Below are 72,089 nucleotides of genomic sequence, written 5' to 3'. Positions count from 1 at the left end.
ACTTTTTCACCATTTATATATTAGCCCAGTTTTGCTGTTATTTTTTCCCATACGGTGCGCCAAGGTGTAACAGATACACCTTGCTCAACTCAGCTGCATACTCTGGGCCAGTAACAACTTGATTGCACGCACAGACTTGTGCAGGCATTTAATCTCATCCACCAAATTCCTGTGTATGTCAATCTTCGCGACGTCTCACCCTCATTTGCCTTACCTCTCACTCGATGCGCAGAACAGGAGAGTCATTTGCAGTAAGTAGCTATTGGTAGGGATGGGGGAGGGCGGGGAGTGGGGGTTATCGCCTTTTATTTGAATCCTGAAGGAGATTAACACTACTCTCGATTCATGGTTAGACAGTTGCCAAAGTTGTGGTTAACATCAATCTCTGCCATCGTTGAAACTGGTTGTTGGTGCATGCCAGGGTTACAAGGGGAACATTAAATTCTGGAGCTGTTTCAGATTAATCTCCTTCCCCGATCTGGGTGTTTCCCTCTCTGGCTCTTTCTCCCACATCCAGGTGGGCCAAGTGCAGGGAAAAGGCATTAGCATGTTGAGGTGGTTGTTAATGAACCAGTATTGGCTCGATTGACTGAAGGGCCACTTTCTGCACTGCAGACATCTACAACTCTACGACATCCCCATTTCCCTGCCGGATTGGGTTCTGAGGCACAGGGACCTGGGGGAGCCTTTGGTGAGGGGACATTGCTCAGTCACCTCCACCACCCGCACCCCCACTCGTCCCAGCATGGCCCACATCAGCTGACATCCTGAGCTCCAACCAGATGAGTAAGGGCTTTACTGGAACTCGGGGAACTGGAGGGAGTGGGGAGGGTTGGAGGGGATGGGGATAATTGGAGGAGGTAGGGGATTGGAGGGGCTAGGGAGATTGAAGTAGTAGGGAGTATTGGAGGGGGTAGTGAGGATTGGAGGAGGTGGGGGAATTGGATGGATTGGGGAGGATTGGAGGGGATAGAGAGGTTTGGCGGGGGTGGGGGATTGGAGCCGGTAGGGATGAATGATGAGGATTAAATAAGAGCTTTAATGGAATGGGGGGCATTAGAAACTGTTCGGAAGGTTGGAGGGGATGGGAGGTTTGATGGGGTTAGGGAATTGGAGGAGGTAGGGGGATTGGAGGACTGGAGGGGATGGGGATAATTGGAGGAGATAGGGGATTGGAGGAGCTAGGGAGATTGAAGTGGTAGAGAGCATTGGAGGTGGTAGGCAGGATTGGAAAGGGTAGAGAAGATTGGAGGAGGTGGGGGAATTGAATGGGGTGGGGAGAATTGGAGGGAGTGGCGAGGATTGGGGCTATGGGCATTAGAGGGAATGTAGGGATTGGTGGGGATGAGTAGGATTGGAGGAGTTGGGAGTATTGGAGAGTGGAAGGAGGGTTGGAGAGGTTATGGGGCTTGGTGGGGGTTGGGAAGATTGAAGGGGTAAGGAAATTAAGATGGATTGAGGGTTACAGAGCCACCCACTGAGCGACTGAATGAACTGCCTGGCTAAGGGGGTGGAGAGAAACTGCTAACCCGTGAAACTAATATCCCAACATGAGTCAGCACCTTCAGGATGCAATGTTTGATAAATAGTTTCCTGCCTGATGGAGTCAGAAGAGATAAATCTGTCAGGAACCACCCCCTACTGCCAATGGCTGACCAGGTGTGAAAGCGTTGGGTTTAGTTCTGTCTGTCACTCGTGTTGTGCAATACAACTGCAGGCAAAGTCCTGTTAATAACAAAAAACAAAAACTTATTGCTTGTTATGGATGGAGAGTGGTGACTAAAGGGTTTGTGTGGTGCCTTATTGAGTCATACAGCGTGGAAACAGACTCTTTGGTGCAACTAGTCCACGCCATACATGTCCCGAAACTAAACTAGTCCAATTTGCCTATGCTTGGCCCATATCCCTCCAAATCTTCGCTATCCAAATGTCTTAAACATTCTAACTGTACCTGCATCCACCACTTCCTCGAGAGAGAAAAAGACTGCAGATACTGGAATCCAAAATAGCCAGAAAGGAGGCTGGAAGAACACAGCAAGCCAGGCAGCATCAGGAGGGACAGGCAGGAGGCTGGAGGAACACAGCAAGCCAGGCAGCATCAGGAGGGACAGGCAGGAGGCTGGAGGAACACAGCAAGCCAGGCAGCATCAGGAGGGACAGGCAGGAGGCTGGAGGAACACAGCAAGCCAGGCAGCATCAGGAGGGACAGGCAGGAGGCTGGAGGAACACAGCAAGCCAGGCAACATCAGGAGGTGGAGAAGTCAATATTTCAGGTATAACCCTTCTTCAGGACTGAGGGTGGGTGTGGGGAGAGCTGCAGATAAAGGGGTGGTGGGGACAGGATGGTGAAGTGGGGATAGGTGAAGACAGGTAGAGTTTGAGATATAAAAATAGTTTAGAGAGACTGGGACTTTCTTCAATGGATTGTAGGAGATTGAGGGGGTAACCTTATTGAAATTTATAAAATCATGAGGTGCATAAATAAGGTGAATGACAAGGTCTTTTTCCTTGGGTGGGGGAGTTCAAAACTAGGGAGGGCATATTTTTAAGTTTAGATCAGAGTGGTGCTGGAAAAGCGCAGCAGGTCAGGCAGCATCTGAGGAGCAGGAAAATCGACGTTTTGGGCAAAAGCCCTTCCTCAGGAATAGAGGCAGGAGGTGTCCAGGGTGGAGAGATAAATGGGGTGGGTGGTGGGGTAGAAAGTAACATAGAGTACAATAGGTGAATGGGGGTGGGGATGGAGGTGATAGGTCAGAGGGGAGGGTGGAGGAAGGTAGCAAAGAGTACAATGGGTGAATGGGGGTGGGGATGGAGGTGATAGGTCAGAGAGGAGGGTGGGGGAAGGTAGCAAAGAGTACAATGGGTGAATGGGGGTGGGGATGGAGGTGATAGGTCATAGGGGAGGTTGGAGCAGAGAGGTGGGAAGGGAGATTGGCAGGTATATTTTTAAGGTGAGAGGAGAAAGAATTAAAAAGGAAATGAGGAGCAACTTTATTTACATGTAGTGGTAATGTCCCCAGGATCAAATCCCACCTCTGAATGGGCTGACTGTGCAGTTTTATCATGAGCAAAGGTTAAACAGGTTGGAACACTACTCACTGGCATTTAGAAAAATGAGAGGTGAGCTCATCTAGGATTCTGAAGGGACCTGACGGGGTAAATGCTGAGAGAATGTTTCCCCATCGTCGGAGAGACTAGGACTAGAGGGCATAGTCTCGGAATACAGGGGCACCAATTTCAGACTGAGATGAGGAGGAATTTCTTCCCTCAGAGGGTTGAGAGTCTTTGGAACACCTTGCCACAGAGAGCTGTGGGGGACAGAGTCCTTATGTATATTTAAGGCTGAGATTGATTCTTGATCAGTCATAGAGTCATAGAGATGTACAGCACGGAAACAAACCCTTCAGTCCAACTTGTCCGTGCTGACTAGATACCCTAACCTATCTTGTCCCAGTTGCCAGCTCTTGGCCCATATCCCTCTAAACCCTTCCTATTCATATACCCATTCAGATGCCTTTTAAATGCTGTAATTGTACCAGCCTCCACCACTTCCCCTGCCAGGTCATTCCATACATGCACCACGTTCTGTGTGAAAATGTTGCCCCTTAGGTCTTTTTCCCCTCTCACCTTAAACCTATGCCTCTAGTTATAGACTCTCCCACCCCAGGGAAAACACCTTGCCTATTTACCCTATCCGTGCCCCTCATGATTTTATAAATCTCTTTAAGGTCACCCCTCAGCCTCCGATAACCTTCGCTGTCCACTACACCTCCAGTTTTGATGTCATTTACAAACTTAGTAATTATATCTCCTATGTTCACATCCAAATCATTTATATAAATGATGAAAAGTAGAGAACCCAGCACCAATCCTTGTGGCACACCACTGGTGACAGGCCTCCAGTCTGAAAAACAACCCTCCACCACCACCCTCTATCTTCGACCTTCGAGCCAGTTCTGTATCGAAATGGCTAGTTCTCCCTGTATTCCATGAGATCTAACCTTGATAACTAGCCAGGGAATCATACAATCATGAATGGAATATGGCCCAAATGCAGGCAAATGGGAATAGTTTAGTTTGGGAAACTTCATTGTTATGGACGAGTTGGACCGAAGGGTCTGTTTCTGTGCTGTATGACTCCAAGACTGTGATTCCATGTTCAAATCAGTTGAATTAAGAATTTGAGAGAGGTAACCTTCATAAACTCTGTTACCTCAGGTGTTTCTCCCATTTCCTTGCTCATGGTTTCTCATCAATATATTGAGCTAATGCATGCTCAGACAAAGTTAGGTAACACATTGTGTTTCCAGTGATAGAAGGTGCCAGACTTCAAAGATTTCAGTTGGCTAAAAATCACACAACACCAGGTTATGGTCCACCAGGTTTATTTGGAAGCACTAGCTTTCGGAGCGCTACTCCTTCATCTTCGACTTGAGTAGGTTTGTGATCTGTAATCCTTTTGGGATCTTTCCTGCTTTCTTGTATTTCTACAGAAACCTGTTATGAGTCTGTGTCGAAATGAGCGATCTTCTTGGAGATCCTCTCCACTTTGCGCTGGCAGTCAGTGGTGTTGATGGTAGCCATGGTGTGGGGGTGTTGGTGTTGGACTGGGGTGGACAAAGTTAAAAATCGCCCAACGCCAGGTTATACTCCAACAGGTCTGTGTCGATATGTGTGATCTTCTTGGATGATGAGGGGAAAGATATAAAAGAGATCTAAGGGCAACCTTTTCACGCAGAGGGTGGTATGTGTATGGAATGAGCTGCCAGAGGAAGTGGTGGAGGCTGGTACAATTGCAACATTTAAGAGGCATTTGGATGGGTATACGAATAGGAAGGGTTTGGAGGGATATGGGCAAGGTGCTGGCAGGTGGGACTAGATTGGGTTCGGATATCTGGTCGGCCTGGACGGGTTGGACCGAAGGGTCTGTTTCCGTGCTGTACATCTCTATGACTCTAAGATGCAGCAGCACTCTGAAAGCTAGTGCTTCCAAATAAACCTGTCGGACTATAATCTGGTGTTGTGTGATCTTTAACTTTGTCCATCCCAGTCCAACACTGGCACTTCCACATCAAGACTTCATTTAGGCAGAGAGACTGGAGAAGCTGTAAGACTTAACTCACAGCTAATCCTCCCCTCCAATCACTCCAGTACTTGCTGACCTACACTGGCACCCAGTTAAGTAATAACTTAACTTTCAAACACTCAGCCGTGTTTCCAATCCGTCTCTGAAAACCCCTTCAGCCGCACATCCCTCGGAGATCCCTGCGTTTCTCCAATCCCGGCCTCTTGTGAACTCGCCATTACAATTAATCAGACGTCATAGGAGTTCAGATAGAGCAGAACATTGCCCCCTCAATCGACATCCCAAATAGCAGCAGAAGTAGGCCATTCGGCCCCTCAACCCCGTTTTGCCGTCAATAAGGTCATGGCTGAAACAAAAATAGAGACTGCTGGAAAAGCTCAGCAGGTCTGGCAGCTTCTGTGAAGAGAAATCAGAGTGAACTCAATCAGAATGAACTCTGATTCTCTCCATGGATACTGCCAGACCTGCTGAGCTTTTCCAGCAATTTCTGTTTTTGTTTATGATTCCCAGCATCCACGTTTCTTGCAATGTTTACTTAAGTTCATGGCTGATCTGCTTGGATTTCAAATTCCACATTGGAATTAGAATTAGATGTTACTGTCACATATACTCAAGTTTAGGAAAACTTGAGTACAGTTGGCAAAATTTCTAATCTCCACCGCCATCTTGGTTAAAAAATAGAATTAAAAAAAAAACAGAAAAATGTTTTCAACACAACCAAAAGGTAAGAAAATGTCCAGATCCAAAAGTCCAAAGTTTTATCTCCATAAAGGTGTTTGGAATGTTCAGCCACTGATGTAGGCCCAGGCCTAGCCACATTCTCATCTCCTTCCAATAGCGCTCCACTCCCCTGCTGACCAAGAATCAACCCCGAACTAGGAGACACTGTTTTAAAATTAGGATGTCACCCTTTTAAGTCACAGGTAGAGTCATTGAGATGCAAAGACCCTTCAGTCCAACTCGTCCATGCCGACCAGATACCCTAAATTCGTCTAGTCCCATTTGGCAGCATTTGGCCCATATCCCTCTGAATCTTTCCTAATCATATACCCATCCAGATGCCTTTTACATGTTGTAATTGTACCAGCCTCCACCACTTCCTCTGGCAGTTTATTCCACACACACACCACCCTCTGGGTGAAAACCTTGCCCCTCAAATCCCTTTTAAACCTTTCCCCTCTTACCACTGTTTAGTTCTGGATTCTCCCACCATGGGAAGAGACCTTTGCTATTCACCTTTCTTATTCGAGAACACGTCCAAATGTTTTTTAAACGGTGTAACTGTTCCTGCGTCTGTCACTTCCTCTAGAAGTTTATTTCACACACGAACCACTCTGTGTGTAAAAAAACGTTGCCCCTCATGTCCTTTTTAATTCTTTCTCCCCACACCTTAAAATTATGCCCCCTAGTTTTGAGCTCCCCCACCCTAGTGAAAAGCCCTGAGCCATCAACTTGTCTATGCCCCTCATGATTTTATAAAGCTCAATAATGTCACCCCTCAACCTCCTACGCTCCAGTGAAAAAAGTCCCAGTCTATTTTTATAGCTCAAACACTCTATTCTCAGCAACATCCTGGTAAATTTTCTCTGAACCCTCTCCAGCTTATTAATAACCTTCTGATAACAGGGTAAAAAAAAATATAAGCTGTGAAAGAAGTGCATTTCGTAAAAGTGGATGGAGCAGATGAGCTCCAGTCAAGAGCACACACACACTGTGTGCTGCTACTCTGCTGCCATCTTGACAACTAGATGCTTATGGAATCTTGCTGTGCACAAATCGACTGCTGCTTTTCCCTACAATGCAGGGTGGACAAGAGTCATAGAGTCCTACTGCAAGGAGACAGGCTCTTCGGCCCAAACCAATCTGTGCTGACCAAAATGTCCGTCAACATTAACCCATATCCTTCTAAACCTTTCTTATCCATGTATTTGTCCAAATGCCTTTTAAAAGTTGTTAATGTACCCCCCTCAATCACTTCCGTGAGCAGCTCATTCCATATGCATACCATCCTCTGTGTAAAAAAGTAGCCCCTCAGGTTCCCTTTTATTCTTTATCCTCTAACCTTAAACTGATGCCCTTTCGTCCTCGATTCCCCAACCCTGGGTAAAGGACTGAGTGCATTCAAGATTAGAGTGGTGCTGGAAATGCACAGCAGGTCAGGCAGCATCCGAAGAGCAGGAAAATCGATGTTTCGGGCAGGAGCCCTCCATCAGGTTGAAGGGCTTTTGCTCAAAACGTCGTTTTTCCTGCTCCTCGGATGCTGCCTGACCTGCTGTGCTTTTCCAGCACCACTCTAATCTTGACTCTAATCTCCAGCATCTGCAGTCCTCACTTTCACCTGAGTGCATTCACCCTATCCATGATTTGGAGGTGCCGGTGTTGGACTGGGGTGGACAAAGTTAAAAATCACACAACACCAGGTTATCGTCCAACAGGTTTAATTGGAAGCACACTAGCTTTCAGAGCTTTGCTCCAAAAGCTAGTGTGCTTCCAATTAAACCTGTTGGACGATAACCTGGTGTTGTGTGATTGTTAACTTTGTCCACCCTATCCATGCCTCTCATGATTTTATACACCTCTATAAGATCCTCCCTCAGTCTCTTACACTGTAAAGGTAAAAACCCTAGCTTGTCCAATCTCTCGCTATAACTCAGGCCCTGGATATTTCTAAATCAACCTGCATCAGAGATGATTTGGAGATGCTGGTGTTGGACTGGGGTGGACAAAGTTAAAAATCACACAACACCAGGTTATAGTCCAACAGGTTTATTTGGAAGCACTAGTTTTCAGAGTGCTGCTCCTGACAACAACCACCTGATGAAGGAGCAGCGCTCCGAAAGCTAGTGCTTCCAAATAAACCTGTTGGACTATAACCTGGTGATGTGCGATTTTTAACTTTGTATCAGAGATGTTATTGTACAATTCTGGGGCTTTTTTTTAGATTAGATTCCCTACAGTGTGGAAACAGGCCCTTTGGCCCAACCAGTCCACACCGACCCTCCAAAGAGTAACCCACCCAGACCCATTTTTTTTTCCCTCTGACTAATGCACCTAACACTACGGGCAATTTAGCACGGCCAATTCACCACCCTAGCCTGCACATCTTTGGTCTGTGGGAGGAAACCAGAGCACCCAGAGGAAACCCACGCAGACACGGGGGAGAATGTGCAAACTCCACACAGACAGTTGCCCGAGGCTGTAATCGAATCTGGGACCCAGGTGCTGTGAGGCAGCAGTGCTAACCACTGAGCCACTGTGCTGCCACTTGTACTCAGGCCTCCTGGTTCAGAGCGAGGGGGCACTACCCACTTGGCAAAACATCCCACTGAGTGCCTGAGGTGGTGAGAGGCGCTATAGGAATGCAGCTCTCTCCTCCATGAACAACAAGCACTTCAGGAAGTTGCTGCTCAAAGTAATTGGAGAAGAGATAAAATGCCTTTTCTATTGTGTAACCTGGAAAAGTGTCACTCCTTGTCCTCGGGGTTTCATGCATTCAGAACTCCTCAGTGCAAATATTTGGATCGGTTTTCCCCGGTGTGAAGCTGTCAGTCACTGTCAAATCAGGGCTGTGCCTCTGAAGGGATTCCTGCCTTTTTACAAAGGGCTATCACTGATAAACTCTGCACTGATGTCACCCCAGTGAAACCTATCTCACACCATCTCACACGAGGCAGGAAGAGTCGAACTGTGCTGAACAGATCCCTTACAGCCAAGGCTGTCAATGTTATAAATTATACACACTGTTCCTGGCAGGTTCTGCGTGAGTACAGCCTCTCGGCTCCCACTTACCTGCAGCCTTGCACTTTCTCTCCCCTGCATCGCATCTCAGAAAGGCTGATTAATCTGTCTCTGTTAACGAGACACCAGCAGCAGCAGAAAGGATTTGAGAACGTTCTTTTGAAAACAGGATTTGGAGATGTCGGTGTTGGACTGGGGTGGACAAAGTTAAAAATCACACAACACCAGGTTATAGTCCAACAGGTTTATTTGGAAGCACTAGCTTTCGGAGAGCTGCTCCTTCATCAGATGGTTGTGGAGTATAAGATTGTACGACACCGAATTTATAGTAAAAGTTTCCAGTGTGATGTAACCGAAATTATATATTGAAAAATACCCGAATTGTTTGGGTCTTGAATTGAAACAATTCAGGTATTTTGCAACGTATAGTTTCAGTTACATCACACTGGAAACTTTTGGTATAAATTCTGTATCTTACAATCTTATACTCCACAATCACCTGATGAGGGAGCAGTGTTCCGAAAGCTAGTGCTTCCAAATAAACCTATTGGACTATAACCTGGTGTTGTGTGATTTTTAACTTTTTAAAAACACAGCTTATTATTTTCTTGATAGAATTAAAAGGACTGGCTCACATTTCTCCTCCCTGGCCGCTCTCTGTCTTGTTTAAACCTCATTTTGCCTCTCTGTTGTCCCTATTAGCAACCCCTTTGTCTTTTGCACTGGGGCTCTCTACACAGGAGCCCTTGATTGTCCTCTGTTTAAATTTATTTTAATTCCAATAGAGGCAGGAAGCCTCCAGGGTGGAGAGATAAATGGGGGGAGGTGGGGCTGGGGAGAAGGTAGCCAAGAGAATGGGGGTGGGGGTGGGTGGAAGTGATAGGTCAGAGAGGAGGGTGGAATGGATAGGTGGAAAAGAAGATAGGCAGGTAGGACAGGTCATGGGGACAGTGCTGAGCTGGAAGTTTGGAACTGGGGTGAGGTGGGGGATGGGGAAATGAGGAAACTGTTGAAGTCCACATTGATGCCCTGAGGTTGAAGTGTTCCGAGGCAGAAGACGTAGTGTTCTTCCTCCAGGGGTCGGGTGGTGAGGGAGCGGCGGTGAAGGAGGCCCAGGACCTCCATGTCCTCGGCAGAGTGGGAGGGGGAATTGAAATGTTGGGCCACAGTGGTGTGGTTGATTGGTGCGGGTGTCCCAGAGATGTTCCCTAAAGCGCTCTGCTAGGAGGCGTCCAGTCTCCCCAATGTAGTGGAGCAACGGATACAATAAATTATATTGTTGAATGTGCAGGTAAAACTTTGGATGTGGAAGGCTCCTTTAGGGCCTTGGATGGAGATGAGGGAGGAGGTGTGGGCACAGGTTTTGCAATTCCTGCGGTGGCAGGGGAGGGTGCCAGGACGGGAGGGTGGGTTATAGGGGGGCCGTGGACCTGACCAGGTAGTCACAGAGGGAATGGTCTTTGCAGAAAGTGGAAAGGGGTGGGGAGGGATCTGCTCAAAAAGATTCCACAGCTTACGGTCAGCGAAGTGGGGTTGGGACCCCGAGGTGGGGGGTCACAGGTTGAAAGTTCAGGGTCACGAGCTCTGTGGCTAGCGAGGAGGTCTGATTGAGTAACGAATTCTGATCTCCCTCCTACAGGAAGGATGTTGTGAAACTTGAAAGGGTTCAGAAAAGATTTACAAGGATGTTGCCAGAGTTGGAGGATTTGAGCTACAGGGAGAGGCTGAACAGGCTGGGACTGTTTTCCCTGGAGCGTCGGAGGCTGAGGGGTGATCTTATAGAGGTTTATAAAATTGTGAGGGGAATGGATAGGGTAAATAGGCAAAGTCTTTTCCCTGGGGTCGGGGAGTCCAGAACTAGAGGGCATAGGTTTAGGGTGAGAGGGGAAAGATATAAAGGGACGTAAGGTGCAACTTTTTCACGCAGAGGGTGGTACGTGTATGGAACGAGCTGACCGAGGGAGTGGTGGAGGCTGGTACAATTATAACATTTAAAAGGCATCTAGATGGGTGTTTGAATACGAAGGATTAGAGGGATATGGGCCAAGTGCTGGCAGATGGGACTAGATTAGGTTGGGATATCTGGTCGACATGAACTGAAGGATCTGTTTCCATGCTGCACATCTCTATGACTATGACTGCTGTCTCCCACTCTAATACCCCTCTGTTCTAATAGCATCTTTCCTCAGGGAGGGAAATCTGCAGTCCTCACTCGGTCTGGCCTACATGTGACTCCAGACCCATAGCAACGGGGTATACTCAAATAAGCCACTCTGACTTTTTAAAAAATTCATTTGGGGGATGTGGACAACGCTGGTTGAGCCAGCACCTGTTTCGTTGCCCGTCCCTAATTGCCCCTTGAGAAGATGGAGGAGGGGTGGTAAGTTGCCTTCTTGAACCGCTGCAGTCCACCTGCTGTGGGTTGTCCCACAATGACCTTTAGGGAGGGAATTCCAGGATTTTGACCCTGAAGGAATGGTGATACACTTCCAAGTCAGGATGGTAAATGGCTTGGAGGGGAACCTGCAGGGGGCGGTGTTCCATGTATGTGCTGCCCTTGTCCTTCTAGATGGAAGTGGTCGTGGGTTTGGAAGGTGCCGTCTGAGGATCTTTGGTGAATTTCTGCAGCGCATCTTGTAGATGGTACACACTGCTGCTACTGAGCGTCAGGGGTGGAGGGCAGCTGAAGGGTCGCTAGGGACAGGCACTAAATGTTGGCTTGGCAGTGACACCCACATCCCATGAATAGAAGCTAGCCAAGTAATCGTGAGAGTGGGTCTTGGTGGGAGGTGTGAGTGGGAGCAGAGGGAGTGCGGAGGTGAGGTATCGGAGAGGGTAAAGGGCGCAATGGCGAAGCAGGGGAGGTGACTCCACAATGCTGAGCATTTCTCCAGACAGCCACAGGGGACACCGGTGAATTCGGAGACATCCTGCTAAGTGGTGAGTCGTTCCGGGAATGGTGCATGTATTTTTAGGACCAGAATCGGTTGTGATGGATAACACGTTTGGCAAGATACTGTCAGAAATACTTCCAAATAACTCGACGCAACTCAGTCTTAGTCAAAACACATACAATTCACCCCCACAGGTATATCAAGAGAGTTGTGTTGTAACCAGAACAGTGGCTCCATGGTTAGCACTGCTGCCTCGCAGCACCAAGACCTCAGGTTCAACTCCAGCCTCAGGCGACTGTCTGTGTGGAGTCTGCACATTCTCCCCACATCTGTGCAGGTTTCCTCCCACAGTCCAAAGATGTGCAGGTTAGGGTGAATTGGCTGTGCTAAGTTGCCAAGAGTCTTCAGAGACGTGTAGGTTAGGTGCATTAGTCAGGGTCAAATGTAGAGTAATAGGGTAGGGGAATGAGTTTGGGTGGATTACTCTTCAGAGGAGCAGTGTGGATTTGTTGGGCCGAAGAGCCTGTTTCCACACTGCACGGTCTATTCTGCCAGACAAAGTTGCATAACCTCATATTTTTCTACACTGTGTTCAGTCTGCCAAGTTTTTTTTCATAGAATAGACCCTGCAGTGCGGAAATAGGCCCTTCGGCCCAACATATCCACACTGATCCTCTGAAGAGTAATCCACCCAAACTCATTCCCCTACCCTATTACTCTACATTTGACCCTGACTAATGCACCTAACCTAGGAGAAAATGAGGACTGCAGATGTTGGAGATCAGAGCTTAAAAATGTGTTGTTGGAAAAGCGCAGCAGGTCAGGCAGCATCAAAGGAACAGGAGAATTGACGTGCCGGGCATAAGCTAATGCACCTAACCTACATATCATTGAACACTCTGGGCAATTTAGCATGGCCAATTCACCATAACTTGCACATCTTTGGACTGTGGAAGGAAACCCACACAGGCACGGGAGAATGTGCAAACTCCACACAGACAGTTGCCCGAGGCTGGAATTAAACCTGGATCCCTGGTGCTGTGAGGTAGCAGTGCTAACCACTGAGCCACCCAAGACAGAGATGAGGAGGAATTTCTTCTCCCAGAGAGTAGTAATCTGTGGAATTCTTTACTGCAGTGGGCTGTCGAGTCTGGGTCATTAAGTATATTCAGGGCTGAGTTCGAGAGATTTTTAATCAGGAAGGGAATTAAGGGTTATGGAGAAAGGCAGGAAAGAGGCATTAAGGATTATTAGATCGACCACGATCTCATTGAATGGTGGAGCAGGCTCGATGGGCTGAATGGCCTCCTATGTCTTTTAGACACCCCACAGGGAGGGATAGATCTGAGGTTGGGGAAAAAAGCTCTAACCATGCAAATTGGCTCCCCGTCTGACAACAGCTGGATGTGAACATTCTCAAACTCTGTAGGTAATCTTTCTATGCTATCACTCTCCCTCTCAGCTCAAGAACCCTCTAGAATCTCAAGTTCAGATAGTTCCGGGCTCTTCCGCATTCCCGATTTTAATGGCTCCATCATTGGTGTATCTTTGTGTAGCAGCGTGCTTCCTACGTTCTGGAATTCTGTCCCGCAACCCCTTGTTCTGTCCCTGTCCTCCCTCTCCCACTCTTTCTCTCCCCTTTTCCCTTAAGAAAACCTATGTTCTTGGCCTAACTTCTGCTCCCAACATCTCCTTACGTGGGCTTGGTGTCAAATTTTGTTTGCTGTTGCACCTGGGAGGGACACTGGGACATTACCTGAAAGGCGCTATTTAAATGCAAAGTCACTCCACCAATCAACCCCACTGCCCTGTGGCCAAATATTTCAACTCCCCCTCCCACTGCTGAGGACATGCAGGTCCTGGGCCTCCTCCACCGCCACTCCCTCACCACCCGACACCTGGAGGAAGAACACCTCATCTTCCACCTCAGAACACTTCAACCCCAGGGCATCAATGTGGACTTCACCAGTTTCCTCATTTCCCCTCCCCACACCTTACCCCAGTTCCAAACTGCCAGCTCAGCACCATCCTCATGACCTGTCCCACCTGTCAATCTTCCTTCCCACCTATCCACTCCACCCTCCTCTCTGACCTATCACCATTACCCCCACCTCCATCCACCTACTGCACTCTCAACTACCTTCTCTCCAGCCCCACAACCCTTCCCCATTTATCTCTCCACCCTGGAGGTTTCCAGTCTCATTCCTGATGAAGGGCTCTGGCCCGGAATGTTGATTTTCCTGTTCCTTGGATGCTGCCTGACCTGCTGTGCTTTTCCAGCACCACTCTAATCTTGACTCTCCGGATTGTCAAGCCTGAGCTGGCTCATGTAATACAACATCCAAATGGTTCTGTTAGCACATTCTCTGTTGAAGCGTTTTCAATTAAATCTAGGAACAGGCTGTGGCCTGGAACCTGAGAGCGATCGCCGCGAGTAATCGTCCATGTTTAACATGGACCTCAGGGTCTCTAAGGGTTCTCTCGGATTTCTGAAATGAAATTGCTCCTGCACATTTCATGTTGAGTGCGAGCGTTTAAGGCCTTATTGATTACAGCAAGGGTACTCAAAGCAGTGATTGAGTAACCGCCTCTTGGGGCACCGGGCCCCAGAGACTGAAAGGTTGTCAAACCTTGCTGTTCTCTCAGACAGTCGGCCTCAGGACCTTGGAGGCCACTGGGAGGGTGGGGAAGCTAAAATCTGAGGCTCCATCGCTAAAAGTATCTCAGGGACAGCAACAAAGGGCTATGTTGACTGTGAAGGCCAAATTCATGATATTCACTGAAAGACTCACACTGCCACTTCCCACAATCGCTCCAAACATTTTCCAACCAAATTTTTTTAGAAGTGTAAACCGTTGTACACATAGGAGACATCGAATCGAATTGAATTTATTGTCACATGTACCGAGGCACAGTGAGAAGATTTGTCTGGGACTCAGCAAGATCCGATCAAACAAGCAGTGAGATAATCACTGGAAGATCCCTTTATAAGGGACTGTGGGCACAGGGATAAATTATTGGTCAGGACTCTCTTTGCTCTTGTTTGCAATGTAACTTTACAGGACATTTCACGTACACCCAAGGGGGAAGACACAGTGTTGGTTTAAAGTCTCAACCAAACAGGATAGGAAGTTTGTACGGAGAGATACCCTGAACAGCAGATGAGGTTGAAACTCAATACGGGTCCGGTAGCATTTCTTGCTTAAAGGCACACCACTCCAGCCCTGTCACCATGGGGCTAGAGGAGAATGGTGATGGAGATGCATGTTAAGTGTGTGGTGTCAGCTTTCACTCAGTTGACCTTGCTTCTTCGAACATCTCCTGCATCAAATGGTCTCTCGCCCAGATAATTGTGCGTTCGCCAGAAATGCGAAGCCAGTCTTGCAGCTTTATGTTTATCTTTCCACAGTGGGAGGGAGGGGTATCACCTTCTCCATGTGGATGGGATATGCAACTGTGAGAGGCATCACAGCAGTACCCAGGAAGGTGCCTCACTGTAACACTCTGATACACAACATACCCCTCGCTCTAACATCTGATACACACCATACCCCTCACTGTAACACTCTGATACACAACATACCCCTCGCTGTAACATCTGATACACACCATACCCCTCACTGTAACACTCTGATACACAACATACCCCTCGCTGTAACATCTGATACACACCATACCCCTCACTGCAACACTCTGATACACACCATACCCCTCACTGTAACACACTGATACACACCATACCCCTCACTGTAACACTCTGATACACACCATACCCCTCACTGTAACACTCTGATATACACCACACCCCTCACTGTAACACTCTGATACACAACATACCCCTCGCTGTAACATCTGATACACACAATACCCTTCACTGTAACACACTGATACACACAATACCCCTCACTGTAACACACTGATACACACCATACCCCTCACTGTAACACTCTGATACACACAATACCCCTCACTGTAACACTCTGATACACACCATACCCCTCACTGTAACACTCTGATATACACCACACCCCTCACTGTAACACTCTGATACACAACATACCCCTCGCTGTAACATCTGATACACACAATACCCTTCACTGTAACACACTGATACACACAATACCCCTCACTGTAACACACTGATACACACCATACCCCTCACTGTAACACTCTGATATACACCACACCCCTCACTGTAACACTCTGATATACCCCACAGTGCTCACTGTAATTCTCTAATACACACAATACCCCTCACTGTAACACACTGATACACACCATACCCCTCATTGTAACACTCTGATATACACCACACCCCTCACTGTAACACTCTGATATACCCCACAGTGCTCACTGTAATTCTCTAATATACACAATACCCCTCATTTTAACACTCTGATACACACAATACCCCTCACTGTAACACTCTGATACACACAATACCCCTCACTGTAATACACTGATACACACCATACCCCTCACTGTAACACTCTGATATACACCACACCCCTCACTGTAACACTCTGATATACCCCACAGTGCTCACTGTAATTCTCTAATACACACAATACCCCTCACTGTAACACTCTGATACACACAATACCCCTCACTGTAACACTCTGATACACACCATACCCCTCACTGTAACACTCTGATACAAAACATACCCCTCACTGTAACACTCTGATACACACAATACCCCTCACTGTAACACTCTGATACACACCATACCCCTCACTGTAACACTCTGATACACACCATACCCCTCACTGTAACACTGATACACAACATACCCCTCACTGTAACACTCTGATACACACAATACCCCTCACTGTAACACACTGATACACACCATACCCCTCACTGTAACACTCTGATATACACCACACCCCTCACTGTAACACTCTGATATACCCCACAGAGCTCACTGTAATTCTCTAATACACACCATACTCCTCACTGTAACACTCTGATATATGTCACACCCTTCATTGTAATACACTGATACACCTCACACCCCTCACTGTAACACAATGATACATACACCCTTCACTGGAACAGTCTGATACACCCCACACCTGTCACTGTAACATGCTGATATACCAAATACCCCTCACTGTAACACTCAAATATACACCATACCCTTCACTGTAACACTGATACACACTATAACCCTAACTGCACCACACTGATACACACCATACCCCTCACTGTAACACTCTGTTATATCCCACACTGCTCACAGTAATACTCTGATATACCAAACAACCCTCACTGTAACACTCTATAATACCCCTCACTGTAACACTCTGATATACACTACACCCCTCATTGTAACACTCTAATATACCCCACACCCCTCACTATAACACTCTGATATACCAAACACCCCTCACTGTAACACTCTGATAATAACCCTCACTGTAACACTTTGATATATGTCACACCCTTCATTGTAATACACTGATACACCTCACACCCCTCACTGTAACACACTGATACATACACCCTTCACTGGAACAGTCTGATATACCCCACACCTGTCACTGTAACATGCTGATATACCAAACACCCCTCACTGTAACACTCAAATATACACCATACCCCTCAACTGTAACACACTGATACACACTATAACCCTCACTGTAACACTCTGATACACACTATACCCCTAACTGCACCACATTGATACACACCATAACCCTCACTGTAACACTCTGTTATATCCCACACTGCTCACAGTAATACTCTGATATACCAAACACCCCTCACTGTAACACTCTATAATACCCCTCACTGTAACACTCTGATATACACCACACCCCTCATTGTAACACTTTAATATACCCTACACCCCTCACTATAACACTCTGATATACCAAACACCCCTCACTGTAACACTCTATAATAACCCTCACCGTAACACTCTGATATACCCCACACCCCTCACTATAACACTCTGGTATACCAAACACCCCTCAGTGTAACACTCTGATATACCCCACACCGCTCACCATAACACTCAGATACACTCCACGTCCCTCACTGTAACACTCTGATATACCCCACACTGTAACAATCCCTGATGTAGCCGACACCCCCTCTGTAACTCACTGATTTATTCTCCAGCTCGTGTGCGATGCTGGAGTTGCAGGCTGCTGTGTTTTCAGGGTTAGTGATTGCCTGACCAGATGGACAGTTACCCGAACATCCTGTGTTTCTGACTCTTCCGCCCCCCACCCCCCCCCCCCCATCCCATTGGCCTGTGTAGGGTATCACTGACATTACCTGGATTTGGGTTACACTGCGAAAAGTTGATACAAGCTCTGGCGAGGATCAGTTTCATTAAGTGAATCCATTTTGCAAAGCTGTGCTCACACTCTGGGGAAAGTGTGTCTCTGAGGACCCTTTAATATTCATTCACAGCAACTATACACCCCATTGCAATGACGAGGCCTGACATTCAGATTTGCATCCGAAGCTTTTGTATGACAACTGAGCTTAACATCGAGGTGCCTGTTATTTTAACCCCTTCTTGGATCACAGGGAGCGACAAGCTGAGGAAATAACATAAAGCCAGTTGGAAATCGTTTCAGCAACTGTGCAAGAAGGCAGATCGCCACCATTTTCCCCTTTGGTCAGAGGTCACACGACACCAGGTTACAGTGCAACAGGTTTGTATCAAATCACAAGCTTTCAGAGCACTGCCCCTTCAGCTCGTGAGGACACATCAGGTGCACACTGACCCTCCAAACAGCATAAGAACGTAAGATTTAGGCGCAGGAGTAGGCCATCTGGCTCCTCCAGATTTTATCGTGGACTCAGCTCCACTTACCCACCCTCTCATCATAACCCTTAACCCCTTTACTGTGGCACGGCGGCTCAGTGGTTAGAACAGCACTAGGGTCCCAAGTTCAATTCTAGCCATGGGTGACTGTGTGGGGTTTGCACATTCTCCCCGTGTCTGTGTGGGTTTCCTCTGGGTGTTCTGGTTTCCTCACAGTCCAAAGATGTACAGGTTAGGTGAATTGGCCATGCTAAATTGCGCATAGTATTAGGTGCATTAGTCAAAGTGAAATGGATCTGGGTGGGTTACTCTTCGGACGGTTGGTGTGGACTTGTTGGGCCGAAAGGCCTGTTTCCACACTGTAGGAAACCTAATCTAATCATAACTTTATATGTTTCTATAAAATCCTCCTCTCCTCATTCTTCTAAATTCCAATGAATATAATCCCAGTCTACTCAGCGTCTCCTCATAAGCCAACCCCCTCAACCCTGGAATGAAACTAGTGAACCTCCACCATGCCCAACCCATCCCTGTAACCCTGCATTCCCATGTCTATTCCACATTGCCCACAGTGTGCAGGCTATTTCCCATGGTCACTCCACCCTAACCTGGACATCTTTAGACTGTGGGAGGAAACCCACACAGACACAGGGAGAACATGAAATCTCCTCACAGACAGTTGCCCAAGGGTGGAAGCGAACCTGGGTCCCTGACGCTGTGAGGCAGCAGTGCTAACTACTGAGCCACCGTGCCACCCTCCACTGCACAGTCTTTTAGACTTTACCCCAAGGAGAGTAGGCAGCCTCACTGGGGAGTCAGTGAACTGATTCGTTCTCCAGATGGACTCTCGGACTCAAAACCCTTGGAGGCTGTTCAGAGGTTAATATCTGATTAAATAGCTGTCAGTTCAGATGCTCTTTTATTAATATTTAATAAATTCCTTCAATCAGAGATTTGGGAGTTGGAATGGGCCAAAGAAATGTCTTATTGATTTCCCTTATTTTAGATGTAACTAATACTTTAAGTAAATTTGTTTTGGTCACAGATTTTTCTTTTAAGTGCTAGCTATTCGGTACATCATTAGTAAAGCTTGTTCCATTTAAAATGTGAAAGGAACACTCTAGTGTATTGAGCAGAGGGACAGCGACAGATTAACTCCTGGCCCAGCCCTGAGCTTCTCCTGAAGGACAGCCCCACACCCTGCAGGCAATGGGACGTACCACCTGCTGTAGGGGGACTCCCAGTTACCACAGAGCACACAGAAAGCATTTATATAACACCATTTGCAACTTCTAAATTCCAATGGATATAATCCCAGTCTACTCAGCATCTCCTTATAAGCCAACACCCTCAACTCCAGCATCAAACCAGTGAACGTCCACCACATCCGACCCACCCAATTTGCATATCTATTCCACTCAGCCTGCACACTGTGGGCAATGTCCCATGGCCAATCCGCCATGTCATGGCTCACTTTGTGGAAGGCAACGGTCTAGTGGTCTTATCGCTGGACTGTTAATCTAGTGAACCCAGTTATGTTCTGGAGACCTGGGTTCAAATTCTGCCCAAGTAGGTTGGAATTTGAATCCAATAAAAATCTAGAATTGTGAGTCTGGTGCTGACCACAAATCGATTGTTGGGAGAAGTCCATCTGGTTCACTCTTACCATTTACGGAAGGATATCTGCCATCCTTACCTGGTCTGGCCTATACGTGACTCCAGACCCACAGCAATGGGGTATACGCTTAATCACCCTCTGGGGCAATTAGGGATGGATAACAAATGCTGACCTGGCCAGTGATGCCCTCATCCTGTGAATGAATATAAAAAAAATATGGAGCCATTGAAATTTTGAAGTGTAGTCATTGTTGTAGTTTATTTTCTATTTTTGACCTTTTGTTTGTTCATGGGATGTGGGCCAACATTGATTGTCCATCACTAATTGCGCAAGAGAGCAGTAAGAGTCAACCATGGGAAGCACAGTCTCAGTGGTTAGCACTGCTGCCTCACAGCACTAGGGACCCTGTTTCGATTCCACCCTCGGGCAACTGTCTGTATGGAGTTTGGTCATTCTCCCTGTGTCTGCGTGGGTTTCCTCCTGGTGCTCTGGTTTCCACCCACAGTCCAAAGATGTGCAGGTTAGGGCAGACTGGCCATGCTAAATTGCCCTGTAGCGACCAAGGATGTGCAGATTAGATGGGGTTAGCCATGGGAAATGCAGGGTTGTTGGGATGGGTCTGGCTGGGATTCCTTTCGGAGGGCTGGTGTGGACTCGATGGGCCAAATGGCCTGCTTCTACACTGTCGGGATTCCATAATCACATTGCTGTGAGTCTGAGGTCACATGTAGGCCAGACTAGGTAAGGACGGTGCTTTATTTCCCAAAAGGACATTAGAATTGTTTTTGCAACAATTGACAACATTGTGTCTCAGATTTTCAAAACTGATTTCAAACTTCACCATCTGCCAATGTGGGACTTGAACACATTAGAACATTAGCCTGAGCACTCTGGATGATAAATGCAGTGCCCATTTCTGCCTGCTGCTGACTCTAAGCGGAAGGGAAGCTGTACTTTGAATCACACAATCCCGACAGTGTTGTTTCAACCATTGGGTCTGCACTGTCCCTCCAAAGAGCATCACAATCAGACCCATTTTCCCCCTTCCCTATCCCTTTACACTTGACTTCCCATGACTAACCCACCTAGCCTGCATATCCCTGGACATTACAAGCGATTGAGCACAGCCAATTCGCCTGTGTAGCTTTGGACTGTGGGAGGCAACTAGTGCACCCGAAGCAAACCCACGCAGACACGGGGAGAATGTGCAAACTCCACACAGACAGTCACCCGAAGGTGGAATTGAACCTGGGTCCCTCGGACTGTGAGGCAGCAGTGCCAACCACTGTGCCACTCAGTTCATTTCCACCAGGAATGGTGGTGGGATTTGAACCCACGTCCCCAAAGCATTAGCCCAAGCCTCTGGGTAGCTGGTCCTGCGGCATTAACAATACGCCCAGCGCCGCCCCCCATTGTTGGCAATGGGGCAATCAGTTTGTGCACAGCAAGATCCCACAAACAGTGAAACGAAATGAGGATTGGATCATCTGTTTTTTTTTGTCATCTTCACTGTGGGAGATTGCCCCAGCCCTTCTTCAAGTCAATGCCCCAATGCTTTTACATCCACTTGAGAGGGCAGACAGGATCTCAGTGTAATGCCTTATCCAAAAGGCAGCAGCATTCCCGTCCTGCAATGGAGTGGAACTTGAACCCTTCCCTTGTCCCGATCTTCCGTCAGTGGTGCAGGTCTCAAAATTAATACACCATGATGCACATTAGTCTGTGTTCACGGTGCACTTCAGAGAGCTGGGTACATAACCTAGGCTGGCACTCGAGTGCAGTCATGTGGGATGGCCACATTGTCAAAAAGTGTCACCTTTTGATTGAGATTTTAAGCCAACACTTCATCTTGTCCACAGCATTGCATTATGTTTGGGGAGTCAGGTGGACCATCACTCATTTTCATAGAATGCCTAGAGTGTGGAAACAGGCCCTACGGCCCAACAAATCCACACCGATCCTCTGAACAGTATCCCACACAGAACCATTTCCCTTACCTACATGCCCCTACACATTCCTGAACACTACAGGCAATTTAGCATGGCCAATCCATCCTAACCTGCCCATCTTTGAACTGTGGGAGGAAACCAGAGCAAACCCGCACAGACACAGGGAGAACATACAAACACCACATAGACAGTCACTTAAGGCTGGAATTGAACCCAGGTCCCTGGCGCTGTGAGGCAGCAGTGCTAACCACTGAGCCACTCTGCCGCTCATGGGAGACACTGTTGAAGCTTTCTGTTGCAATTCTAAGTTGGTTTTCTTGCGTTTCAATCCTGATGCATCTAAGATGACAAACGTTAAATTCATGTCCCTTTTTAGTGCTGTTTAAGTTGCAAAGTTCCAGAACCCAGATGTGCCACATTGTGCCTCCGTGAACCTTCGACTCTGTTAGAGGGGCTATACGTGTGTAAATGATTGTTGTCGATCCCACACCAACGCTTACCAAGGCTTGTCAACAAGACTGCCAGTGGAAAGGTCTCTGCCCATAGCATCGCTGAACCCATTGAAGAGGTGTGACATCGAACTGATGTAGACAAAATGATAAGCCGCAGTGTCACGGAATTCCATACCTTACTGAGAACCACGCTCAGAAAGAGGAATGTGTTTGTCTGTGCAGACGTGCCCTTTTGTAACGTGTCGAAATTGAGCTGCTTCTCATTTCACCGTTAATGGAGGCCAAGCCCCATTTGTCACTTTCCTGGTGCTGGGCCAGTCGCTGGAGGGGTGTTGGTTATAGTGAACTCTCTTGTCACACTGGGTTCAAACATGCTCCAAAGGCTGTGCTGGGAGAAAGGGAGATTCTCAAGTTACCTGCAGGTGGACCCAGGTCTGCTCGCAGCCACTTACAGTAGGCACTTTGCACACCTGAACTCCTGAAAGGTCTGGGGGATGTGGGGGTGGTGGGGTCGTGCTAATCAATAAATGTGCAACTGGATGGGTCTGCCACTGACGTGCTCTTCAACAGGGCTGGCATGGAAAGGGAAAAGACAGCCCCGATCACAAATCTCTGATATAAGTCAAACGTAAGAACTAGGAGCAGGGGTAGGCCATCTGGCCCCTCGAGCCTGTCCCGCCATTAAATAAGATCATGGCCCACTCACCATAACCCTAAATCCTTTTACTGTTCAAAAATCTACCTTTGCCTTAAAAACATTAAACAAGGAAGTCTCAACTACTTCACTGGGTGGGGAATTCCACAGATTCACAAGCCTTTAGGTGAAGGAAGTTCCTCCTCAGCTCAATCCAAAATCTGCTCCCCCTTATTTTGAGACTATGCCCCCTGGTTCTAATTTCCCCCGCCAGTGGAAACAACCTCCCTGCTTCTATCTACATTCCTCTTTCTGAGCGTGGTTCTCAGTAAGGTATGGAATTCCGTGACACTGCGGCTTATCATTTTGTCTACATCAGTTCGATGTCACACCTCTTCAATGGGTTCAGGGATGCTATGGGCAGAGACCTTTCCACTGGCAGTCTTGTTGACAAGCCTTGGTAAGCGTTGGTGTGGGACCGACAACAATAATTTACACACATATAGCCCCTCTAACAGAGTCGAAGGTTCACGGAGGCACAATGTGGCACATCTGGGTTCTGGAACTTTGGAACTTAAACAGCACTAAAAGGGGACATTTTAAGGAGACCAAAACTACATGCAGTACTCCAGATGTGGCCTCACCAACACCCTGTACAGCTGCAGCATAACCTCCCTGTTTTTAAATTCAATCCCTCTAGCAATGAAGGACAAAATTCCATTCACCTTCTTAACTACCTGCTGCACTTGCAAACCAGCGTTTTGTGATTCCTGCACAAGGACACCCAGATCCCTCTGCACAGCAGCAGACTGCAATTTTTAGCCATTTAAGTAAAAGCACATTTTGCCATTCCTCCTACCAAAATGGATGACCTCACATTGTACCTCATTTGCCAGATGCTTGCCTGTGACCCCATTACAATAGAGATGTCAGAGAGGACTAACTATCTTCGAAGTTTATCAGATTGTGGTGTTGAGATGCAACACAAATGTCGACAGAGTTTGAACAGTATGACCTGCCTCCTGTGAGAAGATTATTCTCATTTTAAATAAGTTAGCAAAAGTAAAGCCCTGCTCTCTTATTAGAGAGTGAAAACTCGTGATGAGTTTAACCTGAGGATCACTGTACCTCAGATGAGGGCCATGGTTGAGTAACCTCAGCACATTACAGTAACCTCAGGTAATGAGGGAAATGAACATGTCATATTGGCTTCACTCCGATTTCAGAGACCAGCCATTAAGCTAGGTGAATCCTAACTTTCCCTCAAGCTTCAGAGGCTGAGGGGTGACCTTACTGAAGTTTATAAAACCATGAGGGGCATGGATAAGGTCTTTTCCCATGGGTAGGGGAGTCCAAAACTAGAGGGCATAGGTTTAAGGTGAGAGGGGAAACATTTAGAAGGGACCTGAGGGGCAACTTTTTCACACAGAAGGTGGTGCGTGTATGGAACGAGCTGCCAGAGGAAGTGGTGGAGGCTGGTACAATTACATTTAAAAAGCATCTGGATGGGTATATGAATAGGAAGGGTTTAGAGGGATATGGTCAAATACTGGCAAATGGGACTAGATTAACTTCGTATATCTGGTTGGCATGGACGAATCGGACTGAAAGGTCTGATTCCGTGCCTTATGACTCTGTGACCTATGCATATGGCCTCCAGCAGCAGAAACAGCAGCATTGGTTGCAGATTCTGAAGGGGTTTGACAGGGCTTTACTCCGTAGGAGAAAGTGAGGACTGCAGATGCTGGAGGTCAGAGTTGAGAGTGCGGTGCTGGAAAAACACAGCAGGTCAGGCAGCATCCAAGGAGCAGGAGAATCGCCGTTTCAGGCAAGAGCCCTTCATCAGGAGTGAGGCTGGGTGTGGCGGTCTCTCGGCCCAGCATGGCAGAGTCTCAACCGGCATGGCAGTCTCTCGGCCTGGCATGGCGGCCACACCACTAGTGCTTCATTCGGAGGCTCACTGAAGATGTTACCTAGTATGGTGACGAAACGTCTGAAAACGAACCTTCCAGCTCAGCGAGCAAACATCCATTGTATGTATTTTTAAAAAAAATTTCCCCATTAGAATTTGTACTTAAGAAGTTGCATCTAGGTACGTTGGTAGCTAAGATGGCACCTTAAGTGGCAACTTGTAAACTTTTCACTGCACTCACTGGCATACCTGTGACAATAAAGCTAATTCTAATTCTGTTCTAATGATGCAAAGTGCAATCCACTGCCCATTTTCTGAATCCAAGTGGCAGTTGGCCCCCCTGGACACAGTGTCACGGCTCATTCGTTTACAAAACACCACTTCAGGTACTTGAACTACAGGAAAGTAGCTTCAAGCAGACTGAACAAAGGAAGAGAGCTGGTGGCAGGAGGAGAGGAGCGAGGGCAGGGGCAGCAGATGTCAATGTTTCGTACACAAACACAGCAGCAAAGCTTTGCAAAGGAGCTTTGCAAACATTCTCCCATTCTGCCCTAGGGTCTCAGGTTTCTCCGTCAGGTATGAGGTGTCTCAGATCCCCCTTTGTTGAATTTCCCTGTTACTTAGGCACCATTGCCTTGTAGGCTAGTTTGTGAGATTACACCATCTATGATGTGTTGCTTTGACATGTCAAGCAACCGTTCACACAAAAAAAATCTTGCATTTACCTAGCACCTTTCATAACCTTGGGATATCTAAAACTTCTGGTTTTTTAAAAATTTATTCATAGTTAAAAATCACATAACACCAGGTTATTGTCCAACAGGTTTATTTGTGGTCAACCACCTGACGAAGAAACAGCACTCCGAAAGCTAGCACTTCCAAATAAACCTGTTGGACTATAACCTGGTGTGGTGTGATTTTTTAAATTTAATACACTCCAGTTCAACGCCAGCACCTTCAAGTCATTATTTATTGATGTGTGGGATATGGATGTGACTTGCTGGCCAGGTTCTTTTGCCTGTTCCTAGGTGAGAAGGTGGGGGTGAGCTGCCTTCTTGATCTGCTGCATTCCACCTGCTGTGGGTTGACTCATAATGCCCTTAGGGAGGGAATCCCAGGATTTTGACCCAACGACACTGAAGGAACGGCGATATATTTCCAAGTCAGGATGGTGAGTGGCTCAGAGGGGAACTTGCAATTGGTAATGTTCCCATAAATCTACCGCCCTGGTCCTTTTAGATGGATGTGGTTGTGGGCTTGGAAGGTACTGAGGATCATTGATGAGTTTCTGCAATGTGTAGACAGTACACACTGCTGCTACTGAGCACTGCTAGTGGAAGAAGTGGATGTGGTGCCAATCAAGCAGGGGCTGCTTTGTCCTGGATGGTGTTGAGCTTCTTAAGTGTTGTTGGAGCTGCACCCAACAAGTGAGGAGTATTCCATCATACTCCTGACTTGTGCCTTGTAGATGGTGGACAGGCTTTGGGGAGTCAGGAGGTGAGTTACTTGCCGCAATATTCAGAGCCACTGACCTGCTTTTGTATTGTCAATTAAAAGCTTTTTTTGGGGGGGGGGGGGTGGTGTAGACATTGCTGGAACGAACACTGCAAGCTCCCACACTTTCCATTGTAGGTTATGTACAAACAAGCATGGTGTGTTTAGTCCCTCAAGTCAGTTCCAATATTCAATTTAACTCCGACACTACTGAATTTAAAACCTATTTCGGCCCATCTTACTTCTGATGGTCGCTACAGAAGTAAGTACTAATCTGGTTTCTTGCCCTGCCCCTATACCTTTGCTTAGGGCTCATTGTCAAATACTTATCCAGTACCCTTAAAGGTGATATTTTATACTCTTGAAGCAAAATATTGTGACAACGCTATCACTTTAAGAGGTTATGTTGTCCTGTTTCAATTTGAACAGTTTGCCAGGCAGAGGTTACAAGCTAGCTACTGAGAGAACTTGTGCAAACAGCTTGGCAGGCCTTGGGTTTTTTTTTGAACAGCCTGAATTGTTTGGCCAGCTCTCACAGATCAGGATTTCACAGTAGCATCTGAAGCCTTTGGGGTCTTAGCACAGTTGGTGGCTTCAGTGAACGTCTCCAGGCTGCAACTCTCTCTGAATTTTCTCGATGCTTCTTTTCCTCCTAAATTGGAGAACTACATGTGAGATTCTGCACCTGAATTTGCATTTTTTTGTCAAGGGATGCACATATGGGATGTTACTATATCGGAATAGTTAATTAATAATAGTTACTGTACCTTTCTTTCTGTTAAGTTTTCCAGAGTTACAATAAGATATTAGTGTTTTGCTAAACACAGTAGTTTGACCAGTCACATTGCATCTGGGACAGATATTTTACATTTGCCAATGAAATAAAAATAACTAGTTTCTAGACTACCTTCTGAGAGTATTTTGAGGGGGCCTGGTGCGGTCCATAACAATATACAGTTTTATTGAGCACTGTACCTCGCTCCATTTATGATACGTTGCAGGCCATTTGGGCTGCTCGAGGACACACCAACCCTCTGAAGAGCATCCCACCCAGATCCACCCTTGCATTGCCCATGGCTAATCCACCTAGTGTGCACATCCATGGACACAATAGGCAATTTAGCAAGGCCAATGTACCAATCTACACATCTTTGGACAGTGGGAGGAGACTGGGGCACTCAGCGGATGTGGATATTGGGAGAACCTGCAAACTCCACACAGACCGTCACCAGAGTGTGGAATGGAACCCAGGTCCCTGGCGCTGTGAGGCAGCAATGCTAATCACTGAGCCACCATGCCACCCATTTAATATTGATACATTTTAACTGGGATCCTGTGGCACCAATGCCTTTGAGCCAAATGTTTGTGGTGTAAGTCCGATCCCAGGACTTGACTGCCAAGGAACGTGTGTTCATAACATGGTCAAACAGGTGGAGCTCACCCTATGAATCCTTCCAATATGCACCAATGGCAAATGGTAACAGTAGGCAGTATTCTTGGTTCACCAGGCCTTGGGAAGGAGTCTCAACCATCCTACAGACATCACATCTGTCTGTCTTAGGATAATGACTGCCATCTGCCCTGGGTAAATGTCACTTCTGTCTTGCAGATTGTCTGTAGACGCTGATTTGAGTGTGGCCGGCCCTTTGACTGGCAGAGATGGATAGCACTGGGCTGAAGTTGACCGCTTTTCCTTCTGCCAGGCCATCACTTCATCGGCCCTCTGTTTTAACAGGCCCTTCCTGTTTGTCCCCACTCACCCAGGACAGCAAGCACCAGGACCAGAATACATCGCAGAAGGAGGCCATTTAGCCCATCGAGTCTACTCCATTGTTCAATGAGATCATGGCTGATCTTCAACTCCACTTGCCGGTCTTCTTCCCATAACCCTTGACTCCATCACAGATTAAAAACTTCTCAGCTCAAATATATTTATGGAGCCTGCCTCAACAGCCCTCTGTTGGAAAGAATCTCACAGATTCACTTCTCTCGGGGAAAAAAAAAAGATTCCTCACCTCTGGGTGGCCCCCTATTCGAACATTATGCCCAATGGTTCTAGATTCTCCAACAAGAGGAAGGAAGGGGACGAAATGTCTGCAACATAAATTCCCAGCTCGGCAAACAGAACCACAACAATGAGCACCCGAGCTACAAATCTTCTCCCAAACTTTGAAGGAAGCCTTTCCCCATCTACCCTGTCAAATCTCACAAAACTTTTATATATTTCAACAAGGTCACCTCTCATTCTTTTATATTCCAATAAATACAGACAGAATCTACTCAACCTCCCCTCACAAGACAGTCCCTTCATAGCTGGTATCAACTTAGTCAATCTTCTCTGGACTGCCTCCACTATTCCTTAGATATGGGGCCAAAAATGTTCACAGCATTCCAGTTTTGGTGTGAAAGTGCCTTTTACAGTCTTAGCAAAACCTCCCTTTTCGTTCACTTTGAAATAAATGACAATACTCCATTTACTTTTCCAATCATCCAGTAAATTTGGTTGTTAGCTTTTTAAAGAGGGCAAATTCAAAGCTCGCATTCATTTCAAGAGGGCTAGAATACAAGAGCAGAGACATATTGCTCAGGCTGTATAAGGCCACATCTGGAATATTGCGAGTAGTTACAGTCCCTGTATCTAAGGAAAGTTTGGAGTGGGTCCAGAGAAGGTTTACGAGAATGATCCCAGGGATGAAAGGCTTGTATATGAGGAGCTTTGAGCATTCTGGGTTTATACTCAATGGAGGTTAGAAGGATGAGGAGTGATCTGATTGAAACTAAGCAATTGGACTGGATAGTGTAGGAATGGAGACATTCCCACTCCTGAGAGAGACTAGGACCCAAAGGCACAGCCACAGAGTGAAGGGATGACCTTTAGGACTGAGATGAGGACAAATGTCTTCAGCTAGAGGGCAGTCAATCTGTGGACCTCATTGCCACAAAGGGCTGTCGGGGCCAAGTCATTGAACGGATTTAAGACAGAAATAGATAGGTTCTTGATTAGTAAGGGAATCAAGGATTACGGAGAGAAGGCAGGAAAATGGGGTTGAGAAACCTATCAGCCACGATTGAACAGTGAAGCAGACTCAATGGGCTGAATGATATAATTCTGCTATGTCTTAGGATCTTTTTTGCAACTTATGAACAAGAACTCCCAAATCCCTCCAATCTGTAGCCTTTTGCGGTCTTGCCATGCATCAAATCCAATCCTGGTCAATCGGAGGTCCGGTTTGCAGGAATCCATATGTCACCAATGTGGGGACCCTGTTGGTCTTATGCTGACAGCTCACTGGTCACGGAGCACTAGAGTCATAGAGATGTACAGCATGGAAACAGACCCTTCAGTCTAACCCATCCACAGGAACGTGACTGCCCATTCAGCTCATATGCCCCAGTCAAAGGATCCCACACAGTGATTTGCTTCCATGCTCTGTGTTGCCAGATTTGTTTGAAGCAGAGGAGGTGGAGGTTGTTCAGCTACTTTTCTGGACTTGCACAAGTTGTCAATTGCTGCAAAGGAAGGGGCTGAGAACAGAAACTTGGTACACACTGAACTTTTCAGCTGTTTGCAGTTCAACTTTGACAGATTTGTTTGAAACAACATTATACTTTCATAATTATTCAAGCTGACTTAATAAAGTATGATTACAACTGAAAGTGAGTTTATCGCAGTGAACAAAAGCAGTATTTAAATCAGGGTCAACCCACAGTGTGAAGTGGTTTTTAAATGGCTGAAAATGGCAAGAACAGAACTATTCACAAACTATATTGAGGTATAATTGGCTAAGTTTTAAAAATATAATTAGAATTGTGAAAATACCACAAGGATTTGTCATATTTCAGTCATGGGTCACTGGTAAGCACTCAATCTGCTTCTAGGTTACTAAAAATTAGGGTAACTTGCAGTGATGAATGCAAAATTCTGTAATCTGTTCCAACAATGGGACAAACTGCACCAAGTAAAAAGCAAATCAAGCAGGAACCTTAATAGTGCAGAGTATTTAAAGTCTTGCAATAAATTGCAATTTTCAGTGTCTTTATTGCAGTAATTGAGGCTCATGGAATGGGACTCATGATTGACACTCCTGAGAAGGTTAATGATCAGCCAAGCTACAGGTGACACCCTGTGTGGGATCCAGAACCATTCTAGCTACTATCCTGACAGGCCAATGTGGAAAGAATCTTGCCCCAGAGTGACAAGACAGCCAATACCAATTGTGAAACAGGCAAGGCAGATTGGTTGCAGACCCACCTACTCTGTAATTACTGAGGCTTGATTTGGTCATGAACTGCTTTCCCCAAGCACCGCATTTTAAACCACCTTGATCTAGGAGAGTAAAGTGGAAACTAATGCAATCAGCTTGTCTGAAGGAAGATCTAGTTGGTTGGTAGACAATTAACAAGGCTTTAACAAAGCCAGGTGACAGTGAGCAGCACATTTCAACAAACAATTCAGTGCACCAAACCAAAGTTACATTGCATTATCGCTTGGCAACCCAGTTAAGGTGGGTACTGGGGTCTGGATATTTGTATCTGCGTCTCTACTCAGCCTTCAGGAAGCATCCACCTGCAGGATGCAAGATCAGTGCTGTCATGTTTACTCAATGCTTATGCAGTGAATAACTAATCATCACCATTTTAATGGCATTTTCCTGATTGTATAGACAATAACAAACTAATGTTTAAAATGGCACAACTCCAAGTACTTACATGCAAGAGATGTGCCAAGTGGTCCCAGAGCCAGGTGCTGGGATTCAAAACATAGGGAAGAAGAACTGCTTCCGTATAGGCAATGATACTCGGTCATGCCTTATACACCACTAACAGCTACATGAAGTATTCTTAAAAAAGGGAGAGACATGCAATGCCAGGCTGTTTCTGGTGCATTGATCAGATTGAAACAGCCATCCATCAGGACTCAAAGGAGTTGAGTTTCAAAAAGACCGGAGTCAATACCTGACAATTGAAATTCAGCTTAAGCTAAAGAAACAGTATGTACACAAAATGCATTTTATTACAAAGTAAAGTCCACAACAAAAATGCAATGTCAGGGCCCGACTTAAGAAACAAAATAAAAGAACTAGGCTTGTTATTGGTTTAGAATTTTCCACTCAGTGTCATAAGTTACAATTCTCACAAAAGCAGCCATTTCATTTGCCAGTAATCAATGGATTTCTAAGAACAACAATCACCGAATCCCCTCGGAGGAACATCTTGGAGATGTATCGGTCCTTGTTAACTGGTTTGGACTTCTTCTTGCCTTTCCCACTCTTGGGTACCTCAGTCCACATTTCTTTGACGTTTTCTAGCACCATGTTGCAATGTCTGGAACAGGAAATAGGTGAGAATTTTTGAGAGCTCTTCAGAACAGAAATTCCTTCCAATAACACACCTCGTCAATGCAACACAATTCAGGACCCCAATGGTACTGCAGATCATAATCGCTCTCACTGCATGTAGTGGAGATTCCCTGCAAGTGCTTCCCTTGCTCCACATGCCCTTTGACCCAAAACATATCATGCACCCAAAGGCAAACCAGGCTGCCCCTTCAGAACTTGCACGATCCATAGCTACAGATGCATTGCGCCAAAGTTGGAACCATAAGAAAGGCAAAATACTGCACTTACAGACAGTAATATAGATGCAGTCCACACAAAATAGTGTCAGTGTTTCTTATCACAGGCCACCTACAGTAGCAAACATTGCTACCAGATCCATTACAGAAATACCACTTGCAGATTTCACAGTAAACTTGGAAAAGGAATTGAAAATAAAAACCGTTGGTCTTTGAAGGAGGAACAAGGAAGTAAGGCAAAAGACACAGTTGTACCTAAAAAGGCACAATGAACTGGTTGAAATCTGATTACCTTAGTGACAAGGTTGTAACAGATAACAAATAGGAGAGAGATGCATTTCCAGGCTTAAAAAGGGTCAAGTTATCACTGTTAGTTTTATCAGCTGCTACATACAGCAAGAACATTAACATTGTGCTCAATACCCAGTGTAGACTGCAGGACATCAGTCAGAAACTACCCTGTCAAATACGACACCTTAACCATGTGATTTTTAAGGAACAGCAATGAGGATATATATTTTGACTTACTTCCTTGAGGTGGGGAGTGGGAAATTAAAATATTTCCCCACTTGTTGCAAATTCTTTCATCAGAAGTTCATCACATAAAGCAAAAATGTACCTCCTGTCTAGACCAGTGACATTTCAGTTTCCTTTACCAACCTGGCACCTTGTCAGTGAGTGTTAACAATTTAACACCAACCGTGGTCATTTTTATGCGAGGGCTCCAAAACCCATTAATAACTGAAGTGGAAGAGGCAGATATTCATTACAGCTAGCCTTAACCAGCTCCTCCAAACAGTAACCTCGACAGCCCAGCCCTCCTCTGCATCCTTGCAATTTACTTTTGTTTTCACGTACTCACCTAATTCTTGACTGAAAACCTATCAGGTTGCAAATTCCAAAGCTTTAACACTCCCTGCGTAAAGATTTGCCACTTCCAGAGCTGCTACCAGTCACATCCATTCAACGAATCACTTGCCAATCTATTGTAACTGCCTGAAATAAAGTTCACTGCCACGAAACGGGGTGAAAATCACATCCCTATCAGTCAGGACTGGAATTCTGTCCAGGTTCCAGAGGTGGAGTGCTAGCCAAATTTTTATAATATTGCCCTCACTGATGGACAGTGTTACAAAGATCAGTGATACAAAGCAGTAGAGAAATAAATTAAGTTAGTTTATTCTATTCTTCATGAGCAGAGGATGATTCAGAAATCTGCACTGGCATCTCATCAACTCTGCTGTCAGATGCCTATAAGAGTGTGCACTATCAGGCTGAGAGAGTATCTTAACCTGGAATTGGAACAGGTCATTTCAAAACCTGTTACTTTTTGGGATGGATCTAACATTAACTCAATCTCTTCCCCATTGCGGTGAGAGGAAATGATTAGATTAGATTACCTACAGTGTGGAAGCAGGGCCTTTGGCCCAACAAGTCCACACCGACCCGCCGAACAGTAACCCACCTAGATCCATTCCCCTACTCTATACTTACCCCTGACTAATGCAACTAACACCATGGGCAATTTAGCATGGCCAATTCACCTAAACTGCACATCTTTGGACTGTGGGAGGAAACTGGAGCACCCGGAGCTAACCCACGCAGACAAAGGGAGAATGTGCAAACGCCACACAGACAGTTGCCTGAGGCTGGAATCAAACATGGGACCCTGGTGCTGTGAGGCAGCAGTACTAACCACTGAGCGACCGTGCCGCCCCGGTGTCAGTCCATATAGTTTCTTTCCAAAGTTTAAGGTGGAGCTGGAATAAGTCCAGCTGTCAGTCATTCGACAGATCATAAGGGATACCACTGAATGGAAGTAATCAGACGCTAATCAGACACAGAGTGGTGGGATCTGCAGCGACAAAGTACCACAATTCAACCAGCTCGGACGCACAAATAGAACACTGACAAATGTTCGGTGGATTGGGTGAAGAGAATGAGCTGCAATAGGAGATGGTGGAGGCAGGTACAATTACAGCATTTAAAAGGCATTTGGATAGGTACATGAACAGGGTTTAGAGGAATACAGGCCAAATGCTGGCAAATGGGACTAAATTAATTTATCTGATTGGCATGGATGAGTTAGACCAAAGGGTCTGATTCAGTACTCTACGTCTCTATGACTCTTGAGTCATAACACCACAACAAGTCTATTTGACACACAAGGCAAGATATAGAATCACAGCGATGTACAGCATTGAAACAGACCCTTTGGTCCATACCACCCATGCCAACCAGATATCCCAATCCAATCTAGTCCCACCTGCCAGTACCCAGCCCATATCGCTCCAAACCCTTCCTATTTGTCTTGACATAAAGCCACAGGCTTCTCATTTATAATGCACTTGTGCTGACAAACAACATGCAGAGTTTTACCATGCAGGTAGAAGGCAGCAAACAAAGATATTTCAATGCTGTCTCTACACTAAAGTTAAGGCCCAAACCTTCCCCACGGGGCAAGCTTCCAGCACCAGGTGCTCTGCATACCAGAACTTCACTAGTCCACAGGTAAAGCCCATTGTGACTCGACTGCAGACAGACCACAAAGTTAATACTATTCCAGGAAAGGATGACAATGATAGATTAAATTCCTGACTTGTTCCTCGTTCGTTTTTTTTAAAAAGAAATGTCACTAGACCAGAATTTTATGTAATTTCAATACATCTGCAAACGCAGGACAACTGTAAGGTTCATTGCTGGGTGAAGGTGAAAGACTTATATGCAATCTGTCGCAGTAATGCTCTGAGATAGCAGCAATTTGATTAATGCTGCAGATAAATAGAAAACCAGAGCACAAGTAGGCCAGCAGCCTTTCAAGCCTGCTTTATGATTCAGCATGAGCATAACTGATCCTCAACCTCAATACCACACTCCCACATTTTCCCCCCATATTCCTCAATACCTGTAGGAATATATAAAATAATATCAAGCTACTTGCCACTCTGCTGCATTTTGGTTGTGCCAAAAATGTCATAGATGTCACATGTTAAAACCTAACGGTGAACATTCCTCCCATAACATACATTTTTGATGGGGCGGGGGGGGGGGGGGGCTGCCAATATAGTTGGAAAGCAAGAGTAGACAGAGCAGCAGTGATCACAATGAGCCTACCTGTCAAAGGCTTTGACTCTGCCAAGCAGCTTCTTGTTGTTGCGACAGTTGATAAGGACCTGCGTGTTGTTTTTCACGGACTGTGTCAGAACAGAGAGTGGCCCTGTGTTAAACTCCTCCTCCTCTCTCTTCTGAAGCTCCTCAGGAGTCATCTCACTCTTCGGCTTGTTTAGCAGACTCCTAGAAGGATTATTTCAAAGATTCATCATTAAGGATCCAATAGTGGAGAGTCAAACATAATAAGACGGCAGAGTGATATATCAAAGAGGGTCTAATGATTAAGGGACCTTCCAATTCTCAGCACAGCTTCAGAATGCTCTGAATAACCAACTCAAGACTTCTTTTGAAGGGCAATACTGCTGTTATGTAGACAAAAGCACAGCAAGACTGTGGAAATGGCGACTGAATGGCAAGATACTGCTGATTGGGTAACTGCTATGTGCAGTTTTGGTCTCTGCATTTACAAATGGATAGCCTCCTCTGAAGTCAATAGAAAAAACTTTCATTCAACTGGTCACCAAGATGAGAGGGTAAGCCTACGCTAAAAGGCCAAGTAAAGTGGGTATATGCTCTCTGGATTTTGGAATAAAACAAGTTGGCCCATTCCAAAGTTGTCAGTGTAGTGTATCACATGGCACCAATGAACTAGTGGCATTCTCGCTGGACCACTAATCCAGGATACCAGGTAAGGTCCAGAGTTTGAATCCTGCTATGGTAGATGGTGGAATTTGAATTTAATAAAATATTCAAATGATATGGATTGTTGGAAAATCCCATCCCATCCACCGATGCCTATTCGGGAAGGAAACTGCCTTTCTTATTCAATCTGGCCTATATGTGACTCCGTATCCACAGCAATATGACTGATTCTTAACTATCCTTTGGGCAACTAGGGATGGGCAATAAATGCTGGCCTAACCAGCAGTGCCCACATCCCATGAATGAATCAAAAAAACTCCCCTGTGGAAAGCCCCAGTAAAGTCCTAGAGCAAGTCAGTCCTTGCTGTCCCATCAACTGGGAAGATTGCGGTAGCAGAATCTTAATTAACTTGATTAATTCTGGAGGTTACATCAATCATTATAGCATATCATACTCCACATCAGAAAGCTCCAGTTGGGTTTCACAAAAGGCATGTCCCACATATAAACATGCAACAATCATCCATTATTAGCTGAGGGGCAGTTTCACTGAAATATTAAAAGACTCTGAAGGGGGTTGACAGGACAAATACAGGTAGCCCCTGCTATCCGAAAGTACAACGTTTCCAGGAAACCTCTCGTAAGCAGAAAATGGCATAAAGCGAAGGTGCATGATTTATATGGGGAAAACGTTTCTCCGATTTTCATAAAAATGAAAATCCTCTCCGGATTTGCAAAAGCCAGTACTAATGTAGCTCTTTCGTAAAAGCCAAATTGCGTAAAGGGAATGCTCGAAAACTAGGGGAATCCTGAATGGAGATTGTGTTTTCCCCTCCCACTCAAGCTGGAGAATCCCAAACATGGCACAGTTTCAGGAGAAGGACTGCACATTTCGGATTGAGGAGAAGACAAATTACTTCAAAGGGTTGAATCTTTGGAACACTACCTCAGAAGGTTGCGAATGCTCCATTGTTGAAAATATACAAGGCTGGGATAGACAATGTTTTAGTCTCTCACGGAATCAGGGAAGATGGGTAATGGGTGGGAGGATGGATTTGAAGTCAAAAATCAGCCATGATTGGAATGAATTATGGACCAGACCAATGGACTACACTTGCTCTTGTTTTTAGTGTTCTTAATGTTCAATCATGGCATGATGTGAACTGCCTGTTCTCCTCTGAACAAAGCCATGAAAAATTTGACACACTATTTTGACTTCTGTAGGTCTTTGACAATATCCCACATGGTAGACATGGTTGGTTCAGGTCAGATCACATTGGATCCAGTGAGAACTAGCCAACTGGATACAATATTGGCTTGATGGTAGAAGGCAGAGGGCTATCATCCGGACTGGAGGCCCGTGATTAGTGATGCATTGCAAGAATTAGTTTTGGGTCCATGGCTGTTTGTCATTATATCAAAGATTTGGATGAAAATATAGTGGGTAGGGTTAATAAGTTTGTGGATGATACCAAAATTGGTGGTACTGTGGCCACTGAAGGAGGTTATCGCAAAGTACGAGATCTTGATGAGGTGGGCCAATGGGCTGAGAAGTAGCAGACGGAGTTTAATTTCGATAAATGTGAGGTGCGCATTTTGATAAGGCAAACCAAGGCAGGAATTACACAGTTAACAGTAGAGTGCTGGGGCATGTTGTTGAACAGAGGGACCTCAGCATGTGGGTTCATAGTTCCTTGAAACTAGCATCGCATGTAGATATTGTGGTGAAGGTCGTATTTGGCACGCTTGCCTTCATTTGTCAGAGCATTGAGTATAGGAGCTGGAACAAGCTGGACAAGACATAAGTGAGGTTACTTTTATATTATTGCTTATAATTCTGTTACAGGAAAGACGTTGTTAAACTAGAAAGGATGCAGAAAAAATTGACAAAATGTTGCCGGGACTGGAATTATAAGAGGTGGCTAGACAGCCTAGGACCTTTTTACCCTGGAACGTCAGAGGCTGAGGGGTGACCTTTCTAGAGGTTTATAAGGTCATGAGGGGCATAGATAAGGTGAATTGCTGAGGTCTTTTTTCCAATGGTCAGGGATAGGTTTAAGGTGAGTGGGGAATGATTTAAAAGGGATCCAATGGGCAATGCTTTCACATTGGAAAGGTTGAGGTTTATGGCCAAATGTTGGCAAGTGGGACGAGTTCAGTTTGGAATACCTGGTCGGCATGGACAAGTTGGACTAAAGCACCTATTTGCATGCCGTATGACTCTATGAATGGTACCCCACTCAAATCAACCTTGTGAAACTTAACCCAGATTCCTTAAAAATCAATCAGGAGCTTGAACCTACAACCAGAGCAGGATTATTCTGAACTGGATCATGTTGATGCCACAAATTTTGCTTGGACAAAACCCAGGAAAGCAATTAAGTCCATCACCATAGCAAAAAACCAATGTTAGAATGGCAAAGACAGAATCTATACAAATATAGTGAAGCCTGCAAGGCAACTACTTGAGTGAAAGGGATTATATACGCTGTATGTCGGAATGCTCCCAGTATTTATTTTAGAAAGTTCCCACCAACTCAACTAACATCCCAAAACATACACACTTTAAAAAAGCTCCATTATTTATAAATCTCCAAAGTCTGAATTTATTCTTTTTAAAATGATACAGGCTTTGGGATATTTTCAAACAAGTTTACAGAAGTTCACAAAAACCAGAGATCACATATCTAAAAGGATGTTAGACGGTCCTTTCCCAAGAACAGATGATCATAATTATACCTCTCACCCCAAGGATATAGATCCTTAGCCTCCGATCATACACACAGACAGTTTTCACCTGTACAATGATGACATTCAGCTGAATCTTACGAACATCTCACTCACTGCTCCACTCCTTATTGTGCATTTGACATCCAATACTGGATCTGCAGAATTTCTTCCAGTTAAACATTAATTTTGAAGACAATGTGTTCAGTTTCACTCCAAACTCTTCTCCCTTGCCAGTATCCACTCTCGCCATCTTCTGGCAACAATCCAAAATCAAACTAATTTGCTCAACTTGGTGATCTGTTTAATCCCGCAACAAGTATCCAATCACACATTAACGCCATCATTAATCTGTAACATCACCAGACATCATGCCTGCCTCAACTAGACTGTCGTTGAATTATAGCACAAAAGTTCAGCTTCTCCCATCATGGAAATAAGTTAATCAGGGTCTCAGTTAGGAAAGCTCAAGGTACAGGCCAGAACACGTAACACCCATTGGAACAGGACTCTGGTCAGACAGCTAATTCCAACTACTGTAATAAAGAAACTGAACAAATGCCTTCCCTTAACAGCACAGGAAACGATATGGAAAAGGTAATATAAATTGAGTAAGTTGAATGAGGTGATGAGAGGACAAAGTTGGGGGAGGGAGAAACGGTGAGGCAAGAGGGTCAGTGTGGGGCAGTGAGGGCCATAAGACCATATGAAAGAGCAGCACAATTTCCATCATTCAACAATGGCTGTTACGTTCCTCAACCCCAACCTCCTGCCTTCTGCCCATAACCTTTGATTCCTCCTATCAATCAACAAACTATCTCTCTGTCATAAATACACTCAATGACTTGGCCTCCACAACCCTCTGCAGTAATGAGTTCCACAGATTCATTACCCGCAGGCTGAAGAAATTCCTTCTCATCTCAGTTCTAAGGGTCACCCGTTCACTCTGACATTGTACTTTTGGGAGAAAGTGACAACTGCAGGTGTTGGAAATCAGAGTCGAAGAGTATGACGATGAAAAGTTTCTGCTCATCATGCCTCCTGATGCAGAGCTTATGCCCAAAACGTCGATTCTCCTGCTGCGCCTTTCCAGCATCACACTCTTTGACACTATCTTTGGGTCCTAGTTTCTCCTACTACTGGAAATATTTTCTCCACATCCACTTTATCCAGACCCCTCAGCATTCTGTATGTTTCAAATCAGAGCCCCCCTTATCCTTCTAAACTCCATCAAATAGAGACCCAGAGTTGTCAATCATTCCTCATATAACAATTCCTGGGATCATTCTTGTAAAACTCCTCTGGACCTGCTTAAAGCCAGCCTCAACCTTGTCCCAAGTTTTGAGAAGATTTGTAGCTCAGGTTGAGGTTCTGCATGTAGGTTTGCTCGCTGAGCTGGAAGGTTAGTTTTCAGACATTTTGGCACCATGCCAGGTAACATCTTCAGTGAGCCTCCAAATGAAGCACTGGTGGTGTAGCCTGCTTTCTACACCACCAGTGCTTCATTTGGTGGGTACTGAAGAAGAGGTTACCTAGCATGATGACGAAACGTCTGAAAATGAACCTTCCAGCTCAGCGAGCAAACCTACATCCTCAACCTTCTTCCTTAGGTACGGGCCCATACTGCTCACAACATTCCAAATGCAGTTGACCAGAGCCTTATGAAGCTTCAGCAATGCATCACTGCATTTCCATTCTTGAAATGAATGCTAACAGTGTTAGCCCTCTTGAAATGACTGCTAACACTGCATCTACCTTCCTAACTGCCAAGTGAACCTGCATGTTAACCCTAACAGAATGACTTAGACTCCCTTAAGAGAATGACTGGGACTGTGCTGCTCGTGGTCTACATAAATGATTTGAAGGAAAACGTAGCTGGTCTAATTAGTAAGTCTGTGGATGACACAAAGATTGGTGGAGTTGTGAATAGTGAGGAAGATTGTCAGAGGATACAGCAGGATATAGATCAGTTGGAGGCATGGGCAGAAAATGGCAGGTGGAGTTTAATCCAGTCAAATAGAAAGGGTTTAGACGTATGTGGGCCAAGTGCTGGCAAATGGGTCTAGATTAATTTGCAATATCTGGTTAGCATTGAGTTGGACCGAAGGTTCTGTTTCTGTGCTGTACATCTCTAAGACTCTAAATGTGCGGTGATGCATTTTGCAAGGTCCAGTACAGGTGGAAATTATACAGTGCATGGCTGAACCCTTTGGAGGGTATTGATATGCGGAGGGATCAGGGTGTGCAGCTCCACAGGTCACTGAAGGGGGCAGCATAGGTAGAGAAGGTAGTAAAAAATGCCTGTGGCATGCTCGCCTTCTTTGGAAGTGGCATGGAGTATAAGGATAGGCAAGTTATGCTGCTGCTTTTGGAACTAGAAATGTTGCGTACAGTTCTGGCCACAGCAGAAGGTTCACCAGGTTTTTGCCTAGTATGGGAGATTTTAGCTATGAAGAAAGATTGGATAGACTGCATTTGTTTTCACTGGAATGCAGGAGGTTGAGGGGCAATCGATAGAGGTTTAAAAGATTGGGAATGGCATGGATAGAGTGGAAATTAAGAGGCGCTTTCTCAGGGTGGAGGGGTCACGTACTCGGAGACACAGTGTCTGTCTGTCTGTCTGTGGGTGGTGTCTTAAAAGAGATGCGCAAGGCAAGTTTTTCTCTCAAAAGATGGTGCGTGTGCCTGGAATGCGCCACTAGAGGTGGTGGAAGCAGACTCAATAGAAGTTTTCAAGAAGCACCTGGACAAATACGTGAATAGGAAGGAAATAGAAGGATACGCAGGAGAAGAACCCGAGGCACTACAGAGGTAGTGTCTCCCACCCGCCCTCCTCCTCTAACCTAAATAATAAGACCCGTTGTGGTAAGTAGGTAAGTGCTGCATTTTGCTTGTTATATTCTTTAGACCCAGTTTTTTTTTTATAAAAGGTTACTTTCAGAGGGATGGCAGTGAAGGCAGTACAATGTTCCTCTTGCAACATGTTTGAGGTGAGGGATGCCATGGACGTCCCTGCTGATAACACTTGCAGGAAGTGCACCCATCTCCAGCTCCTCCAAGACCGTGTTAGGGAACTGGAGCTGGAGTTGGATGAACTTAGGATCATTCGGGAGGCAGAGGGGGTCATAGATCGGAGCTTTAGGGAAGTAGTAACTCCAAAGATGGCAGATAGATGGGTGACAGTGAGGGGGACTGGGAGGAAGCACCCAGTGCAGGGACCCCCTGCGGCCGTTCCCCTCAAGAACAAGTATACCGTTTTGGATACTTGTGGGGGGGACGACTTACCAGGGGCAAGTAACGGGGCTCAGGCCTCTGGCACGGAGCCTGTCCGCGTTACTCAGAAGGGAAGGGTGGAGAAGAGCAGAGCAATAGTAATTGGGGACTCGATAGTTCGGGGCACAGATAGGAGGTTTTGTGGGAACGAGAGAGACTCACGTTTGGTATGTTGCCTCCCAGGTGCAAGGTTACGTGATGTCTCTGATCGTGTTTTCCGGGTCCTTAAGGGGGAGGGGGAGCAGCCCGAAGTCGTGGTCCACATTGGCACCAATGGCATAGGTAGGAGGAGCGCTGAGGATGTTAGGCAGGCTTTCAGGGAGCTAGGTTGGAAGCTCAGAGTTAGAACGAACAGAGTTGTTGTCTCTGGTTTGTTACCCGTGCCACGTGATAGAGAGTCGAGGAATAGGGAGAGAGAACAGTTAAATGCGTGGCTACAGGGATGGTGCAGGAGGGAGGGATTCCGGTATTTGGATAACTGGGGTTCTTTCTGGGGAAGGTGGGACCTCTATAAACAGGATGGTCTACACCTGAACCTGAGGGGCACCAGTATCCTTGGTGGGAGGTTTGCTAGTGCTCTTGGGGGGGGTTTAAACTAACTCTGCAGGGGCATGGGAACACAGACTGTAGCTTTAGGGTGCAGGACCTGGAATGTAGGGAGGTTAGGAACATGGCATCAATTTCAAAGGAGGGTGTCTGTAAACAGGAAAGTGGTTTGAAGTGTGTATACTTCAATGCAAGAAGTATACGAAATAAGGTAGGTGAACTTGCAGCGTGGGTTGGTACCTGGGATTTCGATGTTGTGGCTATTACGGAGACATGGGTAGAACAGGGACAGGATTGGCTGTTGCAGGTTCCAGGGTTTAAATGTTTTAGTAGGGTCAGAGGTGGGGGTAAAAGAGGGGGAGGTATGGCATTGCTTGTCAAAGATAGTATTACAGCTGTGGAAAGGACGATGGATGAAGACTCGCCATCTGAGGTAGTTTGGGCTGAGGTTAGGAATAGGAAAGGTGAGCTCACCCTGTTAGGAGTTTTTTTACAGGCCTCCTAATAGTCCTAGAAACGTAGAAGAAAGGATTGCGAGGATGATTCAAGAGAAGAGTGAAAGTAATAGGGTGGTTGTTATGGGGGACTTTAACTTTCCTGATATTAATTGGGAAAGCTATAGCTCAAGTTCGTTAGATGGGTCAGTATTTGTCCAATGTGTGCAGGAGGGTTTCCTGACACAATATGTAGATAGGCCAACAAGAGGTGAGGCCATACTGGATTTGGTTCTGGGTAATGAACCAGGCCAGGTGTTAGAATTAGAGGTAGGTGAGCACTTTGGGGACAGTGACCACAATTCGGTGACCTTTACTCTAGTGATGGAGAGGGATAAGTGTGCACTACAGGGCAAGAGTTGTAGATGGGGGCAGGGAAATTATGATGCTGTGAGGCATGACTTAGGATGTGTGGCCTGGAAAAGTAAGCTTCAAGGCAAGGGTGTAATTGATATGTGGAGCTTGTTCAAGGAGCAACTATTGATTGTCCTTGATAAGTATGTGCCCGTCAGGCAGGGAGGAAAGGGTCGTGTGAGGGAGCCGTGGTTTAATAAGGAATTGGAATCCCTTGTTAAATGGAAGAGGGCGGCCTATGTAAAGATGAGGCGTGAAGGTTCAATTGGGGCGATTGAGAGTTATAAGGTAGCCAGGAAGGACCTGAAGAGAGAGCTAAGAGCAGCAAGGAGGGGTCATGAAAGGTCCTTAGTTGGTAGGATTAGGGAAAACCCTAAGGCTTTCTATAGGTATGTCAGGAATAAAAGAATGACTAGGGTAGGAACAGGTCCAGTCAAGGATAGTAGTGGGAAGTTGCGTGTGGAGGCTGAAGAGATTGGGGAGACACTAAATGAATACTTTTCGTCAGTATTCAATCAGGAACAGGACATTGTTGTCAATGTGAGTACTGAGTCACAATTAAGTAGAATGGATGGCTTTGAGGTATGTAGAGAAGAGGTGTTGGAAATTCTGGAAAGGGTGAAAATAGATAAGTCTCCTGGGCCTGATGGCATTTATCCTAGGATTCTCTGGGAAGCAAGGGAGGAGATTGCAGAGCCATTGGCCTTGATTTTTATGTCCTCGTTGTCTACAGGAGTAGTGCCAGAAGATTGGAGGCTAGCAAATGTGGTTCCCTTGTTCAAGAAGGGGAGTAGGGATAACCCTAGTAACTATAGGCCGGTGAGTCTCACTTCTGTTGTGGGCAAAATCTTAGAGAGAATTGTAAGGGATAGGATTTATGAACATCTGGATAAGAATAATGTGATCAAGGATAGTCAGCATGGTTTTGTGAAGGGCAGGTCGTGCCTCACAAACCTTATTGAATTCTTTGAGAAGGTGACTAAGGAGGTGGATGAGGGGAAAGCAGTAGATGTGGTGTATATGGATTTTAGTAAGGCGTTTGATAAGGTTCCCCATGGTAGACTACTGCAAAAAATACGGAGGTATGGCATTGAGGGTGAGTTGGAGGTTTGGATTAGGAGTTGGCTGGCTGGAAGAAGACAGAGGGTAGTAGTTGATGGCAAAGGTTCATCTTGGAGTGCCGTCACTAGCGGTGTTCCGCAAGGATCTGTTTTGGGACCATTGTTGTTTGTCATTTTTATAAATGGCCTGGAGGAGGGGTTAGAAGGTTGGGTGAGTAAGTTTGCGGATGATACGAAAGTCGGAGGAGTTGTAGACAGTGAGGAAGGATGTGGCAGGTTACAGCGGGATATAGATAAGCTGCAGAACTGGGCAGAAAGGTGGCAAATGGAGTTCAATGTAGCTAAGTGTGAGGTGATTCACTTTGGTAAGGGTAATAAAAAGATGGGGTACTGGGCTAACGGTCGGATACTTGGTAGTGTGGATGAGCAGAGGAATCTTGGTGTCCATGTACACAAATCTTTGAAAGTTGCCACCCAGGTAAATAGTGCGGTGAAGAAGGCATATGGCGTACTGGCTTTTATTGGTAGAGGAATTGAGTTCCGGAGTACTGAGGTCATGTTGCAGTTGTATAAGACTCTGGTGCGGCCACATCTGGAGTATTGTGTGCAGTTTTGGTCACCATACTATAGGAAGGATGTGGAGGCACTGGAACGGGTGCAGAGGGGTTTTACCAGGATGTTGCCTGGTATGGTAGAAAGATCGTATGAGGAAAGGCTGAGGCACTTGGGGTTGTTTTCATTGGAGAAAAGAAGGTTTAGGGGTGACTTGATAGAGGTGTATAAGATGATTAGGGGTTTAGATAGGGTCGACAGTGAGAATCTTTTTCCACGTATGGAGTCAGCTATTACAAGGGGGCATAGCTTTAAATTAAGGGGGGGTAGGTATAGGACAGATGTTAGGGGTAGGTTCTTTACTCAGCGAGTCGTGAGTTCATGGAATGCCCTGCCAGTAGCAGTGGTGGACTCTCCCTCATTATGGGCATTTAAGCGGGCATTGGATAGGCATATGGAGGATAGTGGGCTAGTGTAGGTTAGGTGGGCTTGGATCGGCGCAACATCGAGGGCCGAAGGGCCTGTACTGCGCTGTATTCTTCTATGTTCTATGATACGGATTCCTCTGTGAGTGAAGACATTTTTTATTATGGAAGGACAAAATGTGTCCGTGCAGGCTTGGATGTCTGAAGGGCCTGTTCCTGTGCTATACTGCTCTTTTTTCCCAACTGCCTTTCTGCTTCAGATTTCTGAATCCTTTCCCCATTTAGAAAATAGCTTAAGCTATTCATCCTACCGAAGTGCATAACCTCACACTTTCCCAATTGTATGCCATCTGCCACTTCTTTGTCCACTCTCCTAGCCTAGCCAAGCCCTACTGCAACCTCCCTGCTGCCTCGACACTACCTGCCCCTCCACCTACATTTGCATCATTTACAAACTTAGCAACAATGCTCTCAGTGCCTTCACCCAAATTGTTAATGAATAATATGAACAGTTATGGTCTCAACACTGACACCTGCAGAAACCACTGGTCACCATCCTGAAAAAGATCCCTTTGTCCCTACTGAAAACAAAATAATGCTGAAGATCAGTGGGTCAGACAGCATACATGGAGAGACAGCAAGTGCAAAACAAAGGCTTGCTCTCTTCGTAGATGCTATCTGACCCACTATGATCTCTAGCATTTGTTGTTTTCAGTAGATTCCAGCATCTGCAGCAATTTGCTCCCTTTAACCCACTCTCTGCATTCTGCCTGTCAGCCAATCCTCTATCCATAGTAGAGGAGCTGGAGGAACACAGCAAGCCAACCAGCATCAAGAGGGCGAGAAGTCGACGTTGGGGATATAACCCTTCACCAGGAATCCTCTGTCCATGCCAGGTCCTTACCCCTAACACCCATGGGCTCTCCTCTTATTTAGCAGCCACCTGGAAATCCAAATAGATCACATCAACTGGCTTTCCTTGTCTAACGTGCCATGTTACCCCGTCAAAGAATTCTGAACAGGTTTGTCAGAGCCAAGAGGGATAGGAGAAGGGGGATGGGACAGAGAAGGGGCAGGTGAGGGAAGGACTAGTGTCCGAGGAACCAGTGAAATGGGACAACGAGGCGAAAACAGTGAGATAGAATCGGGTAAATATTGTCCCCGCTCCTTCCCCTCTCACCACGGACGGGGTTAGGTACCGAGAATTTCTGTCCTCTGTCCCTCCCCATCCCCATCACCCCAGGTGGGGAAAGGCTTCGGGCCTGCGCGGACTAGGCCTCAGGCCTTAGCAACGCCTTAAAAAGTGCCCTAATTACCGACAGAGGAGCGGCAAAACGGTGCCGCGGAGGAGAGAGGGGCGGCTCTTTTCTCCCCGCCATCGCCGCCCCTCCCTCTATCTCTCAATCACTCCCCCCCCCCCCCCCCCCCAACCTACTCACATGGCGCTCGATGTCCCCCCTCGCCGCCGCTTCGCTCCTTCTGCCGCAACCGACCCGCGCTTCGCCTCTCGCCGGAAGAAGAGGTAGCACACTTCCGGTTAGAGCAATGGCCGCTGGGAGATGTCGTTTCCGCGTCCCACCCACCCGGTCCTGAAGACGGAGTTCGGGACTACACACCGGAGGATTCTGGGTGTTGTAGTTCGTAAATGCCATTTTAACAAGACAGAGGCGAGTCTGTTGACTACAGCTCCCAGCAGCTCCAGCGCGGCCACAGACTTCGACTATCAGCCAGGTGTTTTTTTAAAGGGACATTGATGTATAAAAATTGGTAAGAGTCATAGAGATGTACGGCATGGAAACAGACCCTTCGGTCCAACCTATCCATGTCGACCAGATATTCCAACCCAATCTAGTACCACCCGGCCCATATCCCTCCAAACCCCTCCTGTTCATATACCCATCCAAATGCCTCTTAAATGTTGCAATTGTGCTAGCCTCCACCACATCCTCTGGCAGCTCATTCCATGCCACCCTCTTAGGTCTCTTTTATATTAGATTACTTACAGTGTGGAAACAGGCCCTTCGGCCCAACAAGTCCACACCGCCCTGCCGAAGCGCAACACACCCATACCCCTACATTTACCCCTTACCTAACACTACGGGCAATTTAGCATGGCCAATTCACCTGACTGTGGGAGGAAACCGGAGCACCCGGAGGAAACCCACACAGACACGGGGAGAACGTGCAAACTCCACACAGTCAGTCGCCTAAGGCGGGAATTGAACCCGGGTCTCTGGCGCTGTGAGGCAGCAGTGCTAGCTACCGTGCCGCCCATATCTTTCCCCTCTCACCCTAAACCTATGCCCTCTAGTTCTGGACGCCCCCACCCCAGGGAAAAGACTTTGCCTATTTATCCTATCCATGCCCCTCATAATTTTTTAAACCTCTATAAGGTCACCCCTCAGCCTCCAACACTCCAGGGAAAACAGCCCCAGCCTGTTCAGCCTCTCCCTGTAGCTCAGATCCTCCAATCATGGCAACATCCTTGTAAATCTTTTCTGAACCCTTTCAAGTTTCACAACATCTTTCTGATAGGAAGGAGACCAGAATTGCACGCAATATTCCAACAGTGACCTAACCAATGTCCTGTACAGCCGCAACATGACCTCCCAACTCCTGTACTCAATACTCTGACCAATAAAGGAAAGCATACCAAACGCCTTCTTCACTATCCTATCTACGCGACTCCACTTTCAAGGAGCTATGAACCTGCACTCCAAGGTCTCTTTGTTCAGCAACATTCCCTAGGACATTACCATTAAGTGTATAAGTCCTGCTAAGATTTGCTTTCACAAAATGCAGCACCTCACATTTATATGAATTAAACTCCATCTGCCACTTCTCAGCCCATTGGCCCATCTGGTCCAGATCCTGTTGTAATCGGAGGTAACCCTCTTCGCTGTCCACTACACCTCCAATTTTGGTGTCATCTGCAAACTTACTAACTGTACCTCTTATGCTCGCATCCAAATCATTGATGTAAATGACAAAAAGTAGAGGGCCCAGCACGGATCCTTGTGGCACTCCACTGGTCACAGGCCTCCAGTCTGAAAAACAACCCTCCACCACCACCCTCTGTCTAATTCTCCCTGTATTCCATGAGATCTAACCTTGCTAATCAGTCTCCCATGGGGAACCTTGTCGAACGCCTTACTGAAGTCCGTATAGATCACATCTACTGCTCTGCCCTCATCAATCTTCTTTGTTACTTCTTCAAAAAACTCAATCAAGTTTGTGAGACATGATTTCCCACGCACAAAGCCATGTTGACTATCCTAAATCAGTCCTTGCCTTTCCAAATCCTGTCCCTCAGGATTCTCTCCAACAACTTGCCCACCACCGAGGTCAGGCTCACTGGTCTATAGTTCCCTGGCTTGTCCTTACCACCCTTCTTAAACAGTAGCACCACGTTTGCCAACCTCCAGTCTTCCGGCACCTCACCTGTGACTATCGATGATACAAATATCTCAGCGAGAGGCCCAGCAATCACTTCTCTAGCTTCCCACAGAGTTCTCGGGTACACCTGATCAGGTCCTAGGGATTAATCCACCTTTAACCGTTTCAAGACATCCAGCACTTCCTCCTCTGTAATCTGGACATTTTGCAAGATGTCACCATCTATTTCCCTACAGTCTATATCTTCCATATCCTTTTCCACAGTAAATACTGATACAAAATATTCATTTAGTATCTCCCCCATTTTCTGCGAATACACACAAAGGCTGCCTTGCTGATCTTTGAGGGACCCTATTCTCTCCCTGGTTACCCTTTTGTCCTTAATATATTTGTAAAAACCCTTTGGTTTCTCCTTAATTCTATTTGCCAAAGCTATCTCATGTCCCCGTTTTGCCCTCCTGATTTCCCTCTTAAGTATACTCCTACCGCCTTTATACTCTTCTAAGGATTCACTCGATCTATCCTGTCTGTACCTGACATATGCTTCCTTCTTTTTCTTAACCAAACTCTCAATTTCTTTAGTCATCCAGCATTCCCTATAGTTACCAGCCTTCCCTTTTACCCTGACAGGGATATACTTTCTCTGGATTCTTGTTATCTCATTTCTGAAGGCTTCCCATTTTCCAGCCGTCCCTTGACCTGTGAACATCTGCCTCCAATCAGCTTTTGAAAGTTCTTGCCTAATACCATCAAAATTGGCCTTTCTCCAATTTAGAACTTCAACTTTAGATCTGGTCTATCCTTTTTCATCACTATTTTAAAATGAATAGAATTATGGCCACTGGCCCCAAAGTGCTACCTCAGTGACACCTCAGTCACCTGCCCTGCCTTATTTCCCAAGAGGAGGTCACGTTTTGCACCTTCTCTAGTAGTTACATCCATATACTGAATCAGAAAATTGTCTTGTACACACTTAAGAAATTCCTCTCCATCTAAACCTTTAACACTATGGCAGTCCCAGTCGATGTTTGGAAAGTTAAAATCCCCTACCATCACCACCCTATTATTCTTACAGATAGCTGAGATCTCCTTACAAGTTTGTTTCTCAATTTCCCTCTGACTATTGGAGGGTCTATAATACAATCCCAATAAAGTGATCATCCCTTTCTTATTTCTCAGTTCCACCCAAATAACTTCCCTGGGTGTATTTCCGGGAATATCCTCCCTCAGCACAGCTGTAATGCTATCCCTTATCAAAATTGCCACTCCCCCTCCTCTCTTGCCTCCCTTTCTATCCTTCCTGTAGCATTTATATCCTGGAACGTTCAGCTGCCAGTCCTGCCCACCCCTGAGCCATGTTTCCGTAATTGCTATGATATCCCAGTCCCATGTTTCTAAACATGCCCTGAGTTCATCTGCCTTCCCTGTTAGGCCCCTTGCATTGAAATAAATGCAGTTTAATTTATTAGTCCTACCTTGTCCCTGCCTGCCCTGACTGTTTGACTCACTTCTGTTCGCAGCTGTACCCATCTCAGATCAATCTCTTTCCTCACTATCTCCCTGGGTCCCACCTTACTAGTTTAAATTCTCCCAAGCAGTTCTAGCAAATTTCCCTGCCAGTATATTAGTTCCCTTCCAATTTAGGTGCAATCCATCCTTCTTGTACAGGTCACTTCTACCCCAAAAGAAATTCCAATGATCCAAAAACTGTTGTGGACTTGCCAAATTTCCTTAGTCTTCTATTTCATCTTTTGTGTCTGATCTTCTATCTTAACACTATCTTTATACACCGTTCCTGTTGTCTTTAAGGATGTGGAGTAGACTGACTAGCAACAATAGAGGGATATTGTGGTATCCCTTAGTGATATTATGGCTGGACGAGCAAAATCCAGCCATTTGACAACTGGAGGAAGAACACCTCATCTTCCACCTTCGGACCCTTCAACCACACAGCATCAACATCAACTTCACCAGTTTCCAAATCTCCCCACCGCACCCCAGATCCAACCCTCCAACTCGCACCGCCCTCTTGACCTGTCCTACCTATCTATCCATCTTCCTTCCCACATATCCACTCCACCCTCCCCACTGACCTATCATAATTACCTCCCCCCCCCACCTGCATCTACCTATGTCCTTCCCAGCTACCTTCTCCCCAGCCTGACTCTCACCTCTCTATTAACCTCTCAGCCCCTCTCCCCTCCAAATTCCTGATGAAGGGCTTATGCCTGAAATGTTGACTCTCCTGTTGCTCAGATGCTGCATGACTTGCTGTGCTTTTCCAGCTCCACACTTTTCGACTTTGAAGCTCAAAGCCACACTGAAGCTTACCTTGAAGTGCAAAGGCAATGGGGATATTAATGACAGAGAGCAGCTCGCTGCCCAGCATTTAAAATGGTGCGTCGCCCTTGATGCCATCATGAGACATGGCTGAAAAGGAAAGGTAGGAAATCATAAGAACAGAAATTAGGCCATTCAGCCCATCAAGTCTGCTCTGCCATTCAATCACGGCTGATAAGTTTCTCAACCCCATTCTCCCGCTTTCTCCCCGTAACCCTTGATTCTAGAACCTATCAATCTTAGACTTAAATATTCTCAATGACCTGGCCTCCACAGCTTTCTGTGGCAATGAATTCCATAGATTCACCACTCTCTAGCAGAAGAAGTTTCTCCTTATCTCTGTTCTAAAAGGTCTTCCCTTTATTCTAAGGCTGTGCCCTCGGGTCCAAGTCTCTCCTACCAATGGGAACATTTTCCCAACATCTACTCTGTCCAGGCCATTCAGTATTCTGTATGTTTCAATTAGATCCCTCTCATCCTTCTAAACTCTAAAAAGCATAGACCCAGAGTCCTCAAACGTTCCTCATATGTTAGCTTTTCATTCCTGGGACCATTCTCGTGAACCTCCTCTGAACACATTCTCAGGCCATTACATCCTTCCTGAGATATTGGGCCCAAAACTGCACACAATACTCCAAGTGTGATCTGACCAGAGCCTTATAGAGCCTCGGCAGTACATCCCTGCTTTTATATTCAAGTCCTCTCAAAATAAATGACATCATTGCATTTGCCTCCTTAACTACTGACTCAACTTGCAAATTTACCTTGAGAGAATCGTGGACTAGAACTCCCAAGTCTCTTTGCACTTCAGACTTCTGAATTTTCTCCTTCACACTCTGCATTCCACTACCTCATGGGTCATCCTTTGAGGATGTGAGGATGGACAATCACATGGAGACCCTTGGTAGAAGCTCACAATTCTGAGCGGACGTCATCCCCAAATCGAGGGAGCACTGACAATGGCTTCTAGGCTTCTTCTTTTCTTGGAAAGCAGTTTAGGTCATCGTGAATCATGAAAGGTGCTATATAAATGCAATATGTGTCTTTACCTTTAACCCTGAACAACTGGGGCACAAAGGGGTAAAGACAGAGTTAATGATAGTTGACTTTTCCCTCGGATGGGTGATTTCAAGACTAGGGGGCACACTTCTAAGTTGAGAGGAGAGAGATTTAAAAAAGACGCGAGGGACAAATTTTTTCCACAGAAGGTGGTTCGCGTGTGGAATGAACTTTCTGAGGAAGTGGTGGATACAGATACAGTTGCATTTAAAATGCATATGGATAAGTACATGATTAGGAATGGTTTAGAGGGATATGGGCCAGGAGCAGGCAGGTGGGACTAGTTTAGTTTGGGATTATGTTCGGCATGGACTGGTTGAACCGAAGAATCTGTCTCCATGCTGTATGACTCTATGTCTGTACAAATCAGTGAGTGGGTGTCCAAGCAACTAAGATTGCAGGGCTCAATGTACCCAGTTAATTGGTCTCTGTCTGGGCAGCGAGGGTATTGCTGGAACAGCAGTGAGTGCATGTTTGCATGTGTACTGAGCAATCTCAATGAAACTTGTCAGTGATGTCTCCCCATTTTCAAACAGCCTGCAAACCCTCACTCTTTTGCTATGTACTTGGAAAAGTGAGGACAGGGAGTTCAACTACATACGGTGCGAGTGGACACTCTTAGGGGGGAAGGAGCATCAGGGAGTAAAGATTCAAAGTATTTAAAAACACAATTTCCCTGTTGCATGGGTGGAATGATTGTAGTGAGCGTTATGCTGTATGTCAGAATGTTACAGTGAGATGTTTAGACATGTACATTAAGACAAGGCAGAGTTAATTCAGAAGATAATGAACAAGGTCTAGACAAGACGATCTAAAGAGATGTAAGAGGTTGGGTCTTTGTAAAATGCTTTAACCTCATAAACATAAAACGCTAGGAACCATGTCCATCACATGCAGATTATATTGGCTACAGTACACAGAAAGTCTGCTGTATTCTTCCCCTTACACATCCTGTGAGTTTATTGTCCTGCTCATGACCAGAGGCACTTTCAAGGCTTCTGAAAGAAGGTGGTGCATGTATGGAATGAGCTGCCAGAGGAAGTGGTGGAGGCTGGTACAATTACAACATTTAAAAGGCGTCTGGATGGGTGCATGAATAGGAAGGGATTAGAGGGATACCGGCCAAGTGCTAGCAAACGAGGCTAGCTCAGATTGGGGTGTCTGGTCGGTGCAGATACATTGAATCGAAGGGTCTGCTTCCATGCTTTATGACTCAATGAATCTATTTGCGTCACTGTTCAAACCCATCTTGCATACATTTTGCTGTAACAGGCCACTCAGCCCATCTATCTCACCTGTCTTTATCTCACCCTACCAGCATATTCTTCTATGGGGAGTCCTCAATTTAAGTCTTTCCATTTAAAGTTGCTTTTCACTTTAAAGTTGTTTCTTATTTATGTTCTCACGCCTCACTTCAAATTCCGTTTTATCACCCCTTGTTTTCTGTTATGTCTCACGTCATTGCATCATCAATGAGGCTGGTGGGGAGCATTCTCTATGGATGGCCTTGCGATGATGAGCTTTTCTGTTGCTCATGCCATTCCTACAAGGGAAGCAAGTGTGTATAAAAGGTGATCTCCAGTCTTTAAATCGCGAACATTGCATCAAGATAGAGTCGTGAAGAAGGCATTTGGCACACTTGCCTTTATCGGTCAATGTGTTGAGTAAAGGAGTTAGGAAGTCATGTTGTGGCTGTAATAGACCTTGGTCATGCCACTTTTGGAATTCAATTCTGGTCTTCTTGCTATAGGAAGGATGTTGTGAAATTGAAAAGAGCTCAGAAAAGATTGACAAGGATGTTGCCAGAGTTGGAGTGTTTGAGCTATAGGGAGAGGCTGAATAGGCTGGGGCTATTTTCCATGGACAGTCAGAGGCTGAGAAATTACCTTATCGAGTTTTATAAAATCAGGAGGGGCTTGGATAGGGTGAAAAGTCAAGATCTTCTTTCTTGGGTAGGGGAGTTCAAAACTAGAGGGCATGGGCTGAAGGTGAGAGGGGAAAGATTCAAAAGGGACCTAAGGGGCAACCTTTTCACACAGAGGGTGGTACGTGTATGGAATGAGCTGCCAGAGGAAGTGGTGGAGGCTGGTACAATGGCAATATTTAAAAGGCATCTGGATGGATATATGAATAGGAGGGACTTTGAGGGATATGGGCCAATGCTGGCGATTGGGACGAGATGAATTTGGGATATCTGGTTGGCATGGACGAATTGGACCGAAGGGTCTGTTTCCGTGCTGTATATCTCCATGACTCTCAGTGAAGTAATTAAATATAAGGCACTAACATGAGATGATTGTTTCCAGGTCTACGTGAGACTGGGTGTGATGTTGAGACAGGCTGTGGCTCTGCTCTGCCTCAGGGAAAAGGATTTGATACCTGTATTTAAGTCAAGTTTGGCCACCTCTCCTTCATGCAATCAAAACAGTTTCACATCAGTCTGACATTCAGATGGTGACAACTACATTAAACCAATGTAACCTGATAAAGGTTTAAGGAACATTTGCTGGGCAAATTACCTGACCGATGAAAAAAATAACACTTCAAAGCATTACTGTTTCCAAATGACTCCGATGATCAAGGCGCAGATTCAAGAGATTGGGAGGCTTCCCTCTCTGAGCTAGGGGAGGGACCCTGCCCTGGACTGACCAAGCATCTGAACAGAGCTCAGCTGGGGACGAGGTAAAGAAGCAAACTTGCATTTATATGGCGCCAAGATGTCTCACAAAGCATTTTTGCGTGCAGTGAATTTTCAGTCTTGACTAACACACCTCTCCGAAAGGGATCCATTTTCACTGTATGTGCTTATGGGATCTGGCTGTGTGCAGGTTGACATACGGGGGGTCCCTGTAAGAATTGCCAGCTAAATAGTTCCTTGTGGATATTTTATCATTGAGCGCAAAAGAGAGCCATTCAGCCACTTGGTTGCTGTGCTGTCACATTTGGCAGAGTTTTCCAACCTGTCCCACATTCACGGCGCAGTGGGTCAGTGGTTATCACTGCTGCCTCACTGCTCCAGGAACTTGGGTTTGATTCCACACTTGGGCGACCCTCTGTGTGGTGTTTGCACATTCTCCCTGTACCTGCGTGGGTTTCCTCTGGGCACTCCAGTTTCCTCCCACACTCTAAAGTTGGGAAGGTTAGGTGGATTGGGCTTGATACAGTGTGGCACTGGAAAAAGCACAGCAGTTCGGGCAGCATCTGTGGTGCAAGAGAGGTGACGTTTCGGGCTTATCCTTTCATCAGGACTAACATTTGATTCAGCTGAACCGTCAACTCTCTTGCTGCCTGACCTGCTGTGCTTTTCCAGCACCACACTTTGCCGGCTCTGACTTCTCCAGCATCTGCATTCCTAACTGTCTCTCCTAGGTTAGATGGATTGGCCATGCTAAATTGTCCCATAGTGTGCAGGCAAGGTGGGTTAGACATGCGGAATGCAGGGTTCCAGGGATGGGGTGGCTCGCCATTGGAGGATTAGTGTGGACTCAATGGGCTGAATAGCCTGCTTCCCCACTGTAGGGATTCTCTTCAATCTTTTGCCACAGCCCTGTAAATCATTCCACTTCAATTATTTTCCCAATTCCCTTTTGAAAGTTCCAGTCGAATCTGCTTCCATGGCATTTACCAACATTCCCGTCCGGACCGCAACAAAACTCCACTTGGAACGGAAAATGGTTACATTGCCTCTGCTCCTTTCATTGATCTCGTCGTGTCTTTTCCGAGCTGAGCCTTCTGTCACTGGACAACAGTGACTCTATAACAGCTCCTCTTCACTTATTCTATCAATGACCTTTACAGTTTGTAGCTGCAAGCTCATTTTTATCCCTGAACTGACATCATTTAAAAAAAAACACATGATCTGGGCATTATAACATATTTGTTTGTGGAAGTCTGACAGAAACAAATGGACTGTTGTCTGTCATTTGCAGGATATGGGAATTACAACAAACTTTGTTTTGACCGGCACCTTGATGAGCCAGCACTCTCGATAAACCAGCAGAGAAAGAAATTCTCAAAATCACACAATACCAGGTTATAGTCCAACAAGTTTAATTAAAACACTAGCTTTCGGAGCGCTGCTCCTTCATCAGGTGGTTGTGGAGCATAAGATTGTAAGACACAGAATTGATAGCAAAAGTTTACAGTGTGATGTAACTGAAATTATATATTGAAAACGACCTGGATTGTTTGTTATAATATGTAATTTCAGTTACATCACACTGTAAACTTTTGCTATAAAGTCTGTATCTTACAATCTTATACACCATGACCACCTGATGAAGGAGCAGCCCTCCGAAAGCTAGTGCTTTCAAATAAACTTGTTGGAGTATAACCTGGTGTGGTGTGCTTTTAACTTTGTACACCCCTGTCCAACACTGGCATCTCCAAAAATCTCAAATACTGTGTTGTCTGAACATGCATACCAGCTACATTATCTTTCTATTACTTTACTGCATGTTTTTTTTGCATTGGCTTTAGGAGGTGTGCTGATGTACATTGATTTTTCTTTGGAGGGATATTGTCTAGAGGCTTCTCTTGGTCAGAGTTCACTGTGCTAACGCATACCTCTTGATTATCTAGAATATTTGATCAAGTGGCACACGCCCACTCCCATAAGTGCTGGTTAATCAAATGTTTGCTGAGCTTTTTGACCTCTAGAACTTGCCTGGATGAGTACAGCTCCAGCAACACTCTCAAGAAGCTCGACAGCATCCAGGACAGAGCAACCCCACTTGATCGCTCCCCTCCCCCCCCCCCCTCCATCCAGTGCTTAAACATTGATTCCTTTCATCACTGGTGCAATGATGTAGCAGCCTGTACAATCTACAAGCTTCACTGCAACAAGGTTCCTTCAACGTCACCTTCCATTGTCCAACCTCTACTATCCTGACTTGGAAATTTATCACCACTCCGTCAGCGTTGCTGGATCAAAATCCTGGAACGCCCTCCCTAACGGCATTGTGGGTCTATATACAGCACATACATAGAATCCCTAAAGTGTGGAAACAAGCTCTTCGGCCCAACAAGTCCACTCCAGCCGTCCAAAGAGTAACCCACCCAGACCCATTCCCCTACCCTATATTTACCCCTGACTAATGCACCTAACACTATTGGACAATTTAGCATGGCCTTCCACCCTAACCTCCACATCTTTGGACTGTGGGAAGAAACCGGAGCACCCGGAGGAAACCCACGCATCCACACAGACAGTCGCCCGAGGCTGGAATCAAACCTGGGTGCCTGGTGCTGTGAGGCAGCAGGGCTAACCACTGAGCCACGGTGCCACCCCAAATGCAAGGGTGGCTCAGTGGTTAGCACTGCTGTCTCACAGCACCAGGGACCTGGGTTCAATTCCAGCCTCAGGCGACTGTCTGTGTGGCATTTGCACGTTCTCCCCCATGTCTGTGCCGGTTTTGTCCGGGTGCTCTGGTTTCCTCCCACAGTCCAAAGCTGTCCTTGTCAGGTGGATTGGCCATGCTAAATTGCCGTCAAGAGTGTGATGCTGGAAAAGCACAGCAGGTCAGGCAGCATCCGAGGATCATCAGGTTTTTGCTCAAAATGTTGACTCTCCTGCTCCTCGGATGCTGCCTGACCTGCTGTGCTTTTCCAGCACCACACTCTCGGCTTTAATCTCCAGCATCTGCAGTCCTCACTCTTGCCATGCTAAATTGTCCCACAGCGTCCAGGCTAGGTGTATTAGCTATGGGAAATGCAGGGTTATTGGGACAGGTTAGGGGGATGGATCTAGATGAGATGCTGTTCAGAGGGTCAGTGTGGATTCAATAGGCCAAATACCCCGCTTTCACACTGTAGGGATTCTATGATTCTATAAAAACAGCTATAATTCAAGAAGATGTTTCACCACCACCTTCTCAAGGGGCAGTTAGGGGTGGGCAATGAACACTGGTCAGGCATCCCGTGAATGAATACAAATTACAGTGATGGGTGGCGATCTTCATTCTTGAATATGACTCAGAGGCTTATTTGGTGAAATACCCTCCTTCATAGCCAGTTTAATGGGTTGCAGGTGGATGGTGGCATATGGGGAACCCAGGAAGTGGCAGTAGGCTTGTGATGACTTTGCCTTCAACTGATACCCTTCAGTGGGCAATTGATTACCATTTGAGGGCCTTGTCCTGCTGCCACTGGAATAGACCCAGAGCTGGGGCAAGAATCTCGTCAAGCGATACTCCTGTGGGGTCCATCAGAGACAGTGACCATGATAATGATGACCATGAAACTACTGTCAATTGTCATAAAAAAACTCATCTGGTTCATCCTTATCCAGTCTGGTCTACATGGGACCCCAGGCCCATAGACATATGGTTAACTCTTAACTGTCTTCTGGGGCAATTAGGGATAGGACAATAAATGCTGGTAATTGGCTTTGTGCACGGGAAATCATGTCTCACAAACTTAATTGAGTTTTCTGAAGAAGTAATGAAGAGGATTGATGAAGGCAGAGCAGTGGATGAGATGTATATGGACTTCAGTTCGACTTCCTCATGGTAGTCTGGTTAGCAAGATTAGATCACATGGAATACAGGGAGAATAGTCATTTAGATACAGAACTGACTCAAAGGTAGGAGATGGAGAATGGTGGTGGAGGGTTGCTTTTCAGACTGGAGGCCTGTGACCAGCAGTGTGCCACAATAATTGGTGCTGGGTTCACTGCTTTTTGTCATTGATATTTGGATGTGAACATAGGAGGTATGGTTAGTAAATTTGCAGATGACACCAAAATTGGCAGTCCAGTGGATAGCGAAGAAGAGTTTAGAGGGATATGGGCCAAAAGCTGGCAAACGGGACTAGATTAATTTAGGATATCTGGTTGGCATAGACAAGTTGGACCAAAGGTTCTTTGCTGTACATCTCTATGACTCTCTGGTCTAATTCCACATCCATGATGGAATTAAAGGCACAATCCTATTGGACCATGGAGTTGCTCTCTAATTAGAGAGAGACCTAGTGGTATGTTTAGCCTGCTGGTCACCGCACCTCAGGCAAGGGATAAGATTGACAAGGTGAAACATTTGTGGTAACCTTGGCTACGGTAGTAAATGAACCCGCACTGTTGGCATCACTCTGTATTGCAAACCATCATCCAGCCAACTGACCCTTGCCACTCTGTGACCATTCAGGTACGTATCCATGGTATCATTCTGGTAAAATGTTTTCCATGCCCTCTCCAAGACTTTATCATCCTTCATAAATTTGGCCAAAACTGCATACACTGTGCCATCAGAGACCTAACTAGTTATTAATAACTCATTAGCATAATTTCCTTTGTAACTACCTTCTTCTTTGTATTTTTGATTTGATTTATTATTGTCACGTGTACTTAGGTACAGTGAAAGGTTTAGTTTTGTGTGCATTACAGGCAGTTCATAACATACAAAGTGCATTAGGGCAATAAAACAGAGCGAGGAATACAGTGTTACAGCTGCAGAGAAGAGTGAGATCAACAGTTAAATTTGAAAGGTCCATTCAGAAGCCTAATAACAGCGGGGAAGAAGCTGTTCTCGAATCTGTTAGTATGTGTATTTAGCCTTCTGTATCTTCTGCCTGGTGGAAGAGGTTCAAGAGAATATAACCGAGTTGGGAGGGGCCTTGGATGTTGATTTGTCCTCCCGAGGTAGTGAGAAATGTAGATGGAGCCAATAGATGGAAGGTTGGCTTGTGTGATGGACTGGGCTGTGATCAGAACTCTCTGTAGTTTATTATAATCCTGATGCGGAGGTGCTGCGGGTTGGACTGGGGTAGACAAGATCAAAAGTCACATGACACCAAGTTATAGTCCACAGGGTTTATTTGAAATCACAAGCTTTCGGAGTGCTGCCCCTTACTCAAGTGACTTCGAAAGCGCTCCGAGAGCTTGAGATTTCAAATAAACCTGTTGGTCCATAACATGCTATCATGTGACCTTTAATCCTACAGTCCTGGGCAGAGCAGTTGCGATAACAAGCCATGATGTATCCAGATAGAATACTCTCTATGGTACACCTATAAAAACTGGTGTGGACATGCTGAATTTCCTTAGCCTCCTGAGGAGGTTGTTGTGCTTTATTGACCGTAGCGTCAATGTATTTGACAGGCAGTGGCCCCGCAAGGGGTTAAATGTGGTCAGTTGTTCGAGGAAGCCTGACAGTTCTTTCTTGCATGATTATTGACTGGGAATGGCCTGTGAGAGAAACATAAAGGAGGATGTTGACATGTGTTATAGACAATGAGAAGGAGCAAACCTTTCACCACTACTGGCTCTGAGGGTGGTATCTCCCTTCTATATGTCAGCCCCATGTCAGTAGAGATCACAGCTCAGTTCAAATCCTTTGTTAGTCTCTTTGTGAAATCAAAGTTTTCCACGCACCCAACCACCTACCTTTCTTCTTGAGAGCTGGTGTGCACTGGGCTACAGTTACACTGGCCCTCAAGCATTGTGTCTGAATTATTTAAATCCCCCCTTGAACTTGCGGACAACAACAACAGCGGCAAATTGCATTTACAAAGCGCCTTTGACAAAGAAGCATATCCCCAAGCCTCTGCACAGAGTGGCGCTATCGGACACTTAAGGTCGCTCTGGTGAGAACATTTTAAAAAGGACTAAATATGACACTGAGCCACATACGGATTTATTGGATCAGATGAGAGGCAGGAGGTCTAGACAGGATCTGAGGAAAAGCGTTTTCACCCAGAGAGTGGTGGGCTCTGGCATGAACTGACTGGGAGGGTTGATGGGACAGAAAACCTCATAGAGCCATAGAGATGTACAGCACGGAAACAGACCCTTCGGTCCAACCCGTTCATGATATCCCAACCCAATCTAGTCCCACCTGCCAGCACCCGGCCCATATCCCTCCAAATCCTTCCTATTCATATACCCATCCAGACATTGGTTAGGCCACTGTTAGAATATTGCGTGCAGTTCTGGTCTCCTTCCGAACGGAAGGATGTTGTAAAACTTGAAAGGGTTCAGAAACCAAGGATGTTGCCAGGGTTGGAGGATTTGAGCTATAGAGAGAGGTTGAATAGGGTAAGGCTGTTTTCCCTGGAGCGTCGGAGGCTGAGGGGTGACCTTATAGAGGCTTATAAAATCATGAGGGGAATGGACAGGGTAAATAGATAAGGTTTTTCCCTTGGATGTGGGAGTCCGGAACTAGAGGCATGGGGGGATATCTGCTCGGCATGGACGGGTTGGACCGAAGGGTCTGTTTCCGTGCTGTACATCTCTATGACTCTGTGACTCTATGAGTGTTCCCCCAAACCCCCCTGCACTCTGAGTTTTCCTGTTGCTCGGTGGGTTCTGTTATGGACCAAACCAGACACCCTCAAAATATTTTAAGAAGGCAACCTAGACATAGAACATAGAATGTTACAGCGCAGTACAGGCCCTTCAGCCCTCGATGTTGCGCCAACCTGTGAAACTAATCTGATGCCCATCTAACCTACACCATTTCCATTATTATCCATATGTATGTCCAATGCCCGTTTAAATGCCCTTAATATCAGTGAGTTGTAGGCAGGCCATTCCACGCCCCTACTACTCTCTGAGTAAAGAAACCACCCCTGATATCTGTCCTAAGTCTCTCACCCCTCAATTTAAAGCTATGTCCCCTCGTGTTAGCCTTCACCATCCAAGGAAAAAGGCTCTCCCTGTCCACCCTATCTAACCCTCTGATTACCTTATACGTCTCAATTAGGTCACCTCTCAACCTTCTCTCCAATGAAAACAGCCTCAGTTCTCTCAGCCTTTCCAAGTAAGACCTTCCTTCCAAACCAGGAAACATCCTAGTAAATCTCCTCTGAACCCTTTCCAAAGCTTCCACAAACTTCCTGTAATGTGATGACCAGAACTGCATGCAATGGATTAGATTAGACTAGATTACTTACAGTGTGGAAACAGGTCCTTCGGCCCACAAATCCACACCGACCCGCCAAAGCACAACGCACTCATGCCCCTACATTTACCCCTTCACCTAACACTACGGGCAATTTAGCAAGGCCAATTCACCTAACCTGCACATTTTTGGACTGTGGGAGGAAACCGGAGCGCCCGGAGGAAACCCACGCAGACACGGGGAGAACATGCAAAATCCACACAGAGAGTCGCCTGAGGTGGGAATTGAACCCGGGTCTCCAGGTGTGGCCGTGCCAGTGTGACCTCGTGGCTCCAAAACTCAAAATCCCTACCAATAAACGCCAACACGCCATATGCCTTCTTAACAAGGGGCTAGATTAGAGTGGTGCTGGAAAAGCACAGCAGGTCAGGCAGCATCCGAGGAGCAGGGTTCTTAACAACCCTATCTGCTTCTATTGTTCCAACTTATTTTTAAAAACCCAAGTCCTCACAAGTTGTTTATCTTCTTGTAGACTGCTCTCCACCTGTCACCCAGTCTCCCTATAAAAGATGTGGAGGTGCCTGTGTTGGTCTGAAGTGGACAAGGTCAGAACACCAGGTTATAGTCCAACAGGTTCATTTGAATCACAAGCTTTCAGAGTGCTGCTCCTTTGTCACCTGATAAACCTATTGGGCTGTAACCTGGTGTCATGTGACTTCTGACCTCTCTCTAAACGAAACCAGGATGAAGCACACCTCTTAAAGTCACAGTAACGTCACAGTTCAGAAATCGTAACCAGCCCTCATGTGACCAACTAAACAGTAAGCCAAGCCAGACCCAGAGATCGAACTACTTACTGAGATGGGCAACAGAGTTGAGGGAGGTGATACTATTCATTTGCAAAAAATATTCATACACTTCGGTTATCAGAATAGATTGAAAAATTCGGGTCTGTTCAATTTGGAGAGAAAGAGACAAGAGGAGATTTGATAGAGGTTTTCAGAATCAAGAACAGGCTGGATAGAGTAGAGAGGGGGAAACTGTTCCCGCTCATAAATGATACAGGAATCAGAGGGATGTAGGTTTAAAGCGAAGCCCAATCAGAAAGTGACGGAAAAGCTCAGCAGGTCTGTGGAGAGAAATCAGAGGTAACGTTTTGGGTCCAGTGACCCTTCCTCAGAACTGATGTAGTTAGGAAAATGTCAGTTTTTATGCAAAAGATAGACTGGGGGGAGGGGGTAAGGAGTAAGCAATAGGTGGAGATAGAGCCTAAACAACGAGAAGAACAATTGGACAGACAAAGGAATGGATAATGGTCAGCCTGAGAGAAGGAACAGCTATTACTGGGGACCGTTAGTGACTAACAATGGGTTAGTGGGGATAATAGCTGAAAATGTGTTGCTGGAAAAGCGCAGCAGGTCAGGCAGCATCTAAGGAGCAGGAGAATCGACGTTTCGGGCATGAGCCCTTCTTTGGCCTCATGCCCGAAACGTCAATTCTCCTGCTCCTTGGATGCTGCCTGACCTGCTGCGCTTTTCCAGCAACACATTTTCAGCTCTGATCTCCAGCATCTGCAGTCCTCACTTTCTCCTAGTGGGGATAATAGCAGACCATGTGATAATGAGGAGTGGAGGTCGGGGTAAGGACATGGGAGAAGGTGCCTAGAGCCCTAAAATTGTTGAATTCGATGTTGAGTCCAGAAAGCTGCAGGTTCCCTGAGGGGAAAATGAGGTGCTGTTCTTCCAGCTCGCGCTGAACCTTCACTGGAGCACTGCAGCAAGCCTGAGACAGATGTTAGCCAGGGAACAGGATGGGGTGTTGAGGTGACAGGCAATTGGAAGCTCAGGGGTTTTTCTTGTCGACAGAACGTAGATGTTCTGCGAAGCAGTCACCCTGTCGAAACGTTAGCTTGCCCTGTCTCCATGGATGCTGCAGTGATCTCCAACATTTGTCGTTTTCACTCAGCCTACACTTCGTTCCCCAGCGTGGATTTTAAAATGGTGTGTAAAGGATGCTGTGAGAAAAAGCTTTCTTTCACTCAGTGAGTATTTAGGGCCTGGATTACACTGCCTGGAAATGCGGTGGAGGCAGCTTCAATTGAGGAAGGCAAGAGAGAACTGGATGATTATTTGGATGGATATGACGTGCAGGGATACGGAGAAAATGGCAGGGGATTGACATCAGGAGAGGTGAAAGCACATTAGGCCAACTGGCCTCTTTCTGCACCCATTACCATTCTGTAATTCTGTGAAAACAGCTCAAGCCAGACATTACAGAAACCTCCTAGAAAACAGAAGTGGGCCATTCAGCCACTTGACAGTGTTCCACCATTTACCGAGGAAATGGCTGACCATCCACATACCGGCCTTTCACCCATATCCCATAACACCATTGGGCTTATCAAAACTTTATTTATTTCAGGTTTCAAAAGTAACAAAACTAACAACAAATCCGATAAGAATGCCACACTGCACTAAGCATGTAAGTTAGCTCGCTGAGCTGGAAGGTTTCGTCACCATGACAAGGCAACATCATCAGTGAGGCGAAAGTGAGGACTGCAGATACTGGAGATCAGAGTCGAGAGTGTGGTGCTGGAAAAGCACAGCAGGTCAGGCAGCATCCGAGGAGCAGGAGTTCCTGCTGTGCTTTTCGAACATCATCAGTGAGAGTCTCCGGTGAAGCGCTGGTGGTATGTCTCACCTCTCTATTTATAGGTCTTGGTTTCTTAAGGTGGGTGATATCATTTCCAGTGATTATGTTACCCAGTCATGGTGACGAAACATCTGAAAGCAAATACTCCAGCTCAGCGAGCTAACTTACGAACTTATCATCAACCTGAGCTTCTCAAAACTTGCTACTATATTGCACTCTCAGGTGACAATATCTGAAATGTAAATTGGAACTTTAACTTACAGTGTGGAAACCGGCCCTTCAACCCAACAAGCAACCCACCCAGACCCATTCCCCTACACCTGACACAACAGGCAACTTAGCATAGCCAATTCACCTAACCTCCATATTTTTGGAGTGTGGGAGGAAACCCGAGCATCCAGAGGAAACCCACACAGACACAGGGAGAATGTGCAAACTCCACACAGACAGTTGCCTGAGGCGGGAATTGAACTCGGGTCTCTGGTGCTGTGAGGCAGCAGTGCTAACCACTGTGCCACCATGCCTCCCAGTACAAGCTCCGAGGGGATCTATACATTAGCAGCTCCTCACTACATTATGACAGAAAGGTCTCAGATGGTGGTCTTCCTCCACTGCATCTTGGCGGCAGCTGCCCCAGGATTTAGTGTGTCTCTCAGCACGTAGTCCTGGACCTTGGAATGGGCCAGTCTGCAATACTCAGTTGAAGGCAACTCCTTGCTCTGGAAGATCACACGTTTCGGGCAGACCAAAGAGCTTCATTCACTGGGTTGATGGTCCTCTGGGTGCAGTCGATGTTTGTTTGAGTGCGCGTCTCAGGGAACAGACCCTGGAGCACGGAGTCCCGTGTCACCGAGTTGCTTGGGACGAACCTCGATAAAACCCACTGAATCTTCCTCCAGACTTTCTTTGTAAAGGCTCATTCCAGCAGAGATGTGCAGCAGTCTGTATCCCCCCGCAGCCACTTCGAGGGCAGCATGCAGTGGTGCGGAGAGTCTTGGCGTACGTGAAAGATCTCACAGGTAGTGTCCTTCTTACCACCAACAGAGCGACATCTTGGTGCTTTTTGGAAAGTTCTAGTGATGGGGCATTCAGCAAATAACTTTGACAGTCTGCTCAAGAAACCAACTAACAGGATCCACCCTCTCCTTTTCCCGTGGAGTCTTGAGGATGCTATGTGCCAACCACTCTCTGATGGAGTCATAGAGTCATAGAGATGCACAGCATGGAAACAGACCCTTTGGTCCAACCCGTCCATGCCGACCAGATATCCCAACCCAATCTAGTCCCACCTGCCAGCACCCGGCCCATATCCCTCTAAACCCTTCCTATTCATATATCCATTCGGTGCCTTTTAAATTCTGTAATTGTACCAGCCTCCACCACTTCCTCTGGCAACTCATTCCACACACATACCACCCTCTGCATGAAAATGTTGCCCCTTAGGTTTCTTTTATATCTTTCCCCTCTCACCCTAAATCTCTGCCTTCTAGTTCTAGACTTCCCTACCCCAGAGAAAAGACCTTGTCTATTTAACCTATCCATGACCTTCATGATTTTAAAAACCTCTATAAGGTCACCCCTCAGCCTCCGACACTCCAGGGAAAACAGCCCCAGCTTATTCAGCCTCTTCCTGTAGCTCAAATCCTCCAATCCTGGCAACATCCTTGTAAATCTTTTCTGAACCCTTTCAAGTTTCACAACATCCTTCTGATAGGAAGGAGACCAAGACTACATGCAATATTCCAACAGTGGCCTAACCAATGTCCTGTACAGCCGCAACCTGACCTCCCAACTCCTATATTCAATGTTCTGTCCAATAAGGGAAAGCATACCAAACGCCTTCTTCACTGTCCCATCTAACTGTGATTCCACTTTGTGGTCAAAGCTGTTTTTATAAATAGTTAGATAGAATCATACAGCACAGAAACAGACCCTTCAGGCTAACCAGTCCATGCTAAGCATATTCCCAAACCAGACTGGTCCCACCCGCCTGTGCTTAGCCCATGCCCCTCCAAACCTTCCTTATTCATGAACTTATCTAAATATCTTTTAAACATTGTAACTGTATCAGCGTCCACCAGTTCCTTTGGAAGTTCGTTCCACACACAATCCACTCTCTCTGTGGAAAAAAATTGCCCCCCAGTCTTTGCAAATGTTTCTTGATCGATTTTTTAAAATTTCAAAAATATACTTTATTCATTAAAATATCTTAAGATGCATTCAGAGACCTTGAAACAATTCAGTTCTGTGCAGTAGCATAATGAAGAAAGAAATAAACATTGGGACCCTGTCCAACAAACAAATGAAAGGCATTTCTTTCTTGTACAAGTTTGTAGTTACATAGACTTGAGGCATAAGGTGGGTCTTTCCCCATGCTAAACTGGGACCTTAAGACTAGTTATATATAGGCGCTAATTCTGACACATAATGGGACTCAAACATGCACCTCGGTGTGAGTTTGATGGACATTGTGAAACCATGATAAAGGAGCATAACCTCAAACTTACCTGTTGGGCTCTTTAGCAAAATTATGACTTCAATTTGCATGTGTTACATTATATGGATGTGACTGCAATTAGTTTCAGAGTTACAACCGCCTGTTGTTCATTACAATGATTTAGTATATGGTTCGAAGCCAATTGGTGTAGAGTTCTCCCCTTAGGCTCCCCGCACTGGAAACACCTCATTCCGCAGGTATGATACATTGTGAATGCGGTTACTTTATTACTTTAATTCCTTTGAACAGAAAGAACTCAAACAAAAGGTCAAACTGCGTTCATGTTGCTCTCCCTCGTGATGTCCAAGAGTTTGGAGAATCTTTCTAAAAGACCTATGCTATGGCCTTGAGTAGACAGTCAGTGTAGAGAATCATGGGAAATCATTCACCCTAATTAATAACAGAGCAAAAAGGACTCTCCCTGAAGGTCATGACAATCAATGGGTAGGGTTCCAGCAGGTATCTCATTCGAATGGTCTTTCAGAGAGTGTCAGTAGGACACTTTGGATGAAGGAGACGTCATCTCTGTTTTGAGTTAATTCCTCCCATTTCCCTTTTTTTTTGACATGACTGTCATTGAGACGAGCTCTAATTATAGACAATTAAGCAGATAGTAAGAATCATTGCTGGGTCCACTGCTTTTTGTCATTTATATAAACGATTTGGATGTGAATGTGGGAGGTATGGTTAGTAATTTTGCAGATGACAACAAAATTGGAGGTGTAGCGGACAGTGAAGAAGATTAGCTCAGAGTACAACAGGATGGGCCAATTGGACAAGGTATGGCAGATCAGGTTTAATTTAGATAAATGTGAGGTGCTGCATTTTGGAAAGGCAAATCAGGGCAGGACTTATGCACTTAATGGTAAGGTCCTGGGACATGTTGCTGAACAAAGAGACCTTGGAGTGCAAGTTCGTAGCTCCTTGAAAGTGGAGTCACAGGTAGATTGGATAGTGCAGAAGTCATTTTGTATGCTTGCCTTTATTGGTCAGAGTATTGAGTATAGGAGTTGGGAGGTCATGTCTTGGCTGTACAGGACATTAGTTAGGCCACTTTTGGAATACTGCATTCTATTCTAGTCTCCCTGCTACAGGAAGGATATTGTGAAACTCAGAAGGGTTCAGAAGAGATTAACAAGGATGTTGCCAGGGTTCAGCTCTACATGTGACTCCAGACCCACAGCAAAATGGTTGACTCTTAAGTCAATTAGAAATGGGCAGTAAATGCTGACCTGGCCAGACATGCCCTCATCCTGTGAATGAATTGAAAAATAAAATACAGATCACTCCATGCAAAAGCAAGGTCAACATTCGAGAGGTCCATTCATCAGTCTAATAATGGCAGGGAAGAAGCTGTTCTTGAACCTGTTTGTGTGGAAGCTTCTGTATCTTCTACCTGACAGAAGAGATTGGAAGAGAGCATTACCAGGGTGGGAGAGGTGTTTGATAATGTTGGTTGCCTTTATGCAACAACAAGAAGTGTGGATGGAGTCCATGGATGAGAGTCATAGAGTCATAGAGATGTACAGCATGGAACAGACCCTTCGGTCCAACACATCCATGCCAACCAGATATCCCAACCTAATCTAGTCCCACCTGCCAGCACCCGGCCCATATTCATCCAAACCCTTCCTATTCATATACCCATCCAAATTATAGGGGATTCTCTAATTAGGGGGACAGATAGCAAGCCGGATCGGGAGTCTCGCATGGTGTGATGCCTGCCTGGTGCCAGAGTGCGGGACATCTCTGACCGGCTTGAAAGGATATTGGAGCGGGAGGGGGAGGGATCCAGTTGTTGTGGTCCACGTTGGGACTAACAACATAGGCAAAGCTAGGGTGGAGGACCTGTTTGGGGATTATCAAGCACTAGGAAGGAAATTGAAGTACAGGTCCTCAAGGGTCATAATCTCCGGATTACTGCCCGAGCCACGTGCCAATTGGCATAGGGATAAGAAAATTAGGGAAGTAAACACGTGGCTAAGGGATTGGTGTGGGAAAGAGGGATTCCACTTCATGGGGCATTGGCATCAGTTTTGGAACCGGGGGGATCTGTACCGTTGGGACGGTCTCCACCTGAACCAATCAGGTACCAATGTTCTAGCGAAGAGGATAAATAGGGTGGTCAGTAGGACTTTAAACTTCTGAGTTGGGGGGAAGGGAAAGTGAAAGGGACAGGGAGTATGGAGTTAAATGGAAAGATAAGCAGCAGGATAGCATGTGTGCAGGTGGATTTAAACTTGAGGCAGATTGGGAATGCAGCAAAAAGGAAGGATAACTTAGGACATCTTATGACTTCCAATATCTCTAATGATAAGAAAGTTAGCATTAAGGCACTTTAACTGAATGCTCGGAGCATTCGTAACAAAGCAGATGAACTAATGGCACAGATCATCGTGAATGATTATGATGTGGTAGGCATCACAGAGACGTGGTTACAGGGGGGGGTCAGGACTGGCAGTTAAACATCCAAGGACTTTCAACTTATCGAAAAGACAGGGAGGTGGGCAGAGGGGGTGGGTTAGTTAAGAACAAAATTAAATCTATGGCACTGAATGACATAACGTCGGATGATGTGGAGTCTGTGTGGGTGGAATTGAGGAACCACAAAGGCAAAAAAACCATAATGGGAGTTATGTACAGACCTCCTAACAGTGGTCAGGACCAGGGGCGCAACATGTACCGGGAAATAGAGAAGGCATGTCAGAAAGGCAAGGTCACGGTGATCATAGGGGACTTCAGTATGCAGGTGGACTGGGTAAATAATGTTGCCAGTGGATCCAAAGAAAGGGAATTCTTGGAATGCTTACAGGATGGCTTTATGGAACAGCTTGTCATGGAGCCCACAAGGGAGCAGGCTATTCTGGACCTAGTGCTATGTAATGAACCAGACTCTATAAAAAATCTTAAAGTAAGGGGACACTTAGGAAGCAGCGATCATAATATGATAGAGTTCAGTCTGCAGTTTGAAAGAGAGAAGGCAAAATCGGATGTAATGGTGTTACAGTTAAACAAAGGTAATTATGAGGGCATGAGAGAAGAACTGACGAAAATCGACTGGAAGCAGAGCCTAGCAGGGAAGACAGTAGAGCAAAAATGGCAGGAGTTTGTGGGTAAAATTGAGGACACTACAGAGGTTCATCCCCAAGAAGAGAAAGATTATCCAGGGATGGATTAGACAGCCATGGCTGACAAAGGAAGTCAGGAAATGTATCAAAGAAAAAGAGAGATCTTATAAAGTGGCCAAGAGCACTGGGAAATCAGAAGATTGGGAAGGCTGTGGTAACCCCCTTGTTCAAGAAAGGACCAAGACAAAAGGTGGAAAATTATAGGCCAATTAGCCTAACCTCGGTTGTTGGTAAAATTCTAGAATCCATCATTAAGGATAAGGTTTCTAAATTCTTGGAAGAGCAGGGTCGGATTAGAACAAGTCAACATGGATTTAGTAAGGGGAGGTCATGCCTGACAAACCTGTTGGAATTCTTTGAAGAGGTGGCAAGTAGGTTAGACCAGGGAAACCCAGTGGATGTGGTCTATCTAGACTTCCAAAAGGCCTTTGATAAGGTGCCACACAGGAGGCTGCTGAGCAAGGTGAGGGCCCATGGTGTTCGAGGTGAGCTACTGGTATGGATTGAGGATTGGCTGTCTGACAGAAGGCAGAGAGTTGGGATAAAAGGTTCTTTTTTGGAATGGCAGCCGGTGACAAGTAGTGTCCCACAGGGTTCAGTGTTGGGGCCGCAGCTGTTCACGTTATATATTAATGATCTGGATGAAGGGACTGGGGGCATTCTAGCGAAGTTTGCTGATGATACAAAGTTAGGTGGACAGGCAGGTAGTACTGAGGAAGTGGGAAGGCTGCAGAAGGATCTAGACAGTTTGGGAGAGTGGTCCAGGAAATGGCTGATGGAATTCAATGTGAGCAAATGCGAGGTCTTGCACTTTGGAAAAAAAGAATACAAGCATGGACTACTTTCTAAACGGTGAGAAAATTCATAAAGCCAAAGTACAAAGGGATCTGGGAGTGCTAGTCGAGGATTCTCTAAAAGGTAAACATGCAGGTTGAGTCAGTGATTAAGAAAGCGAATGCAATGTTGCCACTTATCTCAAGAGGGTTGGAATATAAAAGCACTGTTGTGCTACTGAGACTTTATAAAGCTCTGGTTAGGCCCCATTTGGAGTACTGTGTCCAGTTTTGGTCCCCACACCTTAGGAAGGACATACTGGCACTGGAGCGTGTCCAGCAGAGATTCACACGGATGATCCCTGGAATGGTAGGTCTAACATACGAGGAATGGCTGAGGATCCTGGGATTGTATTCATTGGAGTTTAGAAGATTAAGGGGAGATCTAATAGAAACTTACAAGATAATACATGGCTTGGAAAGGGTGGACGCTAGGAAATTTTTCCATTAGGCGAGGAGACTAGGACCCGTGGACACAGCCTTAGAATTAGAGGGGGTAAATTCAGAACAGAAATGCGGAGACATTTCTTCAGCCAGAGAGAGGTGGGCCTGTGGAATTCATTGCCACAGAGTGCAGTGGAGGCGGGGACGCTAAATGTCTTCAAGACAGAGATTGATAAATTCTTGATGTCACAAGGAATTAAGTGCTACGGGGAGAATGCGGGTAAGTGGAGTTGAAATGCCCATCAGCCATGATTGAATGGCGGAGTGGACTCGATGGGCTGAATGACCTTACTTCCGCTCCTATGTCTTATGGTCTTAATGCCTCTTAAATGTTGTAATTGTACCAGCCTTCACCACTTCCTCTGGCAGCTCATTCCATACCCGTACCACCCTCTGTGTGAAAAAGTTGCCCCTAAGGTCTCTTTTATAGTTTGGCTTCTGTGATGGTCTGGGCAGTACACACCACCTTCTGTAGTTTCTTACAACTCTGGGCAGAGTAGTTGCCGTATCAACCCATTATGCACCCGGATAGAATGTTCTTGGGGACGTGGGTTCATAATACCACCGTGGAAGACCAAAT

General features: G+C 45.9%; 1 protein-coding gene across 2 annotated transcripts; it reads right to left on the bottom strand.

Moving 5' to 3' along the window:
* Window positions 1-31,560: 31,560 nt before the first annotated feature.
* On the bottom strand, window positions 31,561-46,847 carry snrpd2 (small nuclear ribonucleoprotein D2 polypeptide). Of its 2 annotated transcripts, none has more exons than XM_043680866.2 (3): window positions 46,764-46,847; window positions 35,254-35,433; window positions 31,561-31,889 (listed from the first exon to the last, which is right to left on the bottom strand). In XM_043680866.2, coding segments are annotated over exons 1-3 (357 nt in total). In that variant the 5' UTR covers window positions 46,766-46,847; the 3' UTR covers window positions 31,561-31,714. The 2 variants fall into 2 exon arrangements, with proteins under 2 accessions (XP_043536801.1, XP_087839991.1); XM_087983865.1 differs by lacking the exon at window positions 46,764-46,847 and adding an exon at window positions 42,055-42,202.
* Window positions 46,848-72,089: the final 25,242 nt, after the last annotated feature.

The sequence above is a fragment of the Chiloscyllium plagiosum genome, unplaced genomic scaffold, assembly GCF_037043375.1.
Source record: "Chiloscyllium plagiosum isolate Xiang-an unplaced genomic scaffold, Cpla_swu_hap1 HiC_scaffold_47, whole genome shotgun sequence".
Classification (NCBI taxonomy): Eukaryota; Metazoa; Chordata; class Chondrichthyes; order Orectolobiformes; family Hemiscylliidae; genus Chiloscyllium; species Chiloscyllium plagiosum.
The sequence above is the reverse complement of the archived record's forward strand: the minus strand, read 5'-3'. Positions and strand labels throughout refer to the sequence as shown.

Excerpts from the sequence above, each read along its gene's own strand:
- snrpd2 (XM_043680866.2), bottom strand. Across the intron at positions 31,890-35,253 it reads AGAGTCAAAGCCTTTGACAG|ACATTGCAACATGGTGCTAG; the intron begins GTAGGCTCATTG and ends TTCCTGTTCCAG.